At 43.5% G+C, this 72,089-nt stretch overlaps 1 protein-coding gene across 1 annotated transcript; it reads left to right on the top strand.

Moving 5' to 3' along the window:
• The first annotated feature begins 21,419 nt into the window (after positions 1-21,419).
• Positions 21,420-45,511, top strand: LOC128706507 (CDGSH iron-sulfur domain-containing protein 3, mitochondrial). The gene is made up of 3 exons (XM_053801397.2): positions 21,420-21,578; positions 41,222-41,401; positions 44,585-45,511. The coding sequence occupies exons 1-3, from the start codon at positions 21,519-21,521 to the stop codon at positions 44,759-44,761; spliced, it is 417 nt and encodes a 138-aa protein (XP_053657372.1). The 5' UTR covers positions 21,420-21,518; the 3' UTR covers positions 44,762-45,511.
• Positions 45,512-72,089: the final 26,578 nt, after the last annotated feature.

Raw genomic sequence — 72,089 nt, 5'->3', positions numbered from 1 at the left:
CTTTTCCTATGCCAAATCAAAGTCGAGAACAACGTCCAGTATTGGGCCCCTACTTAAACAAGATGGGTCCTACACAGATGACAGCAAGGAAATGAGTGAGCTACTCAAGTCCCAATATGACTCAGTTTTTAGCAAGCCGCTAACCAGACTGAGAGTCGAAGATCAAAATGAATTTTTTATGAGAGAGCCACAAAATTTGGTTAACACAAGCCTATCTGATGTTATCCTGACGCCAAATGACTTCGAACAGGCGATAAATGACATGCCCATGCACTCTGCCCCAGGGCCAGACTCATGGAACTCCATGTTCATCAAGAACTGCAAGAAGCCCCTATCACGAGCCTTTTCCATCCTATGGAGAGGGAGCATGGACACGGGGGTCGTCCCACAGTTACTAAAAACAACAGACATAGCCCCACTCCATAAAGGGGGCAGTAAAGCAACAACAAAGAAGTACAGACCGATAGCACTAACATCCCATATCATAAAAATCTTTGAAAGGGTCCTAAGAAGCAAGATCACCACCCATCTAGAAACCCATCAGTTACACAACCCAGGGTAACATGGGTTTAGAACAGGTCGCTCCTGTCTGTCTCAACTATTGGATCACTACGACAAGGTCCTAGATGCACTAGAAGACAAAAAGAATGCAGATGTAATATATACAGACTTTGCAAAAGCCTTCGACGAGTGTGACCATGGCGTAATAGCGCACAAAATGCGTGCTAAATGAATAACAGGAAAAGTCTGTCGATGGATCTATAATGCATTTATCTGAATGTAACTAATTATGTACATAACAGTAAATGATAACGAAGATAATTATTATTTATCAATGTTACATAGACAAGTAGGAATTTGGGACACCTAGGTCGCAAAAAATGTCCCCCTTCGATACCTACCACTGTCATAACCACAAGTTGCTCTGGACCTATTAATTAAATGAAATATACATACACCAGGAATACTGGTAAATATATAAATTTGTGGACTATATTAAATTAACAAAGAATGATTATATATAAACACATTTACATAACAGAAGGAAAATATATCTTAATATCACTCACCAATTTGACTGGATATTAAGTTGTATCATACTCAGAAAAACCTCACTAACTAAATTTATGAAAACACTGGCCAGAATTATACACAAATCTAGAGAGCTTATCTGAGGTTCCTGGAGCTGTCTTGTCCAGTCGTCTGATATCTCAAGTTATGCAGGAATGCATGTCCAACAATTTCGCCTCCTATTTGAGAGGTGTCAGCCCAATTTCAACCTCTAGAGCACGAAAATTCCTTCCCATCACACCAACGTTGTACACAATTCAAAACCAAGATGGCTAGTCCCGTCTGCGCAGACGCAGGCTTTCCGTTTTCTATGACATAAATATTATTAAATACAGTATGGCCATCTATTTACATATAAATACTGAATTTCTGGAAAATATATACAGTATTTTCCACATATAATTTCCTCACAAACAGAACACAAAGAGTAGTAGTCAACAGAGTAAAGTCCGAGGCAGCTACGGTGAAAAGCTCTGCTCCACAAGGCACAGTACTCGTTCCCATCTTGTTTCTCATCCTCATATTGACATAGACAAGGATGTCAGCCACAGCACCGTGTCTTTCTTTGCAGATGACATCCGAATCTGCATGACAGTGTCTTCCATTGCAGACACTGCAAGGCTCCAGGCAGACATCAACCAAATCTTTCAGTGGGCTGCAGAAAACAATATGAAGTTCAACGATGAGAAATTTCAATTACTCAGATATGGTAAACACAAGGAAATTAAAACTTCATCAGAGGGCAAAACTAATTCCAGCCACAAAATAGAGCGAAACACCAACGTCAAAGACCTGGGAGTGATCATGTCGGAGGATCTTACCTTCAAGGACCATAACATTATATCAATCGCAGCTGCTAGAAAAATGACAGGATGGATAATGAGAACCTTCAAAACTAGAGAGGCCAAGCCCATGATGACACTCTTCAGGTCACTTGTTCTATCTAGGCTGGAATATTGCTGCACACTAACAGCACCTTTCAAGGCAGGTGAAATTGCTGACCTAGAAAATGTACAGAGAACCTTTATGGAAAATTTTCTAGGGTGCTTACCTGTATGTACCTCAACATTATATACATACCAGTAATCTCATTGGGAGACAATCATATTGTTTACCGTAGTCACCCCGTGTAGACATGTGAGAAAACTTAACCACCCCTGGTCGCACCAAGTGGTCCCCTCGACCTCACAATCTTATCCATATCTATCCGAGACCAGTATGGATTGGGTAGCACCCACAAGTACGGTGCTACTAATTAATTGTGGACTGTATAGATTATATTAGTTTAGCTGAATGAAGGGGAGGGGGGTAGGATACACCTGGATACATCCATCAAGGAAAACATTTATACATAATCCCACCACTTACCAGATGTTCTCTGGTGGTCACTTGATGTAGTTGGATCACTCATAACCTATCTAATTACAACATAACACCACTGGCCAGCATAGGTTTGTTATAACTAGAAGGGTTACTTAACTGTGGGTGATTGATACTCCTTATTTCTTCCATTCACCATCTCAGTTTCGATGTCCTGCTACACCGACACGGTTCTCATTCCGGCAGGATGAGGTATCCGTCGGTTTGTCCCGGTTAGAAGTCGTGATTCCATAAATCTCCATTATCCCCGGTACGAGAGTCATACGTTCACTCGGAGCAAGGCGCTCTATTTCACATCCCGCATTCTCTTAACTCAATGTTATTATCACTGATTACATTACCATTCACAAGACGATTTAACGTCTCATAACTATTATACAAATTAGAGGTCACTCCATTAAGATCTGAGGCCGATGAGCAAGGATTAACACACGGGTATGTCCCCTGGACACACCCTGGCCGTGCACCTGCCACCCGGTCCTACTCTTATCACACTTTTTACCACTCTATTACCGTGGTCCCGTAAATCACGTTCCCTCACTCTCCACCAGGAACAGTTACGACACTTCTTATTATGAAATGAGGCCTATATTAATCCTTAGGCCGCCGTGAATGTCAATTTCGTGGTTCCATGCTTTCTCAGCTTCTTCACCACATTCAAAACAATCCGCGCCTCTCCCCCCCGCACATCCGCGCATGCGCAAAGGGAACTCTTGGTTCTACTCTTATTTTCAAATACATTTTTGACCCATATAGACACATTAAACACCTATTAGGCACTATAGTTTCGGAAAATTAAAAAATTTTCCACAACCTTCACGGCGCGCATAACGGAGATAAAACACCTCAATTACTGGGAGCGCTTGAAGTTCCTGAATCTGTATTCCCTGGAACGCAGGCGGGAGAGATACATGATTATATACACCTGGAAAATCGTAGAGGGACTAGTACCGAACTTGCACACGAAAATCACTCACTACGAAAGCAAAAGACTTGGCAGACGATGCAACATCCCCCCAATGAAAAGCAGGGGTGTCACTAGCACGTTAAGAGACCATACAATAAGTGTCAGGGGCCCAAGACTGTTCAACTGCCTCCCAGCACACATAAGAGGGATTACCAACAGACCCCTGGCAGTCTTCAAGCTGGCACTGGACAAGCACCTAAAGTCGGTACCTGACCAGCCGGGCTGTGGCTCGTACGTTGGTTTGCGTGCAGCCAGCAGTAACAGCCTGGTTGATCAGGCTCTGATCCACCAGGAGGCCTGGTCACAGACCGGCAGCGTGGGCGTTGACCCCCGGAAATCTCTCCAGGTAAACTCTAGGTACATAATGGGCCCAACCTAAAAAAAAGTGACTCATTTCCATTGGGGTCCTTGTATTACCTTATTATTATACAATAAAGGAGATAATATTATATTATAAAGAAGATATATTAAGAATAAAGTAAACTGAGTTATTTATATTTACATGTAAGCTAAATATTTATCGTATTAATTAGATATAGGATAAGCTAATAAAGAACGTCCTTGTCGGTTTAGCGCTTTATTTTATAATAATAATAACGTGTCTTATTAAAAAGTAAAGCCAGGAACAAATTTACGTGACTAGTTAAGTCCAATTCGGACCGAAACGTCACAAGTTCAGTGTCCAATGTGCGGGTTAAATTGTTCCAGTCCCGGGCTGTATAGCCCTTGTGGTTTAGCGCGTCTTTTTGATTATAATAATAATTGTTCCAGTCCCAGTCCCTCAAGGAAGGTTCCTTGATGCTGGTGAGGGGCTATTGATCTAGGGAATTGGATCTGTGCTCCAGTTCCCCGAATTAAGCCTGAATACCTTCCACATCCCCCCACAGGCGCTGTATAATCCTACGGGTTTAGTGCTTCCCCCTTGATAATAATAATAATAATCCAGTCCCAGCATCACTCCCACGGGATTAGTGATCATTTCACCACTGTCCGAAATGCCCCGGCATGATAGTGGCTTTCTTTCTAAGTTATTGAGCAAACCAAAATTGTAATTACACATTGTAACATTCACAAAGAAATAAATCTCTACTTTACTTATTGCATCAGTGAAATTACTAGGGAACGGATGGGCCTGCATAGGGCAATAAAAATGAGCTGGACATGAACGGTGTACAACACCGACAAGATGAAAATTAGATGCATATGGAATATCTTTATTATAGATGTTTCGCCAAGTTATTAAGTTTAACATCTTTATTATTCACCCCAGACCCATCCTGTGGGCAGTAGTCCAAAGAGTACAGAGGTGCATAATGGGTCCAGGGACTGGACCCCGAGTTACAAAGGTAAAGAATTCCAGGTAGATCTGGTCACATTCATAATTTTACGAAGATATTTACAGATTACAGAGGTACATAATGGGTCCAGGGACTGGACCCCAAGTTTTGATAGCAGAACAAAGTACAACCTGTGGCTTTATTAATACAAATTCAAGGAGATAATTAGACGGTAGAACTATATATGTACTATATAACTATATAGACGGTAGAACTATATAATCATTCCCTCAGCCTTGGAGTTGGTGATGACCTGGAGTTTACCTGGAGAGAGTTCAGGGGGTCAACGCCCCCGCGGCCCGGTCTGTGACCAGGCCTCCTGGTGGATCAGAGCCTGATCAACCAGACTGTTACTGCTGGCTGCACGCAAACCAACGTACGAGCCACAGCCTGGCTGATCAGGAACCGACTTTAGGTGCTTGTCCAGTGCCAGCTTGAAGACTGCCAGGGGTCTGTTGGTAATCCCCCTTATGTATGCTGGGAGGCAGTTGAACAGTCTCGGGCCCCTGACACTTATTGTATGGTCTCTTAACGTGCTAGTGACACCCCTGCTTTTCATTGGGGGGATGTTGCATCGTGTGCCAAGTCTTTTGCTTTCGTAGTGAGTGATTTTCGTGTGCAAGTTCGGTACTAGTCCCTCTAGGATTTTCCACGTGTATATAATCATGTATCTCTCCCGCCTGCGTTCCAGGGAATACAGGTTCAGGAACCTCAAGCGCTCTCAGTAATTGAGGTGTTTTATCTCCGTTATGTGCGCCGTGAAGGTTCTCTGTACATTTTCTAGGTCAGCAATTTCACCTGCCTTGAAAGGTGCTGTTAGTGTGCAGCAATATTCCAGCCTAGATAGAACAAGTGACCTGAAGAGTGTCATCATGGGCTTGGCCTCCCTAGTTTTGAAGGTTCTCATTATCCATCCTGTCATTTTTCTAGCAGATGCGATTGATACAATGTTATGGTCCTTGAAGGTGAGATCCTCCGACATGATCACTCCCAGGTCTTTGACGTTGGTGTTTCACTCTATTTTGTGGCCAGAATTTGTTTTGTACTCTGAAGACGATTTAATTTCCTCGTGTTTACCATATCTGAGTAATTGAAATTTCTCATCGTTGAACTTCATATTGTTTTCTGCAGCCCACTGAAAGATTTGGTTGATGTCTGCCTGGAGCCTTGCAGTGTCTGCAATGGAAGACACTGTCATGCAGATTTGGGTGTCATCTGCAAAGGAAGACACGGTGCTGTGGCTGACATCCTTGTCTATGTCAGATATGAGGATGAGGAACAAGATGGGAGCAAGTACTCTGCCTTGTGGAACAGAGCTTTTCACCGTAGCTGCCTCGGACTTTACTCTGTTGACTACTACTCTCTGTGTTCTGTTAGTGAAGAAATTATAGATCCATCGACCGACTTGAGGTTCCTAAACCTGTATTCCCTGGAACGCAGGAGGGAGAGATACATGATTATATACACCTGGAAAATCCTAGAGGGACTAGTACCGAACTTGCACACGAAAATCACTCACTACGAAAGCAAAAGACTTGGCAGACGATGCACCATCCCCCCAATGAAAAGCAGGGGTGTCACTAGCACGTTAAGAGACCATACAATAAGTGTCAGGGGCCCGAGACTGTTCAACTGCCTCCCAGCACACATAAGGGGGATTACCAACAGACCCCTGGCAGTCTTCAAGCTGGCACTGGACAAGCACCTAAAGTCAGTTCCTGATCAGCCGGGCTGTGGCTCGTACGTTGGTTTGCGTGCAGCCAGCAGCAACAGCCTGGTTGATCAGGCTCTGATCCACCAGGAGGCCTGGTCACAGACCGGGCCGCGTGGGCGTTGACCCCCGGAACTCTCTCCAGGTAAGCACGCATTTTGTGCGCTATTACGCCATGGTCACACTCGTCGAAGGCTTTTGCAAAGTCTGTATATATTACATCTGCATTCTTTTTGTCTTCTATTGCATCTAGGACCTTGTCGTAGTGATCCAATAGTTGAGACAGACAGGAGCGACCTGTTCTAAACCCATGTTGCCCTGGGTTGTGTAATTGATGGGTTTCTAGATGGGTGGTGATCTTGCTTCTTAGGACCCTTTCAAAGATTTTTATGATATGGGATGTTAGTGCTATCGGTCTGTAGTTCTTTGCTGTTGCTTTACTGCCCCCTTTTTGGAGTGGGGCTATGTCTGTTGTTTTTAGTAACTGTGGGACGACCCCCGTGTCCATGCTCCCTCTCTATAGGATGGTAAAAGCTCGTGATAGGGGTTTCTTGCAGTTCTTGATGAACACGGAGTTCCATGAGTCTGGCCCTGGGGGCAGAGTGCATGGGCATGTCATTTATCGCCTGTTCGAAGTCATTTGGCGTCAGGATAACATCAGATAGGCTTGTGTTAACCAAATTTTGTGGCTCTCTCATAAAAAATTCATTTTGATCTTCGACTCTCAGTTTTCTTAAAGGAATAAGCCTTGTGCATACATCGAGCGCCACCTAGGTCTTTGACTGGTTAGCGGCTTGCTAAAAACTGAGTCATATTGGGACTTGAGTAGCTCACTCATTTCCTTGTTGTCATCTGTGTAGGACCCATCTTGTTTAAGTAGGGGCCCAATACTGGACGTTGTTCTCGACTTTGATTTGGCATAGGAAAATAAATACTTTGGGTTTCTTTCGATTTCATTTATGGCTTTTAGTTCTTCCCGCGATTCCTGACTCCTATGAGATTCCTTTAGCTTAAGTTTGATGTTTGCTATTTCTCTGACCAGTGTCTCTCTACGCCTTTCAGATATATTGACCTCTTTTAGCCGCTCTGTTATTCTTTTCCGTCGCCTGTAAAGGGAGCGCCTGTCCCTTTCTATTTTACATCTACTCCTCCTTTTTCTTAAAGGAATAAGCCTTGTGCATACATCGAGCGCCACCGAGTTAATCTGTTCTAGGCATAAGTTGGGGTCTGTGTTGCTTAGTATATCTTCTCAGCTTATATCAGTTAGGATTTGGTTTACTTGGTCCCACTTTATGTTTTTGTTATTGAAGTTGAATTTGGTGAATGCTCCCTCGTCTGTGACCAGGCCTCCTGGTGGATCAGAGCCTGATCAACCAGGCTGTTACTGCTGGCTGCACGCAAACCAACGTACGAGCCACAGCCCGGCTGGTCAGGAACCGACTTTAGGTGCTTGTCCAGTGCCAGCTTGAAGACTGCCAGGGGTCTGTTGGTAATCCCCCTTATGTATGCTGGGAGGCAGTTGAACAGTCTCGGGCCCCTGACACTTATTGTATGGTCTCTTAACGTGCTAGTGACACCCCTGCTTTTCATTGGGGGGATGTTGCATCGTGTGCCAAGTCTTTTGCTTTCGTAGTGAGTGATTTTCGTGTGCAAGTTCGGTACTAGTCCCTCTAGGATTTTCCACGTGTATATAATCATGTATCTCTCCCGCCTGTGTTTCAGGGAATACAGGTTCAGGAACCTCAAGCGCTCCCAGTAATTTAGGTGTTTTATCTCCGTTATGCGCGCCATGAAGGTTCTCTGTACATTTTCTAGGTCAGCAATTTCACCTGCCTTGAAAGGTGCTGTTAGTGTGCAGCAATATTCCAGCCTAGATAAAACAAGTGACCTGAAGAGTGTCATCATGGGCTTGGCATCCCTAGTATTGAAGGTTCTCATTATCCATCCTGTCATTTTTCTAGCAGATACGATTGATACAATGTTATGGTCCTTGAAGGTGAGATCCTCCGACATGATTTCTCCAGGGTCTTTGACGTTGGTGTTTCGCTCTATTTTGTGGCTGGAATTAGTTTTGTACTCTGATGAAGATTTAATTTCCTCATGTTTACCATATCTGAGTAATTGAAATTTCTCATCGTTGAACTTCATATTGTTTTCTGCAGCCCACTGAAAGATTCGGGTGATGTCCGCCTGGAGCCTTGCAGTGTCTGCAATGGAAGACACTGTCATGCAGATTCGGGTGTCATCTGCAAAGGAAGACACGGTGCTGTGGCTGACATCCTTGTCTATGTCGAATATGAGGATGCGGAACAAGATGGGAGCGAGTACTGTGCCTTGTGGAACAGAGCTATTCACCGTAGCTGCCTCGGACTTGACTCTGTTGATTACTACTCTGTGTTCTGTTGGTGAGGAAATTATAAATCCATCGACCGACTTTTCCTGTTATTCCTTTAGCACGGATGTATGAAGAGTGGGGGGGGGGATGTGTTGCTAGGGATGGGATTTAGTGATTATTCTTACTGCGGCTTTTTGTTGTAATGGAAATAACTAAAAGACCCCAATGGAAATAAGTCACTCTGTCTGACTGTTTTGGGTTATCCTAGGTTCTCTACACATATGCTGCTATGTATGATAATTCTATGTAACTGTATTTGTGTATACCTGAATAAACTTACTGACCGCCTCTCACACACGGCCCCTGGGCTGCCTCTCACACACCGCCCCTGGGCCGCCTCTCACACACGGCCCCTGGGCCGCCTCTCACACACGGCCCCTTGGCCACCTCTCACACACGGCCCCTGGGCCGCCTCTCACACACGGCCCCTGGGCCGCCTCTCACACACAGCCCCTGGGCCGCCTCTCACGCACGGCCCCTGGGCCGCCTCTCACACACGGCCCCTGGACCGCCTCTCACACACGGCCCCTGGGCCGCCTCTCACACACGGCCCCTGGACCGCCTCTCATACACGGCCCCTTGGCCGCCTCTCACACACGGCCCCTGGGCCGCCTCTCAAACACGGCCCCTGGGCCGCCTCTCACACACGGCCCCTGGGCCGCGTCTCACACACGGCCCCTGGGCCGCCTCTCACACACGGCCCCTGGACCGCCTCTCACACACAGCCCCTGGGCCGCCTCTCACACACAGCCTCTGGCCGTTTCTCACACACAGCCCCTGGGCCGCCTCTCACACACGGCCCCTGGACCACCTCTCACACACGGCCCCTGGGCTGCCTCTCACACACGGCCCCTGGACTGCCTCTCACACACGGCCCCTGGGCCGCCTCTCACACACGGCCCCTGGGCCGCCTCTCACACACGGCCCCTGGACCGCCTCTCACACACGGCCCCTGGACCGCCTCTCACACACGGCCCCTGGGCCGCCTCTCACACACGGCCCTTGGGCCGCCTCTCACACACGGCCCCTGGGCCACCTCTCACACACAGCCCCTGGGCCGCCTCTCACACAGCCTCTGGGCCGCCTCTCACACACAGCCCCTAGGCCGCCTCTCACACACGGCCCCTGGACCACCTCTCACACACGGCCCCTGGGCCGCCTCTCACACACAGCCCCTGGGCCGCCTCTCACACACGGCCCCTGGGCTGCCTCTCACACACGGCCCCTGGGCTGCCTCTCACACACGGCCCCTGGACCGCCTCTCACACACAGCCCCTGGGCCGCCTCTCACACACGGCCCCTGGGCTGCCTCTCACACACGGCCCCTGGGCCGCCTCTCACACACGGCCCCTGGGCCGCCTCTCACACACGGCCCCTGGACCGCCTCTCACACACGGCCCCTGGGCCGCCTCTCACACACGGCCCCTGGACCGCCTCTCACACACGGCCCCTGGGCCGCCTCTCACACACGGCCCCTGGGCCGCCTCTCACACACGGCCCCTGGGCCGCCTCTCACACACGGCCCCTGGGCCGCCTCTCACACACGGCCCCTGGGCCGCCTCTCACACACGGCCCCTGGGCCGCCTCTCACACACAGCCCCTGGGCCGCCTCTCACTACGGCCCCTGGACCGCTTCTCACACACGGCCCCTGGGCCGCCTCTCACACATGGCCCCTGGACCGCCTCTCACACACGGCCCCTGGGCCGCCTCTCACACACGGCCCCTGGGCCGCCTCTCACACACGGCCCCTGGGCCGCCTCTCACACACGGCCCCTGGACCGCCTCTCACACACGGCCCCTGGACTGCCTCTCACACACGGCCCCTGGGCCACCTCTCACACACGGCCCCTGGGCCGCCTCTCACACACGGCCCCTGGACTGCCTTGTAGTGATACTGGTCCTGTGGGGAGCAGCAGCAGGATAATACTGCACCACCTCTAGGGGCCCTTAACAACAACAACAGTTTGGTGTGTGTCATGGGCACCAACACATAGTGTGTGATTCTCTCCTACTTTATCCATTTATCAGCGATGCAGATTACATGGTGAGTTTAAATATGTGGCCTGTAGTTATAACTTTTCTCTTGACATATGCAAGACATCACCATCCCTGTAGAAGCTATTATTAGATGTACTAGTCATTATATTTTGTTGTTGCAGAAGTACTATGAAGATTCTATGTTCAATAAAGCCTAGAGATAAGGCCTGTGTTTCTATCACAACAATTTATTGAACATAGAATCCTGGGCTACCTGGTGGTGATCCTGCGCTAGACTACATCACAACATGGAGCGTTTACTGAAACCTGAGAGGCTAGACTGTGACCCCAGCTTATCAACGGCTGCTCAGGAATGGAAGCACTGGTTTAAGACTTTCGAAAACTTCTTGGGAGCCCTTTGTTGTGATAGAAACACAGGCCTTATCTCTAGGCTTTATTGAACATAGAATCTTCATAGTACTTCTGCAACAACAAAATATAATGACTAGTACATCTAATAATGGCTTCTACAGGGATGGTGATGTCTTGCATATGTCAAGAGAAAAGTTATAACTACAGGCCACATATTTAAACTCACCATGTAATCTGCATCGCTGATAAATGGATAAAGTAGGAGAGAATCACACACCATGTGTTGGTGCTCATGACACACACCAAACTGTTGTTGTTGTTAAGGGCCCCTAGAGGTGGTGCAGTATTATCCTGCTGCTGCTCCCCACAGGACCAGTATCACTACAATCTCCCCCTTCTAAAATATCAGAGACAGTAATCTCCCAAACTGTTAGGTGGGCGACGTACACGTCCCGACCTTCGTAGCCCTTGAGCCTCTTCACCAGGTTCGATATTTTCCAGCGGGGTTTGATTAACTGCTGGAGCAGAATCCTCTATTTCCATAGGGGTAGTCTCAAGGGGCTTTCCAGGAGAAAACGAAGCATCTTTCACATCTATTGGTGTATCTTGAGATTCCACACTAATAGGGATTTCAACCGGGGCTAAATGTCTTGTAGATACTGTAGTCTCTTCACCATTTTGGTAGCGAATGTGGGCGTAATGTGGATTAGCTTGCAGGAGCTCTACCTCTTCCACTAAAGGATCCGTCTTGTTCATCCTACAGTGACTCTTCAGGAGAACGGGTCCAGGATGACATAACCAAGTGGGCACGGAGGCTCCCGTAGAGGAACGACGTGAATAGTTGAGGAGTCTTTCATGAGGGGTTGCATTAGTAGCTGTGCACAGCAGTGATCTAATAGAGTGAAGAGCATCAGGTAGGACAGTTTGCCAGTGTTGAACAGGTAGATTGCGCGACTTTAATGTCATTGTAACTGCCTTCCATATAGTACCATTGAACCGCTCCACTTGACCATTGCCTTGAGGGTTGTAGCTTGTTGTTCTGCTGCAGGCAATACCTTTGCTAGCCAAAAACTCCTGAAGTTCGTTACTCATGAACGAGGATCCCCTGTCTGAATGGATATAAGCTGGCATACCAAAAATAGAGAACAACTGTGAAAGACAACTAATAACAGTTGAAGCAGTCATATTTGCACAGGGGAATACAAAGGGAAACCTTGAATATTCATCTACTATGTTAAGGAAATACCTATTCTGATTTGTGCTTGGTAGAGGTCCTTTGAAATCTATATTCAATCTTTCGAAAGGCTGGGTGGATTTTATGAGATGAGTCTTCTCTGGCTGATGAAAGTTTGGCTTGCACTCTGCACATACTCTGCATGCTCTGATCACTTGTCGCACATCTTCCACTGAGTAGGGCATGTTCTTTGATTTGACAAAATGGTACAGGCGTGTAACTCCTGGGTGACACAAAGCCTTGTGGAGAGCTGAGAGTGATTGCAAATCATGACATGCTGCTCCACAGTGGGACCTAGAGAATGCATCAGGTGAGATGTTCTCTTGACCCGGTCGGTACAGAATATCAAAGTCATAACACGATAGTTCCATCCTCCAGCGTAATATCTTGTCATTCTTTATCCTACTTTTGTGCCTCTTGTCGAACATATACATCACGGACCGTTGGTCAGTCCTTATGGTGAAATGTCTACCAGTTAAATAATGCCTCCAGTGGCGAACTGCTTCTATGATGGCCTGGGCTTCCTTTTCTACAGCAGCATAACATTTCTCTGATCCTTGAAAAGTTCTCGAAAAGAAGGCTACTGGTCGTCCTGCCTGAGATAAGACTGCAGCAATGGCAATGTCAGATGCATCCGTTTCCACTTCGAATGGTAGGGACTCATCAATGGCTTGAACTACTGAGTTTTCAATGTCCTGTTTGAGAGTATGGAAAGCGGCTTCTGCTTCCTTTGTCACAGGAAATGTGGTAGCACTCAATGGGCGGACTTTACTTGAATAGTTGTAGATCCATTGTGAGTAATAAGCAAAGAGACCAAGAGTTCTTCGGAGTGACTTTTTGTCTTGAGGCATTGGAAGTTCCCGTAGAGGTCGTAGTCGTTCAGGGTCTGGGAATATTGAACCTCCTTCCACTACATAACCAAGGATGCTAAGCCTTTTAGTTGAAAAAGTGCACTTTTCCTCATTGTAACTGATATTTTTCTTCTTGGCGGCTTCCAAAAACTTATCAAGGTTTGCATCATGTTCCTCCTGGGTCTTGCCACAAATGGTAACATTATCTAAATACGCATAGGTTCCCATGAGTTGCTCTTCCTGAATGAGTGAATCCATAATTCGTTGGAAGCAGGCTACCCCATTGGTGACTCCAAAAGGGACTCTGGTAAACTGATACCTGGAGTTTACCTGGAGAGAGTTCCGGGGGTCAACGCCCCCGCGGCCCGGTCTGAGACCAGGCCTCCTGGTGGATCAGAGCCTGATCAACCAGGCTGTTGCTGCTGGCTGCACGCAAACCAACATACGAGCCACAGCCCGGCTGATCCGGAACTGACTTTAGGTGCTTGTCCAGTGCCAGCTTGAAGACTGCCAGGGGTCTGTTGGTAATCCCCCTTATGTGTGCTGGGAGGCAGTTGAACAGTCTCGGGCCCCTGACACTTATTGTATGGTCTCTTAACGTGCTAGTGACACCCCTGCTTTTCATTGGGGGGATGGTGCATCGTCAGCCAAGTCTTTTGCTTTCGTAGTGGGTGATTTTCGTGTGCAAGTTCGGTACTAGTCCCTCTAGGATTTTCCAGGTGTATATAATCATGTATCTCTCCCTCCTGCGTTCCAGGGAATACAGGTTTAGGAACCTCAAGCGCTCCCAATAATTGAGGTGTTTTATCTCCGTTATGCGCGCCGTGAAAGTTCTCTGTACATTTTCTAGGTCGGCAATTTCACCTGCCTTGAAAGGTGCTGTTAGTGTGCAGCAATATTCCAGCCTAGATAGAACAAGTGACCTGAAGAGTGTCATCATGGGCTTGGCCTCCCTAGTTTTGAAGGTTCTCATTATCCATCCTGTCATTTTTCTAGCAGATGCGATTGATACAATGTTATGGTCCTTGAAGGTGAGATCCTCCGACATGATCACTCCCAGGTCTTTGACGTTGGTGTTTCGCTCTATTTTGTGGCCAGAATTTGTTTTGTACTCTGATGAAGATTTAATTTCCTCATGTTTACCATATCTGAGTAATTGAAATTTCTCATCGTTGAACTTCATATTGTTTTCTGCAGCCCACTGAAAGATTTGGTTGATGTCTGCCTGGAGCTTTGCAGTGTCTGCAATGGAAGACACTGTCATGCAGATTCGGGTGTCATCTGCAAAGGAAGACACGGTGCTGTGGCTGACATCCTTGTCTATGTCGGATATAAGGATGAAACGCTGAAACGCTGTGTATGGTTTATCTTCATTCCTTATAGGGACTTGATGATAGGCACTCTGCAGATCAATTGTGCTAAACACGTAGTACTGAGCAATTTTGTTCACTGTATCGTCAATTCGAGGTAGAGGGTACCCATCAAGAAGTGTAAATTTGTTGATTGTCTCAGAGTAATCGATAGCCAGTCTCCGTTTCCTATAACCATCTTTAACAACAACAACCTGTGCACGCCAAGGGGAATCACTCGGTTCTATAATACCCTCCTTCAGCAGCCTCTGAGTTTCTTTCTCAATGAACATCCGATCCTCATAAGAATAGCGGCGTGACTTAGCTGATATAGGATGGCAATCCGCGGTAAGATTTGCAAACAGCTTTGGTGGGTCTACCCTTAAAGTGCTAAGTCCACAGACAACAAGAGGAGGCAGTTCACCTCCATATGTTAAGGTGACACTACCATGCAGCTTCTGAAAGTCCTGACCAAGGATAACATCAGAGCACAGTTGTGGCAGAATAGCTAAATGTACATCTTGATAATCCTTTCCATTAACTCTGAGATTTACCTTACAAAACCCTAAGGTCTGAATAGAGAGAGATGTTGATGCCATGGAAACGGTACCTGATGAGTGATGTAGAGTCAAGGAGAGCCGTTTAACTAAGTCAAGGTTGATGAAACTCTCTGAGCTGCCACTATCAATAAGACCATCTACTTCTGTTCCTTTGATGAATACTTTCACAACTGCCTTTGACAGTGAATTTGGAGTAGCCGCAGAAGTCACTGTTGCTAGAGTCGCATGATCACTGGAATGTGTGGAGGCACTAGCTCTTGTTGATGCATTAGCACGACATACTTTAGCAAAGTGACCTTTCTTGTGGCATTTATGGCACATTGCTTCACGAGCAGAACACTTTGGACGTGGATGTCTTGAAAAACCACAAAAGAAACACACCGTACCTGCTGCTGCTGTCACTGAGGCAGGTTCCCCAGTAACTTCATTGCAAGAGTCTTGGTCAGGAATTGCAGCACTTACCACTCGAGAAGGCTGAGTGGTACTGTATACTTCAGAATTCTTCTGGGCTGAATCTAGAGCTCTTGCCTGGTCAAAGGCAGCGGCTAAGTCGAGAGTTTTATTCTCCAATAAACGATGCCTTATTATTGGTGATTGCAGGCCACTGATAAAAGCATCCCTGATGGACTCTTCACAATACTGAGCAGCTGTCACTGCTTGGAAGTGACAGTCCTTACCTAAAATTTTCAGTGCTTGAAAGTATTCCTCTAAGGATTCATCAATCTGCTGGCGGCGAGTTGCAAGGCGATAGCGTGCAAAGATTTCATTTGTAGGTTTAATATACTGAGACTTGAGGGTTTTGATAGCATCTTCGTAGGTATTACACTCAGAAATAGCCTCATATATCTTAGGTGACACAAAATTGATGAGCAGACTTAGTTTATCTAGATCTTCTTTAGGAAGGGCTCCCAAGAAGTTTTCGAAAGTCTTAAACCAGTGCTTCCATTCCTGAGCAGCCGTTGATAAGCTGGGGTCACAGTCTAGCCTCTCAGGTTTCAGTAAACGCTCCATGTTGTGATGTAGTCTAGCGCAGGATCACCACCAGGTAGCCCAAGATTCTATGTTCAATAAATTGTTGTGATAGAAACACAGGCCTTATCTCTAGGCTTTATTGAACATAGAATCTTCATAGTACTTCTGCAACAACAAAATATAATGACTAGTACATCTAATAATGGCTTCTACAGGGATGGTGATGTCTTGCATATGTCAAGAGAAAAGTTATAACTACAGGCCACATATTTAAGCTCACCATGTAATCTGCATCGCTGATAAATGGATAAAGTAGGAGAGAATCACACACCATGTGTTGGTGCCCATGACACACACCAAACTGTTGTTGTTGTTAAGGGCCCCTAGAGGTGGTGCAGTATTATCCTGCTGCTGCTCCCCACAGGACCAGTATCACTACAGGGTGTAAGTTGGATATTGGCCTATAGTTATTCAACTCTGTTTGGTCTCCTCCTTTGTGGAGTGTAATACCTACGAAGATGCTATCAAAACCCTCAAGTCTCAGTATATTAAACCTACAAATGAAATCTTTGCACGCTATCGCCTTGCAACTCGCCGCCAGCAGATTGATGAGTCCTTAGAGGAATACTTTCAAGCACTGAAAATTTTAGGTAAGGACTGTCACTTCCAAGCAGTGACAGCTGCTCAGTATTGTGAAGAGTCCATCAGGGATGCTTTTATCAGTGGCCTGCAATCACCAATAATAAGGCAGCGTTTATTGGAGAATAAAACTCTCGACTTAGCCGCTGCCTTTGACCAGGCAAGAGCTCTAGATTCAGCCCAGAAGAATTCTGAAGTATACAGTACCACTCAGCCTTCTCGAGTGGTAAGTGCTGCAATTCCTGACCAAGACTCTTGCAATGAAGTTACTGGGGAACCTGCCTCAGTGACAGCAGCAGCAGGTACGGTGTGTTTCTTTTGTGGTTTTTCAAGACATCCACGTCCAAAGTGTCCTGCTCGTGAAGCAATGTGCCATAAATGCCACAAGAAAGGTCACTTTGCTAAAGTATGTCGTGCTAATGCATCAACAAGAGCTAGTGCCTCCACACATTCCAGTGATCATGCGACTCTAGCAACAGTGACTTCTGCGGCTACTCCAAATTCACTGTCAAAGGCAGTTGTGAAAGTATTCATCAAAGGAACAGAAGTAGATGGTCTTATTGATAGTGGCAGCTCAGAGAGTTTCATCAACCTTGACTTAGTTAAACGGCTCTCCTTGACTCTACATCACTCATCAGGTACCGTTTCCATGGCATCAACATCTCTCTCTATTCAGACCTTAGGGTTTTGTAAGGTAAATCTCAGAGTTAATGGAAAGGATTATCAAGATGTACATTTAGCTATTCTGCCACAACTGTGCTCTGATGTTATCCTTGGTCAGGACTTTCAGAAGCTGCATGGTAGTGTCACCTTAACATATGGAGGTGAACTGCCTCCTCTTGTTGTCTGTGGACTTAGCACTTTAAGGGTAGACCCACCAAAGCTGTTTGCAAATCTTACCGCGGATTGCCATCCTATATCAGCTAAGTCACGCCGCTATTCTTATGAGGATCGGATGTTCATTGAGAAAGAAACTCAGAGGCTGCTGAAGGAGGGTATTATAGAACCGAGTGATTCCCCTTGGCGTGCACAGGTTGTTGTTGTTAAAGATGGTTATAGGAAACGGAGACTGGCTATCGATTACTCTGAGACAATCAACAAATTTACACTTCTTGATGGGTACCCTCTACCTCGAATTGACGATACAGTGAACAAAATTGCTCAGTACTACGTGTTTAGCACAATTGATCTGCAGAGTGCCTATCATCAAGTCCCTATAAGGAATGAAGATAAACCATACACAGCGTTTCAGGCTAGTGATGGCCTGTATCAGTTTACCAGAGTCCCTTTTGGAGTCACCAATGGGGTAGCCTGCTTCCAACGAATTATGGATTCACTCATTCAGGAAGAGCAACTCATGGGAACCTACGCGTATTTAGATAATGTTACCATTTGTGGCAAGACCCAGGAGGAACATGATGCAAACCTTGATAAGTTTTTGGAAGCCGCCAAGAAGAAAAATATCAGTTACAATGAGGAAAAGTGCACTTTTTCAACTAAAAGGCTTAGCATCCTTGGTTATGTAGTGGAAGGAGGTTCAATATTCCCAGACCCTGAACGACTACGACCTCTACGGGAACTTCCAATGCCTCAAGACAAAAAGTCACTCCGAAGAACTCTTGGTCTCTTTGCTTATTACTCACAATGGATCTACAACTATTCAAGTAAAGTCCGCCCATTGAGTGCTACCACATTTCCTGTGACAAAGGAAGCAGAAGCCGCTTTCCATACTCTCAAACAGGACATTGAAAACTCAGTAGTTCAAGCCATTGATGAGTCCCTACCATTCGAAGTGGAAACGGATGCATCTGACATTGCCATTGCTGCAGTCTTATCTCAGGCAGGACGACCAGTAGCCTTCTTTTCGAGAACTTTTCAAGGATCAGAGAAATGTTATGCTGCTGTAGAAAAGGAAGCCCAGGCCATCATAGAAGCAGTTCGCCACTGGAGGCATTATTTAACTGGTAGACATTTCACCATAAGGACTGACCAACGGTCCGTGATGTATATGTTCGACAAGAGGCACAAAAGTAGGATAAAGAATGACAAGATATTACGCTGGAGGATGGAACTATCGTGTTATGACTTTGATATTCTGTACCGACCGGGTCAAGAGAACATCTCACCTGATGCATTCTCTAGGTCCCACTGTGGAGCAGCATGTCATGATTTGCAATCACTCTCAGCTCTCCACAAGGCTTTGTGTCACCCAGGAGTTACACGCCTGTACCATTTTGTCAAATCAAAGAACATGCCCTACTCAGTGGAAGATGTGCGACAAGTGATCAGAGCATGCAGAGTATGTGCAGAGTGCAAGCCAAACTTTCATCAGCCAGAGAAGACTCATCTCATAAAATCCACCCAGCCTTTCGAAAGATTGAATATAGATTTCAAAGGACCTCTACCAAGCACAAATCAGAATAGGTATTTCCTTAACATAGTAGATGAATATTCAAGGTTTCCCTTTGTATTCCCCTGTGCAAATATGGCTGCTTCAACTGTTATTAGTTGTCTTTCACAGTTGTTCTCTATTTTTGGTATGCCAGCTTATATCCATTCAGACAGGGGATCCTCGTTCATGAGTAACGAACTTCAGGAGTTTTTGGCTAGCAAAGGTATTGCCTGCAGCAGAACAACAAGCTACAACCCTCAAGGCAATGGTCAAGTGGAGCGGTTCAATGGTACTATATGGAAGGCAGTTACAATGACATTAAAGTCGCGCAATCTACCTGTTCAACACTGGCAAACTGTCCTACCTGATGCTCTTCACTCTATTAGATCACTGCTGTGCACAGCTACTAATGCAACCCCTCATGAAAGACTCCTCAACTATTCACGTCGTTCCTCTACGGGAGCCTCCGTGCCCACTTGGTTATGTCATCCTGGACCCGTTCTCCTGAAGAGTCACCGTAGGATGAACAAGACGGATCCTTTAGTGGAAGAGGTAGAGCTCCTGCAAGCTAATCCACATTACGCCCACATTCGCTACCAAAATGGTGAAGAGACTACAGTATCTACAAGACATTTAGCCCCAGTTGAAATCCCTATTAGTGTGGAATCTCAAGATACACCAATAGATGTGAAAGATGCTTCGTTTTCTCCTGGAAAGCCCCTTGAGACTACCCCTATGGAAATAGAGGATTCTGCTCCAGCAGTTAATCAAACCCCGCTGGAAAATATCGAACCTGGTGAAGAGGCTCAAGGGCTACGAAGGTCGGGACGTGTACGTCGCCCACCTAACAGTTTGGGAGATTACTGTCTCTGATATTTTAGAAGGGGGAGATTGTAGTGATACTGGTCCTGTGGGGAGCAGCAGCAGGATAATACTGCACCACCTCTAGGGGCCCTTAACAACAACAACAGTTTGGTGTGTGTCATGGGCACCAACACATGGTGTGTGATTCTCTCCTACTTTATCCATTTATCAGCGATGCAGATTACATGGTGAGTTTAAATATGTGGCCTGTAGTTATAACTTTTCTCTTGACATATGCAAGACATCACCATCCCTGTAGAAGCTATTATTAGATGTACTAGTCATTATATTTTGTTGTTGCAGAAGTACTATGAAGATTCTATGTTCAATAAAGCCTAGAGATAAGGCCTGTGTTTCTATCACAACATGCCTCTCACACACGGCCCCTTGGCCGCCTCTCACACACGGCCCCTGGGCCGCCTCTCAAACACGGCCCCTGGGCCGCCTCTCACACACGGCCCCTGGGCCGCCTCTCACACACAGCCCCTGGGCCGCCTCTCACACACGGCCCCTGGGCTGCCTCTCACACACGGCCCCTGGGCTGCCTCTCACACACGGCCCCTGGACCGCCTCTCACACACAGCCCCTGGGCCGCCTCTCACACACGGCCCCTGGGCTGCCTCTCACACACGGCCCCTGGGTCGCCTCTCACACACGGCCCCTGGGCCGCCTCTCACACACGGCCCCTGGCCTCTCACACACCGCCTCTCACACACGGCCCCTGGACCGCCTCTCACACACGGCCCCTGGTCCGCCTCTCACACACGGCCCCTGGGCCGCCTCTCACACATGGCCCCTGGACCGCCTCTCACACACGGCCCACATGGCCCCTGGGCCGCCTCTCACACGGGCCGCCTCTCACACACGGCCCCTTGGCCGCCTCTCACACACGGCCCCTGGGACCGCCTCTCACACACGGACCCCTCTGGGCCGCCTCTCACACACGCCTCTCACACACGGCCCCTGGGCCGCCTCTCACACACGGCCCCTGGGCCGCCTCTCACACACGGCCCCTGGGCCGCCTCTCACACATGGCCCCTGGGCCGCCTCTCACACGGCCCCTGGGCCGCCTCTCACACACGGCCCCTTGGCCGCCTCTCACACACGGCCCCTGGACCGCCTCTCACACACGGCTCCTGGACCGCCTCACACACGGCCCCTGGACCGCCTCTCACACACGGCTCCTGGACCGCCTCTCACACACGGCCCCTGGACCGCCTCTCACACACGGCCCCTGGACCGCCTCTCACACACGGCTCCTGGACCGCCTCTCACACACGGCCCCTGGACCGCCTCTCACACACGGCCCCTGGGCCGCCTCTCACACGGCCCCTGGGCCGCCTCTCACACACGGCCCCTGGACCGCCTCTCACACACGGCCCCTGGACCGCCTCTCACACACGGCCCCTGGACCGTGGTAACCCATCAATACCAACAGTAACAACAATGGCAGCAACACTCAGGGTGCTACAGCCGGGTTTCCTTCACTACCGACAACTATCATGTGTGAGCACTTCTTATTGATGAAAACTTAACTTTAAACTTTCCATACATATATTCCACCGTTTGGGGGGGGGGGGTAGAGCTGTATGACCCTAATGGGTTTAGCGCTTCTTTTTTTTAATTATAAGTGGTGTGGGGGTCGTGAATGTAACGTAAATTCTCACAGTTTGACTAAATATCCCCATGGAAATAAGTCGCTTGGATTTTTTTTTCGGTTGTTATCCTAGGTAATTTCCACTATGTATGATAATTGTAATAATGTGCACCTGTAAATAAACAAACTTACCCTCATGTAAATTTTTTTTTTAAGCTTTTGATTCTTTTTATAATGGTCTTGACATGTTAAGATTTTCTTCGGATTTTTAACCCTAGAGGGGTAGCCACCCAGGATAACCCAAGAAAGGCAGTGTATCATTGAGGGACCGTCTGCCTTTATTCCATTGGGGTCCTCAATCTTTTCACCCAGGATGCAACCCGCACCAGTCAACTAACATCCAGGTACCTACTTCCCTGCTAGGTGAATGGAGACAGTAGCTGTAAGGAAACACACCCTTGCTGGGGATCAAACCACGGACACTCGGTGTGTTAAGCGAGAGCATTGCCTACCAGTCCACGGGTCACCGTGAGCTAATAAAAATACATTATGCATATTTAACCCAGGATAACCCAATAGTCACTTGTTCTTAATATTATTAGATTATTATTATAATCAAAGAGGAACTCAAATCCCATAGGATTATGCAGTACCTGTGGGGGGAATGTGGAAGGTACTGAGGCTTAATTCAAGGAACTGGAGTATAGATTGAATTCCCTAGATCAAGAGCCCCTCACCAATATCAAGGAACCTTCCTTGAGGGGTGTTATTATTATATAAAATATCAGTTACTGTGCAAAGAGTATATGTTCATTATAAACATACAGCTAAGTGATATGTTTTAATGAGTTAATAGAGGATACCCTTATACTGTATATATGATGAGTATATACGTATCTGTATCAGGTTCTCTGTCATCTGTATCATTCAGACATGCATGCAGTCGAGACCACAGATTTGTTGGGGGAATAATCTTAGAAGTCTTGTGACTGGAATATGTTAATAATTCTCATTAACACTGGCATTTATAAACAAGTAAATCCTGTAAGAAAAATCCAGTGATTTAGGTATGGGAAAGTTAGTAAGCATAACCTTAATGAGGTACAGAAGTTAATTTTCCATGTGTGGGTTGCAATCCAAGTCATAAATATAGGCATCATAAATAATTTAATCACTTTTGAGATGGCCTTCAATAAAAATGTAGAGTATAATAAAATCTCATGAATTTTGAAACTTGCAAATTTGGAAATTCTGCTGCATTACATTATTCTTATCTTTACATGGTACATATAAGTACAGTTTCTTTTCTCCTTTCAAACCTGCTGCAAATAATCCTAAATGTACTCTCTCTGTGGGGAAGATTATGGTCTTTGGACCCTACTGGCTGGGGCATCTCATGTCAGCTGAGTACAACCAGGAAGGAGTTTAATGATGACAAACTTCCTTGCAATCAGTTTCCCGAATATCTTGCTGCAAATTTGGTCAAGGTTAGCAACCAAAGCCAGTTTGGTACCAGGGGTAATGAACACCGTTTCGTTGTATTTACATTAGGTGACCAGACCTCACACACCTTATACTTGGCAATAAAAAGCACAAAATGGGTTGCCTGTCAAGGCCAATCTTAGTATGAACTAGTTTAGGAAGAGCTAAAGATTATCTAATGAATGTAACTACAGAAAAGGAGAGAAGTGATTTCTTGTATAGTTAATATACAATACAATACAATTTTATTTCTTTGCAAGTTTACATTGAGATTCTGTAGTTACAATAATGAGTTGCAATGCAAAGAGAGCCACTATCATGCCATGGCATTATGTGCAGACTAAATTAATGGCTTACAGACTACTTAATACTAGAGAAATTGATCATAGTAAGTTAGAGTCAAGTTACAATCAAGTTATAATCTGGGGATATTACATTGGGATAATTTGAAAGTATTTTGTAGGTTGTGTATATCAATAGTAAATATTTAAGTTATAATATTGGAATATAATATTGAGCATTGGTGAAAGTAGTTACAGTATGAGAATGCTACAATATGGTGTACAGCAATATAGTTTTGTGCAGGTATTTATTCTTCAGTGTAGTATTAAGTTATGTATGAACTTTGTTCTTTATGGTGAGTAGTTTTGGACCTTTGAATATTGGTGGAGTATGGTGTCTGGAGTGGGAATTTGTTATCATTCTGACTGCAGCCTTTTGCTGGGTTATTAGTGGTCTTAGGTGATTTAATGTTGTTGATCCCCATGCACAAATTCCATAGGTGAGATGAGGTTATATGAGCGAGTAATACAGTGTAAGGAGAGCTGATTGTGGAACATAGTACTGTATCTATGATAGTATGTCTTAGAGATTTTCTTGGAAATTTGTTGTATATGGGTCTGGAATTTAAGGCTACTGTCAAGGTGGATTCCTAAGAATTTTCCATCTGTGCGTCTTGTGATGGGTGATCTGTTTAGCGCTTTGTTAAGTGGAACATTTGTGGCTCTGTTACCAAACTGAATGAAATAGGTTTTGTCAGTATTGAGTGTAAGCCTGTTAATCATCATCCAGGTAGATATTTTCTGCAATTCAGCATTAACAGTGTTGGTCAGTATGACTGGGTTTGGTTGAGAGAAGACGTATGTTGTGTCATCTGTAAATAATATGGGTTTGAGTAGCTGAGATGCATTTGGTATGTCATTGATGTAAATGAGAAAGAGGAGAGGGCCAAGGACACTTCCTTGTGGGACCCCAGCTGTAATTGGTTGTGTGGAAGAGTTAGCTCCATTTGTGTACACATATTGGCTTCCGTTACAAAGGTATGACTTTAGGTAGTTAAGGGAGTGCCCTCTTATACCATAGTGTGTTAATTTAATGTGCAGCAAATCATGGTCAGCTGTATCAAAGGCTTTATGTAAAACAATAAAGATTCCCAGCGGGACTTCTTTCTTCTTGAGAGCAGTGTATATTAGTTCTAGCATGTGTATAATAGCATCATTTGTGCTTTTATTAGTCCTGAATTCAAACTGAAAGGGGTTGAGTATGTCTTGAGAGATGAGTTAGGAATAGATCTGCCTATGAATTAGTTTTTCAAAAATTTTAGAGAGCAGAGATAAGTTAGATGTTGGTCTAAAGTTATTCAGGTCTGTTTGATCTCCTCTTTTGTGAATCAGGGTGACCCTTGCTATTTTGAGAACTGATGGGAAGGTGGAGGATTCAATAGATTTGTTAAAGAATGTTGCAATTGGTGACAGTACTTGAGAAGCTTTCTTGTACATAAAAGGTGGTAAATTATTTACAGTAGGGCCCCACTTATATGGCAGGTTAGGTTCCAGGCTACTGCCGTAAAGTGGAAATCGCCGTAAAGTGGAACACCCTTTTTTTTTTTCCTTATAAATGCATACAAATACTAGATAACAAGTTTACACTAAAATATATTAAGTTAGCAATAGAACTAGGCATCAATAAACAATAAAAAAGTACAATACACACATACTGCACTCATTACTTACCTTAAAATATTTATAGTCTTAATCTAGGGTGAGACAAGTAGTATTTATTGTAAGAAATCAAGTGCGGTATGTATGGTAGTCAGCTGGGCTACCATACCAGGCCACCCCACCCACACATACTATTCTATGATATTTAAGCATCTCAGAGCGATAAAATGCATATACAGTTCACTCATTACTTACCTTAAAATATTTTTAGTCTTAATGTAGGGTCAGGAGTGAGTAAACGAGATAAAATGAATAATTGAAAGAGAGAGAAAGAGAGAGAGAGAGAGAGAGAGAGAGAGAGAGAGAGAGAGAGAGAGAGAGAGAGAGAGAGAGAGAGAGAGAGAGAGAGAGAGAGAGAGAGAGAGAGAATGAGTACATGAGGGAGGACAGGTGCAGAGTTATGTAAACAAACCAGGTGAACACAAGTTTAGTAAACAAAGTGTACACGTCTGGCTTGTATACAGTTTATATTGTGTACAGGTTGTCTCTACATTGATACGGTAGAATAAATAAAGAAGAACACTCTTATTCTCATCTAACACCATTTTTAGAAGAAATGACGCTCTAAGTGAAGGCAATGGAAATAAGTCACTCTGACTTTTTTTTTGGGTTATCCTAGGTTCTCTACACATATGCTGTTATGTATGATAATCTATGTAACTGTATATGTGTATACCTGAATAAACTTACTTACATACAAAAGGAATAATTTTCTTCAGTTATTATTTTATTTTATTATCACACTGGCCGATTCCCACCAAGGCAGGGTGGCCCGAAAAAGAAAAACTTTCACCATCATTCACTCCATCACTGTCTTGCCAGAAGGGTGCTTTACACTGCAGTTTTTAAACTGCAACATTAACACCCCTCCTTCAGAGTGCAGGCACTGTACTTCCCATCTCCAGGACTCAAGTCCGGCCTGCCAGTTTCCCTGAATCCCTTCATAAATGTTACTTTGCTCACACTCCAACAGCACGTCAAGTATTAAAAACCATTTGTCTCCATTCACTCCTATCAAACACGCTCACGCATGCCTGCTGGAAGTCCAAGCCCCTCGCACACAAAACCTCCTTTACCCCCTCCCTCCAACCCTTCCTAGGCCGACCCCTACCCCGCCTTCCTTCCACTACAGACTGATACACTCTTGAAGTCATTCTGTTTCGCTCCATTCTCTCTACATGTCCGAACCACCTCAACAACCCTTCCTCAGCCCTCTGGACAACAGTTTTGGTAATCCCGCACCTCCTCCTAACTTCCAAACTACGAATTCTCTGCATTATATTCACACCACACATTGCCCTCAGACATGACATCTCCACTGCCTCCAGCCTTCTCCTCGCTGCAACATTCATCACCCACGCTTCACACCCATATAAGAGCGTTGGTAAAACTATACTCTCATACATTCCCCTCTTTGCCTCCAAGGACAAAGTTCTTTGTCTCCACAGACTCCTAAGTGCACCACTCACTCTTTTTCCCTCATCAATTCTATGATTCACCTCATCTTTCATAGACCCATCCGCTGACACGTCCACTCCCAAATATCTGAATACGTTCACCTCCTCCATACTCTCTCCCTCCAATCTGATATTCAATCTTTCATCACCTAATCTTTTTGTTATCCTCATAACCTTACTCTTTCCTGTATTCACCTTTAATTTTCTTCTTTTGCACACCCTACCAAATTCATCCACCAATCTCTGCAGCTTCTCTTCAGAATCTCCCAAGAGCACAGTGTCATCAGCAAAGAGCAGCTGTGACAACTCCCACTTTGTGTGTGATTCTTTATCTTTTAACTCCACGCCTTGCCAAGACCCTCGCATTTACTTCTCTTACAACCCCATCTATAAATATATTAAACAACCACGGTGACATCACACATCCTTGTCTAAGGCCTACTTTTACTGGGAAAAAATTTCCCTCTTTCCTACATACTCTAACTTGAGCCTCACTATCCTCGTAAAAACTCTTCACTGCTTTCAGTAACCTACCTCCTACACCATACACTTGCAACATCTGCCACATTGCCCCCCTATCCACCCTGTCATACGCCTTTTCCAAATCCATAAATGCCACAAAGACCTCTTTAGCCTTATCTAAATACTGTTCACTTATATGTTTCACTGTAAACACCTGGTCCACACACCCCCTACCTTTCCTAAAGCCTCCTTGTTCATCTGCTATCCTATTCTCCGTCTTACTCTTAATTCTTTCAATTATAACTCTACCATACACTTTACCAGGTACACTCAACAGACTTATCCCCCTATAATTTTTGCACTCTCTTTTATCCCCTTTGCCTTTATACAAAGGAACTATGCATGCTCTCTGCCAATCCCTAGGTACCTTACCCTCTTCCATACATTTATTAAATAATTGCACCAACCACTCCAAAACTATATCCCCACCTGCTTTTAACATTTCTATCTTTATCCCATCAATCCCGGCTGCCTTACCCCCTTTCATTTTACCTACTGCCTCACGAACTTCCCCCACACTCACAACTGGCTCTTCCTCACTCCTACAAGATGTTATTCCTCCTTGCCCTATACACGAAATCACAGCTTCCCTATCTTCATCAACATTTAACAATTCCTCAAAATATTCCCTCCATCTTCCCAATACCTCTAACTCTCCATTTAATAACTCTCCTCTCCTATTTTTAACTGACAAATCCATTTGTTCTCTAGGCTTTCTTAACTTGTTACTCTCACTCCAAAACTTTTTCTTATTTTCAACAAAATTTGTTGATAACATCTCACCCACTCTCTCATTTGCTCTCTTTTTACATTGCTTCACCACTCTCTTAACCTCTCTCTTTTTCTCCATATACTCTTCCCTCCTTGCATCACTTCTACTTTGTAAAAACTTCTCATATGCTAACTTTTTCTCCCTTACTACTCTCTTTACATCATCATTCCACCAATCGCTCCTCTTCCCTCCTGCACCCACTTTCCTGTAACCACAAACTTCTGCTGAACACTCTAACACTACATTTTTAAACCTACCCCATACCTCTTCGACCCCATTGCCTATGCTCTCATTAGCCCATCTATCCTCCAATAGCTGTTTATATCTTACCCTAACTGCCTCCTCTTTTAGTTTATAAACCTTCACCTCTCTCTTCCCTGATGCTTCTATTCTCCTTGTATCCCATCTACCTTTTACTCTCAGTGTAGCTACAACTAGAAAGTGATCTGATATATCTGTGGCCCCTCTATAAACATGTACATCCTGAAGTCTACTCAACAGTCTTTTATCTACCAATACATAATCCAACAAACTACTGTCATTTCGCCCTACATCATATCGTGTATACTTATTTATCCTCTTTTTCTTAAAATATGTATTACCTATAACTAAACCCCTTTCTATACAAAGTTCAATCAAAGGGCTCCCATTATCATTTACACCTGACACCCCAAACTTACCTACCACACCCTCTCTAAAAGTTTCTCCTACTTTAGCATTCAGGTCCCCTACCACAATTACTCTCTCACTTGGTTCAAGGGCTCCTATACATTCACTTAACATCTCCCAAAATCTCTCTCTCTCCTCTGCATTCCTCTCTTCTCCAGGTGCATACACGCTTATTATGACCCACTTCTCGCATCCAACCTTTACTTTAATCCACATAATTCTTGAATTTACACATTCATATTCTCTTTTCTCCTTCCATAACTGATCATTTAACATTACTGCTACCCCTTCCTTTGCTCTAACTCTCTCAGATACTCCAGATTTAATCCCATTTATTTCCCCCCACTGAAACTCTCCTACCCCCTTCAGCTTTGTTTCGCTTAGAGCCAGGACATCCAACTTCTTTTCATTCATAACATCAGCAATCATCTGTTTCTTGTCATCCGCACTACATCCACGCACATTTAAGCATCCCAGTTTTATAAAGTTTTTCTTCTTCTCTTTTTTAGTAAATGTATACAGGAGAAGGGGTTACTAGCCCATTGCTCCCGGCATTTTAGTCGCCTCATACGACACGCATGGCTTACGGAGGAAAGATTCTTTTCCACTTCCCCATGGACAATAGAAGAAATAAAAAAGAACAAGAGCTATTTAGAAAAAGGAGAAAAACCTAGATGTATGTATATATATATATGCATGTGCGTGTCTGTGAAGTGTGACCAAAGTGTAAGTAGGAGAAGCAAGATATCCCTGTTATCTAGCATGTTTATGAGACAGAAAAAGAAACCAGCAATCCTACCATCATGCAAAACAGTTACAGGTTTTTGTTTCACAGTCATTTGGCAGGACGGTAGTACTTCCCTGGGTGGTTGCTGTCTACCAACCTACTACCTACAGTTACCTCCAGTAAAACATTTTCTCTTATGTTAGACTAGAGAAAGTGTTATTCTTGCCGTCACTTGTACAAGTTATCTGGCTACCACTTCTCATATTTATGTTTATTTATTCTATTGTGGGGTGTATTTATCATCTTTATATGTTATGTATTGTGTTTATTATATAATTTTGAAAAAAATATCATGGATGGATTAATGAAAATGTGTATATTAACGTAATATACGACATTTAATGAGACTCGGTGATTATTATTATTATTATTATATTATTATTATTATTATTATTCTTCTTTCAACGTACCAGCCGTATCCCACTGAGGTGGGGTGGCCCAAAAGAAAAAACTGAAGTTTCTCCTTTTAAATTTAGTAATATATACAGGAGAAGGGGTTACTAGCCCCTTGCTCCCGGCATTTTAGTCGCCTCTTACAACACGCATGGCTTACAGAGGAAGAATTCTGTTCCACTTCCCCATGGAGATAAGAGGAAATAAACAAGAACAAGAATTAGAAAGAAAATAGAAGAAAACCCAGAGGGGTGTGTATATATATGCTTGTACATGTATGTTTAGTGTGACCTAAGTGTAAGTAGAAGTAGCAAGACTTACCTGTAATCTTGCATATTTATGAGACAGACAAAAGACACCAGCAATCCTACCATCATGTAAAACAATTACAGGCTTTCGTTTTACACTCACTTGGCAGGACGGTAGTACCTCCCTGGGCGGTTGCTGTCTACCAACCTACTACCTAGGATTATTATTATTATTATTATTATTATTATTATTATCATCATCATCATCATCATCATTATTTCTAATATGGCGTCACTTGTACAAGTTGTCTGGCTACCACATCTTATATTTATGTTTATTTATTCTACTGTGGGATGTATTTATCATATTTATTTGTTATGCATAGTATTTATTATGTAATTTTGAAAAAAATATCATCGATGGATTAATGAAAATGTGTATATTAACGTAATATACGACATTTAAATGAGACTCGGTGATTATTATTATCATTACTAATATGACATCTCGAGACATAAGACACTGATTTTAATATGTACCTGCATGCCAGCACAGTATGTAAGTTTATTTAGGTACAGGTATACATAAGTATAATTATAGAGTATGTACATATAAAATATGAAATAACTTTTAAAAACACTTGAAATTTTGGAGTTTCCAGACACAATGGAGAGACTTAGTGCTTACGGATCTCACGGAGAATGCAAACAAGCCGGGTAGGGCGCGGTGACCGTATTAGAAAGTCAGGTGGGGGGAGCCGTATAGCGAGTTTTGGTCATAATTTGAAATAACCGTATTAGCAGAATGCCGTAAAGCGAAACACCGTAAATCTGCTTCCATGTTTTTGAGGGTACTGATGATTAACAAGACTTCTGTTGGGGTGGTTAGAGCTAGGAATAATGTATTTGGGTAGGTACCCGTGAGGTAGTCTGATGGACAGGTGTTTGAGCTTGCTGTTTCAGTTGGTGGGAGTAGGGGTTCATCTGATTTTGTTAATTTGAGTGTTTTGTTTTTGGATATCTTTTTAGTTCCTAGAATTTCAGATAGGGTTTTCCAGGTCTTTTTCATATCACCTTTTATGTAATGTAATCTGTTCTCATAATACAATTTTTTTGACCTTCTTATCAGGCTGGTAAGGACTGACGAGTAACGTTTAGAATAGTCTCTGGTTATTTGGCCCATTCTATACTGTTTTTCGTATAGGTACTGTGTGTTTATGGATTTAAGGATGCTGGATGTAACTGTTTTATTCAACTTTTTTTTTATGCTCATGTAATTCATTTTCATATATTTAATTTACTCAGTTTATTTTGGTTTCATTGTTAATAATTTTTACTAATTTGCACTGTATCTAATAGTTAGGCTAATAGTAAGGTATTACAATGATCCCAGTAGAAATGTCACTTCGATTTTTTGGAGTTTTCCTAGATAATTGACATTAATGTTACCATGTAAGACAATTGTAATTCATCCAAAAATTGAGAAATTGTTCCAAAATGAACTTACTTAATTGTGCACATATCATCAGCTAGCCAAAAGATCACTTTTCACAAATTTTGTGACCAAGTTTGTATTGTGCATATACACACTGCCTCCTTCCCAAATTACAGGTAGGGGCCGACACTCTCATCACTTTCAGTTGCCATGTCTAACTGAATCTGTCTTTGCACACAGGTGGTACAATTAATCAAATCTCATATATTACTGCTGACAGCATCTCCACCTAGGTTATTTACTTTATGTAGTATGATAATTGTACTTATGTGTACATGTGCCTAAATAAACATATTTACCACATGCTGCTTCACCAACTATATTTTTTCCTGTTGTTAAGAGACTTATTACGTATATTAAAGGATTAGGTGTTAGTTAAAACTAAAAGAAAATTCTTCTCTCCAGATATAAAAAAATGTATAAATTATACAAATGCACTACCAGTCAGTCACTGCATACTTGATTTTAACATTGGGAATTATGTACAGGTTGGCCATCACTAATCCGGCAACCAGTAATCCATTTCCATCAATAATCCAGCACTAATTTCAGCTAGCATAATTTCAAATTTCTGGGGTTGCCACACCAACCTGCTGCTACTTGCTGCATAAGTTATTCCAATTTCTTCTTCTCCATTTATTGTTATAATCTGCTCACTTTTAGCCCTAGCCATGGTGCCAACAAATAAAAGAAATGCTTCTCGTTGTGTAAAGCACATACGCCGTACATGGTCCATAAAAGATAAATTGGCTTTTAAGCCACTGTCAGTCGCCATGAGCTCAGCTCACTCAGATAAGCTATGACCAGTAAATTTGAGCCTAAATATGAGAAAATAAGTCTGTGTGGTAAGTGTGCACTATATATATAAAAAAATCCTGCAACATGCAGTGCATAGTGAGAGAAAAACTGTGACTATGTTTTTGGTGTAAAACAGCGAATTTGCTGTGTATTTTCGTATGGCTTTTATGGTTGTATTCCCATTTTTGTAGTCTCATTTGATAAAATGGAAGATATATTACAGAAATTTATATGATTTCATGACGGAAAGCACCTTGAAATTGAGCTCAAAGTAGTGCAGTCATGAATGGGTTGACATTAATTATACAATTACAGCTCTTCATTTAACGACGGAGTTCTGTTCCTAATACTGCATCGGTAAATGAATTCGTTGCTAAACAAGGACCCCATTATAATGGTAGTGGGTTTGTGTCAACCATCTTTGATATTGCTTTAATGTCACCCTTGCACCATTATAACATTTTTAATACATTTTTAACCCTTTGACTGTCGCGGCCGTATATATACGTCTTATGAGGTACCGTGTTTGACGTATATATACTCATAAATTGTAGCGGCTTCAAATCAAGCAGGAGAAAGCTGGTAGGCCTACATGTGAGAGAATGGGTCTGTGTGGTCAGTGTGCACCATATAAAAAAAATCCTGGAGCACGCAGTGCATAATGAGAAAAAAAAAACTCCGACCGTTTTTTTTAATTAAAATGCCGACTTTGTGGTCTATTTTCGTATAGTATTTATGGTTGTATTCTCGTTTTCTTGGTCTCATTTGATAGAATGGAAAACATATTATAGAAATAGAGGTGATTTTGATTGATTTTACTATAAAAAGAACCTAGAAATGGAGCTCAAAGTAGGGGAAATGTTTGATTTTTGCCAATGTTCAAAAGTAAGCAAATGATGCCATTTTCCAGTAAATGTCCAATTAGCCATTCTAATATGCAGTCATGAATGGGTTGATGTTATTTATACAATTATTACAGTATTGCAGTAGTCTGCATAATAGTAAGTCTTCAATTTTTTGTTTGAATAAAAATTCAAAATAGAAAGCAAGAGTAATATCAGAGGGGCCTGGAAACACGACTGATGAGCAAAGAAAATGTTATTTTAGAACCAGGAATGTCTGCATTGTTCATTCTGGACCTTATTTTGAAATTGTCATATTTTTTAGTTTTCGTGAAATTGGCCAAATTGCAAATTTCTGACCACATTATTAGGTAGTTGAAATCGGTAAATGGGCAGTTTCTTGTACTCAATCGATAGAAAAAATGGAGTTCTAAAGAAATAGCTATGAGTTTGGGCGACTGGAACAATGGAATTAGCCAAAAATAGGGCTCAAAGTGGGCGAAATTGCCGATTTGTAAACAGTGCCGAGGTCGCTAAATTCGCGAGAGCATAATTCCGTCAGTTTTCCATCAAATTTCGTTTTTTTGGTGTCATTACAATCGGGAAAAGATTCTCTATCATTTCATAAGAAAAAATAATTTTTTTTTTTTGAAATTTTGCGACACCAGGAGACACCTCAGGATTGGGGGTTGCGACAGTCAAAGGGTTAAATGTTTATACAGTAGTGTACTGTATATTGTAATAAACAGAATAGAGGAAATCAGCTCTAATATACATTATTTAACCCTTTCAGGGTCAGCAGGCCCCCCCTAAAACTTGTTCGCAGGGTCGGAAATTTTTCGGAAAATAAAAAAATAAGTTTTTCTTATGAAATGATAGAGAATCTTTTCCTGATCATAATGACACCAAAAGTGTGAAATCTGATGGAAAACTTACAGAATTATGCTCTCGTGAAGCTAGCAGTCTCGATGTTTACGCATCAGCGATTTCACCCACTTTGAGCCCTATTTTCGGCCAATTCCAATGTACCAGTCAACAAAAATCATACCTATTTCGCTAGAACTCCATTTTTTCTATCGAATGAGTACAAGAAACAATCCATTTACCGATTTCAACTATTGGCAATTTTTCCAATTTCACACAAATTTCAAAAGATGCCAATTTCCAAATAGGGTCCAGAATAAACAAGACAGACATTCCTGGCACTAAAATAACATTTCCTCTGTTCATTACTCACGTCCCCAGGCCTCTGTTACATTTCTTTTGCTTTCCACTTTGAATTTTTATTCTCACAAAAAATAGAAGATTTATGTTATGCAGACTATTGCATTAGTGTAGGAATGGTACAAATAATATCAGCACACTTGTGTAAGAATATTAGACTCACCAGTTGGCGTGTATTGGATGCATGGCATGATTTGTTTACCTTTGAATTTTGGCAAAAATCGAACATTTCTGCTACTTTGAGCTCAATTTCAAGGTACTTTTCATTGTGAAACCAATCAAAATCATCTCAATTTCTGTAATATGTCTTCCATTCTATAAAATGAGACCAGGAAAACTAGAATACAACCATAAATAGCATATGAAAATACACTGCAAAGTCGCTGTTTTAAACCAAAAACACGGTCGGAATTTTTTTTTTTCTCATTATGCACTTTGTGCTGCAGGATTTTTTTTTGATACTGTGCACACTGACCACATAGACCCATTCTTTCATATGTAGGCCTACCAGCTTTCTCTCGCTAGATTTGAAAATGCTAGAAGTTATGCGTACTAATACGGCACCAACCCTGGCGTGCAAGCCGTACTAGTACGGCACCAACCCTGAAAGGGTTAAGTATGCATACTGGTCAGAGAGCCTGTCGTAAGCTGGAGTCATCCGTAAATGAGTACGTCGCTTAGTGAGGAGAGGCTGCATTACAATAATGCAGTAGTTTCCATAACAGTAATTCTATGTTGTGTGAATAAATATTCAAAATGGAAAGTAAGCATAATATAAGAATGGCCTGGAGATGTGACTAATGAACAGAGAAAATGTTATTTTAGTGCCAGGAATGTCTGCACTATTTATTCTGGACCCTTTCTTGAAATTTGTGTGAAATTGGCCAAATTACTGATTTCAGACCACTTTATTAGGTAGTTGAAATAGATAAATGGGAAGTTTCTTGTACTCAATTGACAGAATAGAAGGAACACTAGTGAAATAGCTATGAATTTGGTAGACTGGAACAATGGAGTGGGCCAAAGATAGGGCATAAAGTTGGTGAAATCACCGAGGCATAAATACCACTGTTGGGTTAAGTGTATTCTAACTTCACTACTCTGTATTCTGGCAAAATCACTAATCTGGCACCCTACAGGTCCCGATGAAGCTGAATTGGTGATGGTCATCCTGTACTAACTCTTTAAGATAAAAATCTCATTGGGTATACAGTAGAGCCCCACTTTACAGCATTTTGCTTTGTGGTGTTCTGCTAATACAGACATTTCAAATTATGACCAAAACTCACAATACAGCTACCCCCACCTGACTTTCTAATACAGTACACAATCACGAACGAGAATGATCTATCACGATTTCTCAGGGATACTAATCTTACAGAGAATAACTAAACAATGTCCAACTTAAAAGTCTACGTAGTGTAGTGTATGTTTTGCTCCATTATTGTTCAAATTTCATTGTACAATCTCTTAGTATTTAAATAATCAACTACCTCATTTTGTGATTTTACTAGTAAGCATAAATCACCTTATGTGATTTTCTTATTTACTATTGTTCGCTTGAACATTAGCTGAATTGATACTTTCTCTGTCCATATTACTACCTCATATTTTTTTTAAATACTACAATTGATATTACTTACTAAAATTAATAAATATCATTTTTACTAAAATTTCAATTTACTCTTAACATTTTTGACATTTAATAACCATTACTTGACTAATTACCTTTACCTGTTTTAATACCACATTTACTATCCTAGATTACTCTTAATTACCTTGTACTGCCATATAACCTCAAGTATAACTACCAGTGCAATATTGAATGAAATAAACATTACTATTTCACTTTTTTGTAATCATTATTACTTACTAAAATTTTATTAAACACCATATTTACTACCAGTCAATTTTACTTTTGTACATTAAACATTATTTTATACTTCCCATAACATTTTGTTGCCAAATTTTCAAGTTTTTATATTCAACCCCAACCTTGTATTATCCTTTGTACCTGTGTACCTGGGTACCTGTCTACCATCTTACTATCATATTATAACCAAGACATTACCATTGTGATTTTTTACTATTATTCTTTTGTACTTTAATTGTGAATTTTATTTTGTCAATTTAAATCTATAGTTATAACCTTGATCTTGTCAACAACCCATACCAGACTCTAGTGCAATTGCAAGTACCATTTCAAATTGTATTTTTATATTATAAGTTTATATTATAATTCCTACCATCTGTCCATTTAACTTTGCTTACCATTACTTAATTTTAGTCCCTTTTATATTTTCTCCTTTATTTTAGCTTTATATAACTATCCTAGTTTATATATCCACAACTGTTAAAATAATCAAGGTGCTATTCTCAGGTGCTAAAGTAGAATAAGCTCACAATCTTGCCATTATATTCCAAAGCTCTTTTATTCACAACCTATATTAGTCCCTTTTTATTATAATTTTAAACTATAATTATAACTTTAAAAAATTACCTTTATAGTACTACCTACTATCATATTCCCAAGCACTATTATATGATCATCACTTTATTTGTATTAGTCCCTTAGCTCATTATTTTACATTTGTTAAATAATTCAGGTGCTATTTTTTAGCTTAAGACTATTTACTTTGTTTTATACTTAATTCTAACTATAGATTCACTACAAATCTTATGATTACAAGCATTGATCCTGATACCAACCTCTTATTTAATGACTTAAATGAATCAAACAGTTACTGTAATTACTACACTGCAGAACAATCAAAGGCACTTCTCAGTGCCAACAACAACATAACTATCTTTAACTACAATATCAGATCATTAAGCAAGCATTACGATGACCTCATAGCATTACTAAATTCCTTACATGCCAATATGTCCATCATTACACTAACTGAAACCTGGCTAAAGCCTGATAGTACAGATGTCTATGCCATTCCTGGTTACGCAGCCATACACAACTGTAGGCCAGACCAACAAGGGGGTGGCACAGCCATATACTACTCAGACCAACTAGAATGTATCACTAATACTTGCACAAGGGATGAACATGGGGAATATATAATAGCTAAATTCAAATCCAAATACCTACAAAAACCTCTCACATTGATAAACATCTACAGAGTTCCACAGTCAAACATTAGCCAATTTAGTCAAAATCTAGGAAGTATGATAACTGATGCACGCATGAACAAAGATCACTTACTACTCTCAGGTGACTTCAATATAAATCTCCTGCAAGACCAGGACCCACACGTTACTGAATTCACAAACACAATGAGTAACTGTATGTTACTACCAACAGTAACAAAACCTACAAGAGTTACAGAGACTAGTGTTTCCCTACTTGACCACATCTGGACCAACACCATATCCCCTTTAAAATCAGGCATAATTACAGATAATACCACAGACCACTACCCTACTTTCCTCATAACAACTCTTGGTAAACTACCCCAAGACACTACTAAAGTCACCTTCAGACTTCACAATGAGGCAGCCATTAATAACTTCGCAACAGCATTAGCAAACATTGATTGGCACACTGAGCTAGAAATCTATACAGATATTGACGAATGTATTAATAATTTTCTAAAAAAGACCCAATACCTCTATAACAAGCACTGCCCTAAAAAAACTAAACAGATGACAGCAAAGAGACTGAACAGTCCCTGGCTAACACCCAGCATTCTCAAATCCATAAATACAAAACACCAATATGAAAAACAGTACAGAATGGGTCACATAACCAGAGACCAAACAAAACGTTACTCGTCAATCCTAACCAGCCTGATAAGAAGGGCAAAAAAATTGTATTATGAGAACAGATTATCCAACTTACGAGGTGATATAAAAAAGACCTGGAAAACACTATCTGAAATTCTGGGAACAAAAAAGATATCACGAAATAGCGAAATAAAATTAGCAAAATCAGATGAACCCCAACTCCCAGAAACAGAAACAGCAAACAGACTCAATGATTTCTTCTCCACTATAGGACAAAACCTTGCCCATAAAATCCCAAGCTCAGATACCCCACCAAATAACTACCTCACCGGCAACTACCCGAACACACTGTTCCTAGCTCCGACTAACCCATACGAAGTCTCCCTTATTATCAATGCACTAAAAAACAAGGCAGGAGATTTAAGTACCTTACCACCCTTTATATATAAAAAAGTGTCACAAGTGCTATCTCCAATCATTGCAACACTCTTTAACAAATCCATTGAATCCTCCACCTTCCCTACAGTACTCAAAATAGCAAGGGTCACCCCGATCCACAAAGGAGGAGACCAAACAGAGTTGAATAATTATAGGCCAATATCCAACTTACACCCTCTCTCAAAAATCTTTGAAAAACTAATTCATAAATGAATCTACTCCTACCTTATCTCCCAGAACATACTCAACCCCTGCCAATTTGGATTCAGGCCTAATAAAAATACTAATGATGCTATTATACACATGCTAGAACATATATACACTGCAATAGAGAAAAAAGAAGTCCCACTGGGGATCTTCATTGACTTACGTAAAGCTTTTGATACAGTTGACCATGACTTGCTCCACGTAAAATTGTCACACTATGGTATAAGAGGGCACTCCCTCAATTACCTCAAGTCATACCTCAGCAACAGAAGCCAATATGTGTACGCAAATGGGGCAAACTCTTCTGCGCAACCAATTACAGTTGGTGTCCCACAGGGAAGTGTCCTTGGCCCTCTTCTCTTTCTCCTATACATAAATGACCTTCCAAATGCTTCGCAATTACTCAAACCCACACTATTTGCAGATGACACTACATACGTCTTCTCTCACCCGAGCCCAGTCACACTAGCCAATACTGTAAATACCGAATTACAGAAAATATCTACCTGGATGAGGACTAACAAACTTACACTAAACATTGACAAAACCTACTTCATTCAGTTTGGTAACAGAGCTACAGATGTCCCTCTTAACATAATGATAAACGGATCACCTATCACAAAGCTAACAGAGGGAAAATTCTTAGGAATCCACCTTGATAATAGACTCAAATTTCATACACATATACAACAAATTTCTAAGAAAATTTCCAAGACTGTAGGCATACTATCGAAGATACGGTACTATGTTCCACAGTCAGCCCTCCTGGCCCTATATCACTCTCTTATTTACCCCTATCTCACCTATGGAATTTGTGCATGGGGCTCAACAACAGTTAACCATCTCAGACCACTAATTACCCAACAAAAGGCTGCAGTTAGAATAATAACAAATTCTCACTACAGGCAGCACACTCCACCAATATTCAATACACTAAACCTACTCACCATACAAAACATCCATACTTATTACTGCACCTATTACATACATAGAACACTTAACTCTGATATTAACCCTCCCCTCAAACATCTCCTTGCCAACCTCAACAGAACACATGACCATAACACAAGGCACAGATCACTCTTTGATGTTCCTCGTGTTCATCTCACACTATGCAAAAACTCAATGCACATAAAAGGCCCTAAAATCTGGAATTCATTACCTGTAAATATAAAAGAAACACTACCTGTTTATAAATTCAAGTCTCTACTCAAAGATCACTTACTCACCCAAAACCAAATAAATACTGAATAACTGAACCTTATAAATTGTATATCTTAAATGTTTCTCACAATTATATCACATAAATGTTAAACCTAAAACCCAATCTAACTTTATTATTTTTTAAATACACTACCTAACAGAATCCTTCATATGACCTGTCTTTGTAATACTCACTTGTGCTTTATAGTAATCTGTTTACATTAATGTTTTATCACTGACTTCATCATTGCTTAATTAATCTTAAGTTAATTTTAAGCCAGCCCGTAATGCTATGCATAGTATAAGTGGCTTTGGCATACTGCTCTTATCTGTATTTTTTTGTACCTCTGTATGTGTGCACAAATTTATAATAAATAAATAAATAAATAAATAACAGTCACCGCGCCCCCAACCAGTTTGTTTACATTCTCTGTGAGCTCTGTGAGTACCGCTTCTCTTCATTATGTCTGGAAACTTTCCAAAATTTCAAGTGTTTTTAAAAGTTATTTCATATTTTATACATAATTATACTTATGTATACCTGTATCTAAATATACAGTGGACCCCCGCATAACGATTACCTCCGAATGTGACCAATTATGTAAGTGTATTTATGTAAGTGCGTTTGTACGTGTATGTTTGGGGGTCTGAAATGGACTAATCTACTTCACAATATTTCTTATGGGAACAAATTCAGTCAGTACTGGCACCTGAACATACTTCTGGAGTGAAAAAATATCGTTAACCGGGGGTCCACTGTACTTACACACTGTGGTGGCATGCAGGTACACATTAAAATCAGTAAGAGTGTCTTATGTCTCGAGACGCTATATTAGTAATGATGATGATACTCAATATTAATCACCGAGTCTCATTGAATGTCATATATTACGTTAATGTACACATTTTCATTAATCCATCTATGGTAGCCTGGATGGCTACCATACATACTGCACTTGATTTCTTACAAGAAATACTACTCATCTCACCCTACATTAAGACTACAAATATTTTAAGGTAAGTAATGAGCGTACTATATGTGTATTTTACTTTTTTATTGTTTTTAATGCCTAGTTCTATTGCTAACTCAATATATGTTAGTGTAAACTTGTTAGCTAGCATTTATATGAATTTATAAGTGGAAAAAAGGGCGTTCCACTTTACGGCGGTTTCCTCTTTACGGCAGTAGCCTGGAACCTAATCTGCCATATAAGTGGGGCCCTACTGTATGTATCTTTTTAAATTTTACTAGTTTTTTTTTTTTTTTGCCTTTTTTTCAGAGTGCTGTTGCATATAGAAAAATCATTAAAGGCCCTGACATAGAATTGAAAGAAAGACTGTGGCAGCTGGAGTTTCATCAAAAGGAAAAGGGAATTGTTTATGACAAAAAACCCTTTAGAATTACAATAAAAGCAGGCAAAAAGTACTTGTGGTGTGCTTGTGGACAAAGCAAATCACAGGTTAGTAAAATTAACAAAATTTCAACAAGTGAATAGCATAATTATTCTTTTTATGAGGTTCTTGAAATTCCAGGGTAATTTGGAGCAACAGTAGAGCCTGTCGCACCCCAAAGACTAAAGTTAGGGATCTGGTAATGATTATTTAAATGCTTAACCCTTTCAGGGTCCAGAGGCCAAATTTCAAAGGGTGCACCAGTGCCCAAGAATTTTCAAAAACAAAATTTTGTTATTTTTTCTTTTGAAATGGTAGAGAATCTTTTTCTGAAGGTAATAAAACAAAAAGTACAAAATTTGATGGAAAATTGACGAAATTATGCTCTCACGAATTTTGATGTGTCAGTGATATTTACGAATCGGCGATTTTGCTGCCTTTGATTCCAATTTTAGGCCAATTACATTATTCCAGTCAACCAAATTCTTAGCTATTTCACTAGTATTACTTTTATTTTATCGATTGAGCACAAGAAATCGCCCAGTCAACTGTTTCAACTACAAAATAAAGTGATCGGAAATTGGTAATTTGGCCAATTTAACACAAAGTTCAAAATATTCCAATTTCAAAATAGGGTCCAGAATAAACAATGCAGGCATTCCTGGCACTAAACTAACATTTCCTCTGCTCATTAGTTATGTTTTCAGGCTTTACAAATGAATTCCATTTTGATTTTTTATTCACATAATGAATTTTTATTCAAACCAATTGTAATAATTGTATAAATATCATCATCACATTTGTGAATGTATATTAGACCCACCAGCTGGCGTGTATTAGACGTGTGAGGTCGTTTGTTTACTCTTGAACATCGACAAAAAATTAACATTTCCGCTACTTTGAGCTCAATTTCAAGCCATTTCCAGTACTAAAACCAATAAAAATCATCTCTACTTCTGTAATATATCTTCCATTCTATCAAGCGAGACCAAGAAATCTCAAATACAACTATAAAAAACATACGAAAAAACACTGCAAGGTCGCTGTTTTAATTGAAAATCACGGTCTCAGTTTTTTTCTCTCATTATACACTGTGTGCTGCAGGATTTGTTTTATGTGGTGCACACATACCACATAGATGTATTCTCTCATATCTAGGCCCAAATTTACCACTCACAGCTTATCAGAGTGAGTTGAGCTCATGGCGTAGATCTACAGTTTGGACCCTGAACATAAAGCCATAGATCTACGGGACGGACCCTGAAAGGGTTTGTAGTTCAATGGAAAAGTGACTGCCTCACACCTGTGAGGGATATAGTTGTCTTTCTCAGTTCCCTCAAGAATTATTATATTCTGAAAGTGTAAAATTTGTGTTTGCATTAATGAAATGTATACTCTTGAGTATACATAATTCCTTGTACCTGAGTTAGCATTGGCATTACTGTACTGTAAAACAAAGTTTTGCATCAACAGTTGGGCCAGTTCACAGTCTTATTAAAAAAGGTTTTTGTAATGTAAATACAATGGATCATCAAAGATTTTTAAACAGGACTAGGTTATATAATGTTAGAAGCACCCTTTTATCAGTGTATACTCGAAAATAGTCTCTGTACCTTGTGACTGAGCATACTACTCAATCCTCAAACTTATACAACACTTGAATTTCCATTAGTTTGTAGAACACTGAACCTGTTTTGGTGTTGTTTCTCCAATGCCTCAACATGTTTACTTTGTATCCTCCTTCCTCTTTTTTCTCTGATGGTCCAACATTTGCATGCATGCATGCATGCAGACAGACAGACAGACAGACAGACAGACAGACAGACACACACACACACACACACACACACACACACACACAGACACACAGACACACAGACACACAGACACACAGACACACAGACACACAGACACACAGACACACACACACACACACACACACACACACACACACACACACACACACACACACACACACACACACACACACACACACACACACACACAGACACACACACGACATGACGGAAGGGTTAGACTCAGAAGTGTCCCTGTTTGCAGATGATGTGAAGTTAATGAGGAGAATTAAATCTGATGAGGACCAGGCAGGACTTCAAAGAGACCTGGACAGACTGGACACCTGGTCCAGCAAATGGCTTCTCGAATTTAATCCTGCCAAATGCAAAGTCATGAAGATAGGGGAAGGGCACAGAAGACCACAGACAGAGTATAGGCTAGGTGGCCAAAGACTGCAAACCTCACTCAAGGAGAAAGATCTTGGGGTGAGTATAACACCGAGCATGTCTCCGGAAGCACACATCAATCAGATAACTGATGCAGCATATGGGCGCCTGGCAAACCTGAGAACAGCATTCCGATACCTTAGTAAGGAATCATTCAAGACACTGTACACCGTGTATGTCAGGCCCATACTGGAGTATGCAGCACCTGTTTGGAACCCGCACTTGATAAAGCACGTCAAGAAACTAGAGAAAGTACAAAGGTTTGCGACAAGGTTAGTTCCAGAGCTAAGGGGAATGTCCTATGAAGAAAGATTAAGGGAAATCGGCCTGACCACACTGGAGGACAGGAGGGTCAGGGGAGACATGATAACGACATATAAAATACTGTGTGGAATAGACAAGGTGGACAAAGACAGGATGTTCCAGGGAGGGGACACAGAAACAAGAGGCCACAATTGGAAGTTGAAGACACAAATGAGTCAGAGAGATAGTAGGAAGTATTTCTTCAGTCATAGAGTTGTAAGGCAGTGGAATAGCCTAGAAAATGACGTAGTGGAGGCAGGAACCATACACAGTTTTAAGACGAGGTTTGATAAAGCTCATGGAGCGGGGAGAGAGAGGGCCTAGTAGCAACCGGTGAAGAGGCGGGGCCAGGAGCTAGGACTCGACCCCTGCAACCACATATAGGTGAGTACAAATAGGTGAGTACACACACACACACACACACACACACACACACACACACACACACACACACACACACACACACACACACACACACACATATACATACATACATACATACATACATATATATATATATTTCCAAACTGTCAGTGGACTGCCTTCTTTCAGTTAATGCTCTTCCCTCAAAACCACCTCCATCATTTACTGCTTTCCCTGCATCTCTTCTTTTTCTGCTGTGCAGAGCTGTATGGCCCTTGCAGGTTTTACTCTTTCCATGAATACAATAACAATAATCCTAATGTTTATTTTTTACACTTGCAGCCCATGTGTGATGGTACACACTTGAATACACAACTGAAAATCAAACTTAAGTGTCTGGTGTTTAAAGCCCCAGAAACTAAAGAGGTGTGGCTCTGCAACTGTAAGCAGTCCAGAAATCCTCCATTTTGTGATGGCACACACCGTAGTGAAGAAGTTCAACAAGCCATCAAGGATTAATAGTGTGATGAGAGTGGAAAATCTCGAATCATTCCAGTCTCATGTATTCAGAACATTGAATCAACCATACGGGGTTAGCAATTATTTGTGTCTGTAATAATAATAACCCAGAAAACCAGAGGTGGGAAATGCAGTGCATGCAAACTGAAGAAGGAATGGGATGTTGCAGTTCAGAAGGTCATTTGAAATGTGATGTCAATATGTTTCTGGTAAGACAGTGACTGAATAAATGAGGGTGAAAGAGTTTCCTGCTTTTCGGGTCTCCCTACCTTGGTGGGAGACTGCCAGTGTGTTAAAATAATAAATGCAGAGTTATTCTAATTTACAACTATATAAAAAAATATCTGCATACTGTACTCCTTTAATGTCATAAGCAGTGGTTCAAAATTTAGGAATAGTTTGTTGATATTTAAAGTTCTGACACTCATACTTCTAACAGAAACAGACATAAGTTCCTCTGCAATTTGGTGGATTTGTTCTACCTTGCCTAAGAACGGTTAGCTAACTTCCCTTTAGGTTGCAGTTCATGTGCTTTTAACAGATGCATATGGTAAATATTTCATTTGGATCTTGATTCTCCTTTTATAGTCAAGAAATAGTCTGAATGAATGTGAAATCTCTCCTTTAATGCAATATTGATATGAGTAATAATTCACATATTTTGAATTCTGTTTTGATGGATTTATATAGTTGTAAATATTAAACTTTATGCAGTATTTTTGTTTATGTAAATAAAGCTTTGTAACTAAAGAGTTTTATGTTACCTGTAAAATATATAACAATTCTTATACAGGTTCTCACTGCAGTTTGACACTAACACAATACATTATAAGCATTGGCAACAAAGTGAGAAACTGAGAGCCGCAAATATTAAGATAATATATGTACTGTCCACTGTCAAAGATAAAGCAATTACAGAAGGGCCCTGCTTATACAGCAGGTTAGGTCCTGGGATTCTGCTGTAAAATGAAAATCGCTGTAAAGTGAATCATAGAGTATTTTCACTTTCAAATGCATATAATAGCCTGATAAAATGTTTACAGTATCTTATATTAAGTGAACAATATAGGTAGGCCTAAAAAGGCATATAATTCAAATTCAAATGTTTGTTTCTCTGTGTAGATTACAGTGTGTGATTTACATATTATAAAATAAAATACTTATTACAAAGAAGGCCACTAGTATGCCTAGGTTATGTCTAGGCATTTCGGGCAGACTAATACTATTTCTTACTCTATATTGATGCAGGTTATGAATCATACTGGCATAAAGAGAGGTAGCTGTAGTGATTAACTAGATTTACAAAAGTGCAGTAGTTCAAAACACTTAAAAAATTAACAATTAGTTTATCAATTAATGGGAATGGTCTCATCTTGGCATGATACAGTTTCTATTATAGCTCCTATAATGGAGTGTCTTAGACAATCTTATGATTAGCTTAAGAATTATGTAGCAAAAACTATATTCAGAATTTTATGTTGACAGTCATTAGTGTAAATTAGGGGAAGTCACAGATATCAAATAAGTGTATTTGTATTTTGTTTTGGATATGTGTAAGCTAAGGTAGTTTTCATGTGGTTAGCCACTGGTGGGATGTGTTAGGGAGATAAGGTGTTTTTTAATGGTGCTTTTGAAAATGGTGGTTGAGTCGGCAGTTCTAGAGTTTTCAGGCAGGGAGTTCCAGATATTAGGCCCTTTTATGTACGTTGAATTTTTGTGTATGTAGATTTACCTGGACACGAGGAATGTCATAGAGATGTTTGTGTCTGGTATTATGCCTATGGGTCCTGTCACAACTATCAAGAAAGCATTTTAGTTCAGGGTTAATATTGGAATTTATGGTTCTGTAAATGTAGATTGCAGAGTAATAAGTGTGAATGTACTGAATAGTGAGTGAGTTTAGGTCTTTGAAGAGTGGGGGTGTGTGTTGCCTAGCATTGGATTGTGTGATAATTCTTACTGCAGCTTCTTTTTGGGTTATTATTGGCTTTAGGTGGGTAATTGCTGTTGATCCCCAAGCACAAATGGCATATGTGAGGTAGGGATAGATGAGTGAATAGTATAATGTGAGTAGGGCTGATTGTGGTACGTAGTAACGTATCTTAGAGAGGATCCCAACAGTTTTTGATACTTTTTTTATTATGTGTTGGATATTGGTGCTGAAATTCAGAGTGCTGTCAAGGTGTAGACCTAGGAATTTGCCCTCATTATGCTTAGCAATAGGAGCACTGTCGATCTTAATGCTGAGTTGTGCAACTCCTGCTTTGTTACCAAACAGAATATAGAAAGTTTTGTCAGTGTTAAGTGTAGGCAGTCATCCAGGCTGATATTTTTAGGAGTTCTTCATTAACAATGGTGTTGAGTGAGGCAAGATTTGGGTGGGAAATGACATGTCGTGTCATCAGCAAAGAGAATTGGTTTCAGGTGTTGTGATACTTTGGGAGATCATTGATGTATAAGAGGAAGAGCAGGGGACCAAGGACACTTCCCTGAGGCACTCCAGTATCAAGTGGTCATGATGATGAGGTAGTGTCCTTAATGGAGACATATTGATACCTGTTAGTAAGGTAGGATTTGAAGTATGTAAGTGTATGGCCTCTAATACCATAATGGTCAAGTTTGTGGAGCAGGATGCCATGGTCTACTGTATCAAAAGCTTTCCTTAGGTCAATAAAGAGTCCTAGTGGATAAAGTACACACATTACTACTTACATTAAAATATTTTTGTCCTTAGCTTACAGTGAGTGGTGAATATATTTATTATAGTAAGTCTGAATAAATGAATGGGTATATATGAAAACCACTGTATTGGTGAAATGCTGTAAAGCATTTCACCAAGACAGTGGTTCACCAGTACAGTGGTTCACCAGTACAGTGGTTCACTAATACAGCAGTATTAGTATCAAGTGATCCTTTCTAATTTTTAAATCTATAGCATTCTAATCACTCTTTCACTATTATATTTCCAATACATTTTTGCCCCATTAGAGTAGCCTCCATGTTCTTCATAGTTTCCTTTGGGCCACACTGGCTGGGTCTCCTACACCAAGGTGTCTGTGGCCTTTGAAGATTTAACCAGACACTCCCCATTGCATTGGACATGTACAAGGACCTATTTACTAATTATCGTTTGCTTGTAAATCGAACCTGTACTTGGAGCTATTGTTGTTGGCCTTGCATAAATCAGTCCACTGGTCATGATTCGCTCTGCTGTTTATATGTGTATTAGTTGCCCAGATTTGAGAGTTTAGTGGATTAAACTTTGTGGATAGTGGGGCCCTCAATTGAGCTTGGTAAGTGGAGTAGCGCCTGGCCAAGCAAGCATTGAGAGATGTGCACCTATTTGGTCTGGGGTGGCTTTTTGGCTCCACTGTGGTTACTTATGAATAGTGTTCCATGAAATTAGGTCTGGGACTATTGTATGTAATCTTTCCTTGTTGATTATTATTATTATTATAAGTAAAACCAAGCGCTGAACCCATTAGGGTCATATAGCATTGCTCCTTGTCGAACTCGGAAAACTACTGCTCCCAGTCAATCCAATTTGTCTATCAGTTCTTGCTTCTCCCACACATCTGAAGTTCACTTGAAGAAATCTGGTTGCTTTCCACTGGGAAACATGAAGGCAATCTTTTTTTTTTATGCTCCAGTATACTGTGACATTGTACACTCTTGTCATTTGGTCTTGGGATTACTTTTTACTCAGTGCAAGTCTAAGTTTGCATCGTACAATTACAGAATGTCATGTAACCTGAGACTCTCCTAACTCAAAGCAGTGTCTGGAATAGCTGTCACTGTTAGCCACCATGCCCAACTAAATTTACACCAGAATCCTTTAGAGAAGAGTGCAGGAGGCATCCATTAATCATGAAATTTAAGTCCTTTGTCCAGTCACTTTATGGTCACCACAGATACTTAAGCAAAATAAACCTTGACTGCCATTCCTTCCTATCTATGTTCTTTGTCAGGTCGGCAGTTAGTAACTGCTGAGCTGTTTCCCATTCTCGCTGTAAGACCCTTGTAGGTTCAGCACTTCTTTTTGATTATAATAATAATGTTACCCATTCTGAGACTACCAAAACTGTTGACAGCTTGACCAGCCAACAAAGTGCTGTACTATCATTCACCCTGGATGATAAGACATGAAATAGTGTAAGCCTTTATTATAACTATGTTTGTATTAAGGAGAGCTAATTTATCATAACCTGACAGAGATCCCTTCAAGTGAAAATGATCCTTGCTGACTACAACCTACAATGAGCCCTCTTGTCATTCAAAGGAGGCTTCTTGATGCTGCCAAGAGGCTTTTGATCCAGGGAAGTGGGATTATCCTTCCCTTTCTTGGATTCAACATGACTGTCTCCTATTCCCTGTGCTTTGTATGACTCCTGTGGATTTAGTACTTCCTTTAGATTATAATAATCTAGAATTTTAATTTGCTGTATTGTATCTCCTAAGATAGGGTCTACCATTTGTTCTCTTTTTCTCCAGGAAGGCTCCTTTATGCCAGTGAAATACTCTTAATCCAGGGAATTGGGCCACCCTCTTTGATCAGATCCAACTTTCTTCCATTCACAAAGTGTCAGATGACTTAAAAATTTAATAATAATAATAATAATAATGAAAAATAATTGTTCCTATTTGTGACAAACCGTTTTCAGTCAAATCGCAACTGTATCATTGACCATCTTCCTGTCATGACTGCTCATGATAGGAAACAGTGGCCTCCTAAGTTCATATTACAAGACTCACTGATGGTCATTTCATGAAGAGATGCTCAGCACCTCAGAGGATTGTCAGGTTGTGCTGACAGTTAAATATCTTTGCAATGAAAGCAGAGGCATGGCCAGGTTTTAATACCAGGGGCAGCACCTATATAAGAAGCTCACCCTGCATACCAAATAAGATATTAATTCATTATACACAGACCTCTTCAAGGGGGGCTCCTTGGCGAAGTGAAGAGGCTCTTGGTCTGAGGAATTAGACCTTTTGGTCTCCTTCCTCAGACCGAACCTGCTGTATAGCCCTTGCGGCTTAGCACTTCTGTTTGATTATAATAATAATAATCAGACCGAACCTAATTATCCCCCAATCCCTCCTTCCCTCTCCCATCCTCCCCATTCCCCCTTTCCCTTTCCTCCTCTCTCCATCTCTCCCCCTATCCCCTTCTGTTTTTAGCCTTTGGGATTCTTCCCACAGGAATGGTACAGTGGTCCATCCTATTCCATTGAGGTTCGTGGTGGTGGTGTAGTTTGCCGTGGATGAAACTTGAAATGTCTGCCCATCCCATTCACCCGACACTGTATGATTCTTATCGGTTTTGTGCATCTCCATGTATACAATAATGAGTTATCTGCTCTTTGAAAGTCCTACCTTTAATACAGAATGACTAGCTGAAACCAACACATTAGGACCCCAGTGGAAATAAGTCACTCTGACTTTTTTTAAGTTCTCTACACATGCTGCTCTGTATGCTAATCTATGTACACTGTATTTGTGTATACCTGAATAAACTTACACTAATTATAATTTTCTCCGTTCACACTTATTCAGACTTCGACACCTGTTCCATAACAGAAGTACCCCTGTCCCCTCTTAATTATCCCTTTAGGGTTTAGTGCTTCCCAGCATTAGGATACTGCTGTTCTGATATGTGATGTTAGTATGCTTCTGACTAGACGGTGATTGAATGATTGAATGGTTTCCTTTTTTTTGGGGAAGGGGGCATCCTACCTTGGTGGGAGACAGCCAGTGTGTTAAGAAATATATTTGACTTTCTTTGCCATCAACTTCCCCTTTTACCTTTTTTTGGGGATTATCCTAGGTAATTTATACATATGTTACTATGTAAGAAAAGTAATCACCTGAAGCTTTTGTAAATTTTACGTCAATAAACTTACTTAGCTAGCAGGTGGACAGTTGTCAGTTCAGCTTCACAATGAGTCAGTGTTAAACACTGCTATCCAGCTACACAATGAGTCAGTGTTAAACACTGCTATCCAGCTACACAATGAGTTAATGTTAAACACTGCTATCCAGCTACACAATGAGTCAATGTTAAACACTGCTATCCAGCTACACAATGAGTTAATGTTAAACACTGCTATCCAGCTACACAATGAGTCAATGTTAAACACTGCTATCCAGCTATACAATGAGTTAATGTTAAACACACAGACACACACAAAACACACACACAACAACCGCACACAGCACACACACACAACACACACACAACACACACACACACAACACGCACAACACACACAACACACACAACACGCACAACACACACAACACACACACACACACACACACACACACACACACTCGATCGAAGACCAGGCAGAACTACAAAGGGATCTGGACAGGCTGCAGACCTGGTCCAGCAATTGGCTCCTGGAGTTCAATCCCACCAAGTGCAAAGTCATGAAGATTGGGGAAGGGCAAAGAAGGCCGCAGACGGAGTACAGTCTAGGGGGTCAGAGACTACAAACCTCACTCAAGGAAAAAGATCTTGGGGTGAGTATAACACCAGGCACATCTCCTGAAGCGCACATCAACCAAATAACTGCTGCAGCATATGGGCGCCTAGCAAACCTCAGAACAGCATTCCGACATCTTAATAAGGAATCATTCAGGACCCTGTACACCGTGTATGTTAGGCCCATATTGGAGTATGCGGCACCAGTTTGGAACCCACACCTAGCCAAGCACGTGAAGAAACTAGAGAAAGTGCAAAGGTTTGCAACAAGACTAGTCCCAGAGCTAAGAGGTATATCCTACGAGGAGAGGTTAAGGGAAATCAACCTGACGACACTGGAGGACAGGAGAGATAGGGGGGACATGATAACGACATACAAAATACTGAGAGGAATTGACAAGGTGGACAAAGACAGGATGTTCCAGAGATTGGACACAGTAACAAGGGGACACAGTTGGAAGCTGAAGACACAGATGAATCACAGGGATGTTAGGAAGTATTTCTTCAGCCACAGAGTAGTCAGTAAGTGGAATAGTTTGGGAAGCGATGTAGTGGAGGCAGGATCCATACATAGCTTTAAGCAGAGGTATGATAAAGCTCACGGCTCAGGGAGAGTGACCTAGTAGCGATCAGTGAAGAGGCGGGGCCAGGAGCTCGGACTCGAACCCCGCAACCTCAACTAGGTGAGTACAACTAGGTGAGTACACACACACACATACACATACACACTAGAGAAAGTACAAAGGTTTGCGACAAGGTTAGTTCCAGAGCATGTCTCCGGCAGCACGCATCAATCAGATAACTGCTGCAGCATATGGGCGCCTGACAAACCTGAGAACAGCGTTCCGATACTATAGTAAGCGTCAGGCCCATACTGGAGTATGCAGCACCTGTTTGGAACTCGCACTTGATCAAGCACGTCAAGAAATTAGAGAAAGTGCAAAGGTTTGCAACAAGACTAGTCCCAGAGCTAAGAGGTATGTCCTACGAGGAGAGGTTAAGGGAAATCAACCTGACGACACTGGAGGACAGGAGAGATAGGGGGGACATGATAACGACATACAAAATACTGAGAGGAATTGACAAGGTGGACAAAGACAGGATGTTCCAGAGATTGGACACAGTAACAAGGGGACACAGTTGGAAGCTGAAGACACAGATGAATCACAGGGATGTTAGGAAGTATTTCTTCAGCCACAGAGTAGTCAGTAAGTGGAATAGTTTGGGAAGCGATGTAGTGGAGGCAGGATCCATACATAGCTTTAAGCAGAGGTATGATAAAGCTCACGGCTCAGGGAGAGTGACCTAGTAGCGATCAGTGAAGAGGCGGGGCCAGGAGCTCGGACTCGACCCCCGCAACCTCAACTAGGTGAGTACAACTAGGTGAGTACACACACACACACACACACACACACACACACACATACACATACACACTAGAGAAAGTACAAAGGTTTGCGACAAGGTTAGTTCCAGAGCATGTCTCCGGCAGCACGCATCAATCAGATAACTGCTGCAGCATATGGGCGCCTGACAAACCTGAGAACAGCGTTCCGATACCATAGTAAGCGTCAGGCCCATACTGGAGTATGCAGCACCTGTTTGGAACTCGCACTTGATCAAGCACGTCAAGAAATTAGAGAAAGTGCAAAGGTTTGCGACAAGGTTAGTTCCAGAGATAAGGGGAATATCCTATGAAGAAAGGTTAAGGGAAATCGGCCTGACGACACTGGAGGACAGGAGGGTCAGGGGAGACATGATAACGACATATAAAATACTGTGCGGAATAGATGAGGTGGACAAAGACGGGATGTTCCAGAGATGGGACACAGACACAAGAGGTCACAATTGGAAGTTGAAGACTCAGATGAATCAAAGGGATGTTAGGAAGTATTTCTTCAGTCATAGAGTAGTCAGGCCATGGAATAGCCTAGAAAGTGATGTAGTGGAGGCAGGAACCATACATAGTTTTAAGGCAAGGTATGATAGAGCTCATGGGGCAGGGAGAGAGAGGACCTAGTAGCAATCAGCGAAGAGGCGGGGCCAGGAGCTGTGAATCGACCCCTGCAACCACAAATAGGTGAGTACAAATAGGTGAGTACACACACACACACACACACACACACACACAGGAACAAGCACTTGTAAGCTGTAGTACACACGCAAACACACAAGATTTCACACCGTCCTGTGAACTGACCATCTGAACCTCGCTCCTTCTCTCTCCCTCTCTTCCTATCCTAGCTAGAGACCTATCTCTACCTTTCTCACTCTTTACCCATATCTCTCTCTCTACCTATCACTCTCTACCTATCTCTCTCTCTCTCTTCCCTCTCCCATCTCTCCCCTCTAACATCTCTTACCTCTAACACCTCCCCTCCTCTAACATCTCTCCCCCTCTAACATCTCTCCCCTCCCATTATCTCTCCCCTCTCCCTTTCCCCATCTCTCCCCTCCTCCCCTCCCTCTCCCCCTAGCCTCTCCCCTCTCGCTCTTCCATCCCCCCCTCTTTCCCCCTTCTCCCCCTTCTCCCCCTCTCTCCCCCCTCTCTCTCCCCCTCTCTTTGCCTTCTCTCTCTCTCTCACTCCCTCCCTCTCTCCCTCCCTCTCTCTCTCTCTCCCTCCCTCTCTCCCTCTCTCCCTCTCTCTCTCTCTCCCTCTTTTCTCTCTCTCTCTCTCTCTCTCTCTCTCTCTCTCTCTCTCTCTCTCTCTCTCTCTCTCTCTCTCTCTCTCTCTCTCTCTCTCTCTCTCTCTCTCTCTCTCTCTCACTCTTGCTCTCTCTCTTCCCCATTTTCCCTTCTAACTCTCCCCCTCTCCTACCCTTCCCTTCACTCTCTCTCCCCCTCTCTCACTCGCTCCCCCTCTCTCCCTCTCTCTCCCTCTCTCCCTCTCTCCCTCTCTCTCTTCCCCATTTTCCCTTCTAACTCTCCCCCTCTCCTACCCTTCCCTTCACTCTCCCCCTCTCTCTCTCACTCTCACTCTCTCTTCCCCTTTTTCCTACTCACTATCCCCCTCTCTCTACTTTCCCATCTCTCTCTCTCTCTCTCTCTCTCTCTCTCTCTCTCTCTCTCTCTCTCTCTCTCCATCTCTTCTCCATTTTTCCCTTCTCACTCTCCCCCTCTCCTACCCTTCCCTCCTCTCTTTCCCCCTCTCACACTCTCTCTCCCCCTTTCCCTTCTCACTCTTCCCCCCTCTCTCTCCTTCTACCTTTCCCTTCTCTCTTCTCTCTCTCTCAAAAAAAAAAAAAAAAAATGGGGACTCGCAGGAAACAAGGATCAGATGAGAATGGTTCTGGTAGGGAGGAGTGGATGGAGAAGCAGTGGAAAAGGATGGAACAAGAGTGGGAGAGAAAATTAGGAGAGCTTTCTGAAAAAATGGAGAAAGAGCTATCTGTGAAATTGGAAAAGAGGTTGGAGAAGGAGACAAAGAATTGGGAGGTACAAGTCGAAACTGCAGTAGCCAAGATAAGGGTCCTAGAAGTTGAGATAAATAGGCTGAAGCGAGTTACAGGGGCAGTGACCAGAGAAGACACAGCATATGAAGCTGAGAGGCCGAACAGGAAGGAAGGAATTATGAATTATGCTAAGGTCATATCAGCCTGCCAAGGAGGACCAAGGAGTGAAAGGGAAGAACAGCTGGTTGCAGATGGAGAGGGCAATAGGTCGAATGCTGAGGCACAACCATGCTATCAAGAGCCACTGGAAAAAACAAGGGAGAAACTGACCACATACAGGCAGGATCCAGAGTCACAGAGGGTGAGGCAATGGGAGGAGGAAAGGGCAAAATCAGTGTTTATCCATGGGCTTCAGGAGAGAGAGGAAAGGACACACACTGAAAGGCAGCAGGAAGAAAGAAAGGAGATTGAGAAAATCATCACGGAAATAGGTGAAGAGATGGACGAGATTGTAAATTTTCAGAGAATAGGGGGGTACTCGAAGGGGAGAAACCGACCAATCAAGCTGATTCTCAGGACGGAAACAGTGCGGAACAGGATCCTCCAAGAGAAACCACGATTGAAATACTCGGAAGAGTACAAGAGGGTGTTCCTAGACAGAGACAGAACAAAATCAGAACGATAACAGCTGAGGGAGAGGACAAAAAAGCGAAAGGAGCTAGGAAACGAGACAAGGATGGAACCAGCAGTGGTCAGTCAGAGCAGAACAGAACAGCACACACACAACTATTCTCAGAACCATACAACCTATCACACCATCCCAACACACACTACAATCCATACCCACAGCCTCCACCCAACACCGAGCTATAGAATCCCACAGTATGCCACCAGGTCTCCCACCCTCACAGGCCCCCCAAACCACAGTGTTGGAAAGGAAACTGAAGGTATGGTACACAAATGCTGATGGAATAACAAATAAGTGGGAGGAGTGGCATGAAAGAGTCAAAGAAGCATCACCGGACATCATAGCTCTCACAGAAACCAAGCTTACAGGTATGATAACAGATGCCATCTTTCCAACGGGATACCAAATCCTGAGGAAATACAGAGGGAACAGGGGGGGGGTGGAGGAGTGGCATTGCTGATCAAAAATCGCTGGAATTTTGATGAGCTGGAGAGAGGAGACAGCGGAGAAGAAAGTGATTACATAGCGGGAACGCTTCACTCTGGAGGTCCCAAGGTGGTAATAGCAGTGATGTATAACCCACCACAGAACAGCAGGAGGCGAAGGCAAGAGTACGACGAGAGCAATAGAGCGATGGTTGACACACTGGCTAGAGTGGCCAGAAGAGCTCATGCATGCAGGGCAAAGCTCCTGATCATGGGTGACTTTAACCACAAGGAGATCGATTGGGAGAACTTGGACCCACATGGGGGCCAAGATACATGGAGGGCTAAGATGATGGAGGTGGTACTGAAAAACTTCATGTGCCAACACGTAAGGGACACTACAAGAGAGAGAGGAGAGGATGAACCAGCAAGGCTGGACTTAGTATTCACCTTGAGTAGTGCAGATATCGAGGACATCACATATGAAAGACCCCTTGGGGCCAGTGACCATGTGGTTTTAAGCTTCGAATACACAGTAGAGCTACAAGTGGAGGGAGAAGCAGGAAGGCCAGGACGAATGAAGCCAAACTACAAGAAAGGGGACTACACAGGAATGAGGAACTTCCTGAATAGGGTTCAGTGGGACAGAGAACTGGCAGGGAAGCCAGTTAATGAGATGATGGAATATGTAGCAACAAAATGCAAGGAGGCTGAGGGGAGGTTTGTACCCAAGGGTAACAGGAATAATGAAAAAGCCAGGATGAGCCCATGGTTTACCCAAAGGTGCAGGGAGGCAAAAACCAAGTGTGCTAGGGAATGGAAGAAATATAGAAGGCAAAGGACCCAGGAAAATAAGGAGAGCAGTCGTAGAGCCAGAAACGAATATGCACAGATAAGAAGGGAGGCCCAAAGACAATATGAAAACGACATAGCAGCAAAAGCCAAATCTGACCCGAAACTGTTGTACAGCCACATCAGGAGGAAAACAACAGTCAAGGACCAGGTAATCAGGCTAAGGAAGGAAGGAGGAGAGACAACAAGAAATGACCGTGAAGTATGTGAGGAACTCAACAAGAGATTCAAAGAAGTGTTCACAGAGGAGACAGAAGGGGCTCCAGAAAGACGGAGAGGTGGGGCACACCACCATGTGCTGGACACAGTGCACACAACCGAGGAAGAAGTGAAGAGGCTTCTGAGTGAGCTAGATACCTCAAAGGCAATGGGGCCAGATAACATCTCCCCATGGGTATTGAGAGAGGGAGCAGAGGCACTATGTGTACCCCTAACAACAATATTCAATACATCTATCGAAACAGGGAGATTGCCTGAGGCATGGAAGACAGCAAATGTAGTCCCAATCTTTAAAAAAGGAGACAGACATGAAGCATTAAACTACAGACCAGTGTCACTGACATGTATAGTATGCAAAATCATGGAGAAGATTATCAGGAGAAGAGTGGTGGAACACCTAGAAAGGAACGATCTCATCAACAGCAGCCAACATGGTTTCAGGGACGGGAAATCCTGTGTCACAAACCTACTGGAGTTCTATGACATGGTGACAGCAGTAAGACAAGAGAGAGAGGGGTGGGTGGATTGCATTTTCTTGGACTGCAAGAAGGCGTTTGACACAGTTCCACACAAGAGATTGGTGCAAAAACTGGAGGACCAAGCAGGGATAACAGGGAAGGCACTACAATGGATCAGGGAATACTTGTCAGGAAGACAGCAGCGAGTCATGGTACGTGGTGAGGTGTCAGAGTGGGCACCTGTGACCAGCGGGGTCCCACAGGGGTCAGTCCTAGGACCAGTGCTGTTTCTGGTATTTGTGAACGACATGACGGAAGGAATAGACTCTGAGGTGTCCCTGTTTGCAGATGACGTGAAGTTGATGAGAAGAATTCACTCGATCGAAGACCAGGCAGAACTACAAAGGGATCTGGACAGGCTGCAGACCTGGTCCAGCAATTGGCTCCTGGAGTTCCATCCCACCAAGTGCAAAGTCATGAAGATTGGGGAAGGGCAAAGAAGACCGCTGATGGAGTACAGTATAGGGGGTCAGAGACTACAAACCTCACTCAAGGAAAAAGATCTTGGGGTGAGTATAACACCAGGCACATCTCCTGAAGCGCACATCAACCAAATAACTGCTGCAGCATATGGGCGCCTAGCAAACCTCAGAACAGCATTCCGACATCTTAATAAGGAATCATTCAGGACCCTGTACACCGTGTACGTTAGGCCCATATTGGAGTATGCGGCACCAGTTTGGAACCCACACCTAGCCAAGCACGTAAAGAAACTAGAGAAAGTGCAAAGGTTTGCAACAAGACTAGTCCCAGAGCTAAGAGGTATGTCCTACGAGGAGAGGTTAAGGGAAATCAACCTGACGACACTGGAGGACAGGAGAGATAGGGGGGACATGATAACGACATACAAAATACTGAGAGGAATTGACAAGGTGGACAAAGACAGGATGTTCCAGAGATTGGACACAGTAACAAGGGGACACAGTTGGAAGTTGAAGACACAGATGAATCACAGGGATGTTAGGAAGTATTTCTTCAGCCACAGAGTAGTCAGTAAGTGGAATAGTTTGGGAAGCGATGTAGTGGAGGCAGGATCCATACATAGCTTTAAGCAGAGGTATGATAAAGCTCACGGCTCAGGGAGAGTGACCTAGTAGTGATCAGTGAAGAGGCGGGGCCAGGAGCTCGGACTCGACCCCCGCAACCTCAACTAGGTGAGTACAACTAGGTGAGTACACACACACACACACAACACACACACAACACACACACAACACATACACAACACACACACACACACACACACACACACACACACACACACACACACACACACACACACACACACACACACACACACACACACACACACACACACAACATACACACACAACACACACACACACACACACATTGCCAGACTCGCACATACACTCCCCCCTCCCCCACCGACATCTCACTCCTTCACCTGATCCCTCCCCTCCCTCTTTCACCCTCCCCCTCCCCACCTCTCCCTCCTTCCCCCTCTCCCTCTCCCACTCACCCACTTGCTTCTCCCTCCTTCCCACCCCCCTCCCCACTACTCTCCCACATAGTCACAGTTCCTCCTCTACCTCCCCCCCCACACTCTGACATAAACAATACTAACCTAAATACAGAATTACATAGGTTTCCCATTCTGAGGCAATCAGGATAAAACAAAAATGGGTTGCCAGAGAGCAACAAGAAAAACCAAGGGACAGGAGGAGGAAACTGCAAAGGAAGATTGGGCAGCAGAGCTCACAAAAAGGGAACATGAATGGGAAAAGAAACTAGAAGAACTCAGCATGAGAATGTTATAGAGGATAGACATGGAAAGCAGGAAGTGGGAGGTGCAAGTCAAAGCAGCAGAGGCCAGGATACAGAGTTTAGAAGAGGAACTGAAAAATCTGAAACAGCCTAAAGAACTAAAGAACATTTTGGGATTGACAACAGAGACTGCTACCTCAGTCACAAATAAGGGGACTGTAGGGAAAGAAGGAGCAAAACTGCATGTAGGAGCTCAATCAGTGGAGACTGTAGTAAATGAAAGTGCTAAGCTATATGTGGAGGCCCTAACAGACCACAGCAGAGCCCAGGGAAAGCCGAGAAGGGAAAATGACAGGCCACTGAGCCCAAGTACATTAGCTAGTGAAACTGAAGAAAGGAAAGCTGAAATGGAGGAAATCAAATTGAATGAGGGGATACAGAGGGATATGCAGTGGGAGAATGAAAGGGTGAGGTCAGTCTTTGTGTATGGGCTCCATGAAGTCGAAGGGGAAACATATGAAGCAAGAAAACAAGGGGAAAAAAAGCAATTGAAAGCATCATGAAAGCAATAGGAGAAGACGACATGGCCCAGCTGGAAAATTTTCGGACAATAGGGGGGTTTGTAAAAAAAAGAACCCGTCCAGTGAAAGTGACCTTCAAGGCAGAATCGACTCAGAACAGGATCCTGCAGGAGAAAGCACGATTAAGGGACATGCCGGCATGCAGGAAAGTGTATCTCGACGGCGACAGAACACAAGCAGAAAGGCAGAAACTGAGAGAGATGGTACAAAGGCGAAAGGAGGAAAGAGAGGGGATGGAGAAGACAAACAGGAGATCCCAGACACAGGAAGATCAAATACAGTCTCCCTCACAACTTCCTATAGAAGCCTCCCAACCAGGTCAACCCCAGTGCAACCAAACACTCTAACCCAAAACACCCATGCCACATCCAATGTGCCCACCCACTGCATTACAAACTTCACCCCCACAGCAACCACCTATAGTTCCTTATCAGTTCTCCCACTTCCCCAACCCCAATACACCTCCCAGACCACAATCTTAGAAAAGAAGTTGAAGGTGTGGTATACAAATACAGATGGAATAACAAATAAGTATGAGGAGTGGCACGAAAGAATCAAGGAGACATCCCCAGACATAATAGCACTCACAGAAACAAAACTCACCAGAATAATAACAGATTCAATCTTTCCATCTGGATATCAAATCCTCAGGAAAGACAGAGGGAGGAGAGGGGGAGGAGGAGTTGCACTGCTCATTAAAAACCAGTGGGGGTTTGAGAAAATGGAAGGAATGGACGGCACGGGCGAAAGGGACTACTTAGTAGGAACAATCCAGTCTGAGGGACATAAGGTGATAATTGCAGTAATGTACAACCCACCACAGAACTGCAGGAGGCCAAGAGAAGAATATGATGAGAGCAACAGATCAATGGTCGACACACTAGCCGAGGTAGCCAGGAGAGCACACATGGGGGGAGCAAAGTTACTAGTTATGGACAATTTCAATCACAAGGAGATTGACTGGGAAAACCTGGAGCCCCATGGGGGTCCCGAAACATGGAGAGCCAAGATGATGGATGTGGTACTGGAAAACCTCATGCATCAACATGTTAGAGACACTACCAGAGAGAGAGGAGAGGATGAACCAGCAAGACTGGACCTTGTATTCACCTAGAGTAGTTCTGACATCGAGGATATCATGTATGAAAGGCCCCTGGGAGCTAGTGATCATGTGGTTCTCTGCTTCGACTACATAGTTGAGCTCCAAGTGGAGAGAGCAGCAGGAATAGGGTGGGAAAAACCAAACTACAAAAGGGGGAACTACTCAGGCTTGAGGAACTTCTTTCAAGACATTCAGTGGGAGAGGGAACTGACAGGAAAACCAGTACAAGAAATGATGGACTACGGAGCAACAAAATGCAAGGAGGCAGAGGAGAGGTCTGTTCCCAAGGGAAACAGAAATAATGGGAAGAACAGAACGAGTCCTTGGTTCACCCAAAGGTGTAGGGAGGCAAAAACTAGGTGTACTAGAGAATGGAAAAGGTACAGAAGAGCCAGAAACGAATATGCACAGATAAGAAGGGAGGCTCAGCGGCAATACGAAAATAACATAGCATCGAAAGTCAAGACTGACCCGAAGCTGTTGTACAGCCACATCAGGAGGAAAACAACAGTCAAGGACCAGGTAATCAGACTGAGGAAGGGTGATGGGGAATTCACAAGAAACGACTGGGAGGTATGTCAGGAGCTCAACACGAGATTTAAAGAAGTATTTACAGTGGAAACCAGTAGGACTCCAGGAAATCAGAACAGGGGGGTGCACCAGCAAGTGCTGGATGAGGTACATATAGCCAAGGAGGAGGTGAAGAAGCTGCTATGCAAACTTGACACCTCAAAGGCGGTGGGACCAGACAACATCTCTCCGTGGGTCCTTAAAGAGGGAGCAGAGATATTGTGTGTACCATTAACAAAGATCTTCAACACATCATTTGAAACTGGGCAACTCCACGAGGTATGGAAGATGGCAAATGTAGTCCCAATTTTTAGAAAGGGAGACAGACATGAGGCACTAAACTACAGACCTGTATCACTAACGTGTATAGTATGCAAGGTCATGGAGAAGATCATCAGTAGGCGAGTGGTGGAGCACCTGGAAAGAAACAAGTGTATATTTGACAACCAGCATGGTTTCAGGGAAGGAAAATCCTGTGTCACAAACCTACTAGAGTTTTATGACAAGGTGACAGAAGTAAGACAAGAGAGAGAGGGGTGGATCGACTGCATTTTTTTGGACTGCAAAAAGGCCTTCGACACAGTTCCTCACAAGAGGTTACTGAAAAAGCTAGAAGATCAGGCACACATAACAGGAAAGGCACTGCAATGGATCAGAGAATACCTGACAGGGAGGCAACAACGAGTCATGGTACGTGACGAGGTGTCAGAGTGGGTGCTTGTGACAAGCGGGGTTCCACAGGGGTCAGTCCTAGGACCTGTGCTGTTCTTGGTATATGTGAACGACATAACGGAAGGGATAGACTCAGAAGTGTCCTTGTTTGCAGATGATGTGAAGTTAATGAGAAGAATCAAATCGGATGAGGATCAGGCAGGACTACAAAGAGACCTGGACAGGCTGCAAGCCTGGTCCAGCAACTGGCTCCTTGAGTTTAACCCTGCCAAATGCAAAGTCATGAAGATTGGGGAAGGGCAAAGAAGACCGCAGACACAATATAGTTTAGATGGCCAAAGACTGCAAACCTCACTCAAGGAAAAAGATCTGGGGGTGAGTATAACACCGAGCATATCTCCTGAGGCGCACATAAATCAGATAACTGCTGCAGCATACGGGCGCCTGGCAAACCTACGGATAGCGTTCCGATACCTCAGTAAGGAGTCGTTCAAGACCCTGTATACCATTTACGTCAGGCCCATACTGGAGTATGCAGCACCAGTTTGGAATCCACACCTAGTCAAGCACATCAAGAAATTAGAGAAAGTGCAAAGGTTTGCAACAAGACTAGTCCCAGAGCTACGGGGATTGTCCTACGAAGAAAGGTTGAGGGAAATCGGCCTCACGACACTGGAGGACAGGAGGGTCAGGGAAGACATGATAACGACATATAAAATACTGTGCAGTATAGACAAGGTGGATAAAGATGGGATGTTCCAGAGAAGGGACACAGACACAAGAGGTCACAATTGGAAGTTGAAGACTCAGATGAATCAAAGGGATGTTAGGAAGTATTTCTTCAATCATAGAGTAGTCAGGCCATGGAATAGCCTAGAAAGTGACGTAGTGGAGGCGGGAACCATACATAGTTTTAAGGTGAGGTATGATAAAGCTCATGGAGCAGGGAGAGAGAGGACCAAGTAGCAATCAGAGAAGAGGCAGGGCCAGGATCTATGACTCGACCCCTGCAACCACAAACAGGTGAGTACACACACACACACACACACACACTAGGTGAGTACACACGCACATACACACACATATACCGTCACGGTCATTTTACCCTTTGCCCTCTTTTCCCCTCCCTCCCCTGCTAATCCCATACACACACCTCCCCTGCTTCTAAGGGTCACTCATCCTTCTCCCCCTCCCCCTCCCCCCCCCCTTTATCTCACCCCTCTCTCTCCCACACATGCACACACACATACACAAGAACACATACACAAGCGCATATACACTTGTCACAAACACACACGCCCCTTCCCTAACCACCTCTCCCCCTTCCCTAACCACCTAACCTTAGCCACCTACCCCTCCTCCAAACCATCTAACCCCTCCCCCAAAGCATCTAAACCCCGCCCCCAACTAACCTCTCCCCCTCCAATAACCATCCTCCTCCTCCCCATAACCATCCATCCCCTCTCCCCCAACCATCAATTCCCCTCCCCCTAACCACCCGTCCCCCTTCCTTCTGTGGAGCAACGGGGGAACCTAGAACTAGGATGAGAACAAGGGGCTCGAAGGATGGATCTGGGAGGGAGGACTGGGAGGCAGAGCTCAAGAAAAGGGAGGAAGACTGGGGAAGGAGACTAGAAGAGCTGGCAAGGAAGATGGAAGAGAGGTTAGCAGCAGAATGCAGAAGATGGAAGCAACATGCCACATCAGCAGAAAACAAGATAAAGAAGAGGAGCTGAGACATCTGAAACAGCATAGAGACAAAGATATTACAGAAGTAGCATCGGCAATGGCTACATCAGACACAGACAATGGGTCTGAAGGGAGCATGAAAATTAAACTGTATGCAGAGGTCCTGTCAAACCCACATGGGGCCAAAACAAAGAAAAGGAGCACACTAGGACAGAATGAGAGGTTGGAAGACATCAAAGGAATTAGGACATGTGCAGGGACCTTACCAGACACCTGTGGGGGCCAGGAACAGGTGAGTAGGAAGGAGAAACCAAGGAGCATAGGGGCCATAGCTAGGGAAGGAACTGAATGAAGGAACACTCCACGGGAAGGAACTAAAACACATCAGAGGATGCAATGGGAGTCACAGTGGGAGGTGGAAAGGGAGAGATCAGTGTTTGTCTATGGGCTAGACGAAGCTAAAGGGGAAACTTATGATGAAAGAAAGCAGGAGGAGAAAAAAGCGATTGAAGGTATCATGAAGGTGATAGGCGAGGGGGACATGACCCAGGTGGCAAATTTTCGGAGAATCGGGTGGTTCACAAAGAAAAGGAATCAGCCTCTCAAAGTAATTTTCAAGGCAGAATCAACCCGAACCATGATCCTGCAGGAGAAAGCATGGCTGAGAGGTAGGCAGGAGTTCATGAGTGTATACCTCGATCGAGACAGAACACAGGAGGAAAGGAAGACGATGAAAGAGAGAGTTCGAAAACGAAAGAAGAAATAGGAGGAAATGAAAAAGGAGAGCAGAATAACCCGAACAAGTGGAAGGACAAGCACACCCCCCAGAAACACCTGCAGAAGGACCCCAGCCACGACACCCCCAAGGCAACTGAACAATCCAAACCAACCATCACACACCGATCCCTCTGTTCCCACCCCCCGCACCACAGTTACAGTATTAGAACAGAAGTTGAAGGTTTGGTACACAAATGCAGATGGATTAACGAATAAACATGAGGAATGGCAAGAAAGAATCAATGAGAAGTCCCCAGACATCATAGCAGTTACAGAAACAAAACTCACAGAGACAATAACAGATGCAATCATCCCACCAGGATACCAGATCATGAGGAAAGATAAAAGGGGCAGAGGGGGAGGTGGGGTTGCTCTGCTCGTAAAAAACAGATTGAAATTCGAGAAAATGGAAGGCATAGATGAGACGGGAGAAAGAGACTACATAGTAGGTACACTTCAGTCTGGGGAACACAAGGTGGTCTTTGCAGTGATGTATAATCCACCACAGAACTGCAGGAGGCCAAGAGAGGAATATGAAGAGAGCAACAGAGCAATGGTGGACACACTTGCTGAGGTGGCAAGAAGAGCTCACTCCAGCAGAGCAAAGTTGCTGGTTATGGGGGATTTCAACCACAGGGAGATTGACTGGGAAAACCTGGAGCCACATGGGGGTCCCGAAACATGGAGAGCCAAGATGTTGGACATGGTGCTGGAAAACCTCATGCACCAACATGTTAAGGACACTACCAGAGTGAGAGGGGAGGATGAACCAGCAAGATTGGACCTTGTGTTCACCCTGGGCAGTTCAGACATTGAGGACATCATGTATGAGAGTCCCCTAGGAGCTAGCGACCACGTGGTTCTGTGCTTTGAATATATAGTAGAGCTGCAAGTGGAGAGAGTAACAGGAGTTGAATGGGAAAAGCCTGACTATAAAAGAGGGGACTACATAGGGTTGAGGAACTTCCTGTGGGAGGTCCCGTGGGACAGAGAACTGTCAGGAAAGCCAGTAAACGAAATGATGGAATATGTAACAACAAAATACAAGGAGGCAGTGGAAAGGTTTATTCCCAAGGGCAATAGAAACAACGGGAAGACCAGAACGAGCCCCTGGTTTACCCGACGGTGTAAGGAGGCAAAAGCAAAGTGCAGTAGAGAATGGAAAAAGTACAGAAGGCAGAGAACACATGAAAATAGGGAGATCAGTCGCAGAGCCAGGAACAAGTACGCACAGGAAAGGAGGGAGGCCCAGCGACAGTATGAAAATGACATAGCATCGGAAATCAAGACTGACCCGAAACTGTTGTATAGCCACATCAGGAGGAAGACAACAGTCAAAGACCAGGTGATCAGATTAAGGACAGAAGGTGGAGAACTCACAAGAAATGATCAGAAGGTATGTGAGGAGCTAAATAGGAGATTTAAGGAAGTTTTTACAGTAGAGACAGGAAGGGCTGTGGGAAGACAGCACAGAAGGGAACATCAAGAGGGCATATACCATCAAGTGTTGGATGACATACGAACAACCGAGGAGGAGGTAAAGAAGCTCCTAAGTGACCTTGATACCTCAAAGGCGATGGGACTGGACAACATCTCCCCATGGGTCCTTAGAGAAGGAGCAGAGATGCTGTGCATGCCTCTAACCACAATCTTCAACACATCCCTTGAAACTGGGCAACTACCTGAGAAATGGAAGACAGCAAATGTAGTCCCCATATTTAAGAAAGGAAACAGAAACGAGGCACTAAACTACAGACCTGTGTCTCTGACATGTATTGTGTGCAAAGTCATGGAGAAGATTATCAGGAGGAGAGTGGTCGAACACCTGGAATGGAACAAGATTATAAATGAAAACCAGCATGGGTTCATGGAAGGCAAATCTTGTATCACAAACCTCCTGGAGTTTTATGACAAGGTAACAGAAGTAAGACACGAGAGAGAGGGGTGGGTTGATTGCGTTTTCCTAGACTGCAGGAAGGCCTTTGACACAGTTCCCCACAAGAGATTAGTGCAGAAGCTGGAGGATCAGGCACATGTAACAGGGAGAGTACTGCATTGGATCAGGGAATACCCGACAGGGAGGCAGCAACAAGTCATGGTACGTTAAGAGGTATCACAGTGGGTGCCTGTTACGAGCGGGGTCCCACAGGGGTCAGTTCTAGGACCAGTGCTATTTTTGATATATGCGAACGACATGATGGAAGGAATAGACTCTGAAGTGTCCCTATTCACAGATGATGTGAAGCTGATGAGAAGAATTAAATCGGATGAGGATGAGGCAGGACTGCAAAGAGACCTGGACAGGCTGGACATGTGGTCCAGAAACTGGCTTCTCGAATTCAATCCTGCCAAATGCAAAGTCATGAAGATTGGGGAGGGGCAAAGAAGACCGCAGACAGAGTATAGGCTAGGTGGACAAAGACTACAGACCTCACTCAGGGAGAAAGACCTCGGGGTGACCATAACACCGAGCATGTCACCGGAGGCACACATCAACCAAATAACTGCTGCAGCATACGGGCGCCTGGCAAACCTGAGAATAACGTTCCGATACCTTAATAAGTAATCGTTCAAGACATTGTACACTGTGTATGTTAGACCCATACTGGAGTATGCAGCACCAGTCTGGAACCCACACCTGGTCAAGTACGTCAAGAAGTTAGAGAAAGTACAAAGGTTTGCAACAAGGCTAGTCCCAGAGCTCAGGGGAATGTCGTATGAGGAAAGGTTGAGGGAAATCGGACTGACGACACTGGAGGACAGAAGGGTCAGGGGAGACATGATAACGACATACAAGAAACTGCGGGGAATAGACAAAGTGGACAGAAATAGGATGTTCCAGAGAGGGAACACAGAAACAAGGGGTCACAACTGGAAGCTGAAGACTCAGACGAGTCACAGGGACGTTAGGAAGTATTTCTTCAGTCATAGAGTCGTCAGGAAGTGGAATAGCCTAGCAAGTGAAGTAGTGGAGGCAGGAACCATACATAGTTTTAAGAAGAGGTATGACAAAGCTCAGGAAGCAGAAAGGGAGAGGATCTAGTAGCAATCAGTGAAGAGGCGGGGCCAGGAGCTGAGTCTCGACCCCTGCAACCACAAATAGGTGAGTGCAAATAGGTGAGTACAGGTGCACACAGGCGCACACACGCACACACACGCGCAAACACACGCATATACAACAGGCCTAGTGTCTAATCGACATGTGCCTAGGACACAATGGTAACTAACTGATATCCAGCTACACAATGAGTCAATGTTAAACACTGCTATCCAGCTATACAATGAGTCAGTGTTAAACACTGCTATGCAGCTACACAATGAGTCAGTGTTAAACACTGCTATCCAGCTACTCAATGAGTCAATGTTAAACACTGCTATCCAGCTACACAATGAGTCAATGTTAAACACTGCTATCCAGCTACACAATGAGTCAATGTTAAATGCTGCTATCCAGCTACACTATGAGTCAGTGTTAAACACTGCTATCCAGCTACACAATGAGTCAATGTTAAACACTGCTATCCAGCTACACAATGAGTCAATGTTAAACACTGCTATCCAGCTACACAATGAGTCAATGTTAAATGCTGCTATCCAGCTACACTATGAGTCAGTGTTAAACACTGCTATCCAGCTACACAATGAGTCAATGTTAAACACTGCTATCCAGCTACACAATGAGTCAATGTTAAACACTGCTATCCAGCTACACAATGAGTCAATGTTAAATGCTGCTATCCAGCTACACTATGAGTCAGTGTTAAACACCGCTATTCAGCTAAATAATGAGCTTCAGCCGCTAAATATCTTTTAAGATGTTCTATGGCTTACATTGACCGCTCGTCATTTTTCATATATTGCACTGCTCAACTACAAGTCACCTCTTGTACTCCTGTCAGTGTGCTGTCAATATTGTTGCCTCTCAGGGAGAGCAAGTTATGTGATGGGTTCTACCTCATGTCCCCCTTCGAGGACTAGATGCCAGTGAGGGGCTCTTGATCCAAGAAATTAACTGTGTTTTTGGATCGAACCTAATTGCCGTCCATTCTTCAGGTGTTGAAGAATGGAAGGCAATGTCAAATTTTACTAACGCAGATGCGGGGCCAGGAGCTATGAATTGACCCCTGCAACCACAACTAAGTGAGTATCTCTGTTAGACATTCGTCCTCCAACCATCGTTGTCAAAGATTCTTCAGCAGTAATGCTGGATTCGACCGCCAAGCCCTTAATTAAACCCACAAAACCAAAGCGCTGTCTATTGATGGATATCAGGTTAGAATGTATGTGGATTGTTATTATAATCAAGGGGGGAAGCGCTAAACCCGTAGAATTATACAGCGCCTGTGGGTGGGGGGAATGTGGAAGGTATTCAGGCTTAATTCAGGGAACTGGAGCACAGATCCAATTCCCTAGATCAAGAGCCTTTCACCACCGTCAAGGAATCTTCCTTGAGGGGAAATGTATGTGGAAAAAAAAAGAAAAAAACATTTTTAGAATCTGCTTGTACACCTATATCATGGCGCTTTCAAGATATCTTGGTTGGTTTTTCATACAGCTCCTGATGATTCACTATATTTTAATAGACTGCCCTATCAGAGAGCACGCAGAAACTCCTTTTGATGTTTTCAGTGCTCTAACACGCTCATTCTAGCTAACTTCACTGAAAGATCGACCTTTAGTGCAGACTTTCACATTTTAAGCAGAATCGCACCTATTGCAATAACATTAACTTTGTGCCTGCACTAATCCCCAACTCCACTAATCCCTGCCCTTCCATATCACCACACTGCAGCGCTGCGTGACCCAGATAACATGTTGTTGGAGAGTGAGAGAGTAAAGGGAATCTTGACAACCGGTCAACTGAACTTAATATTCCCGGTGTTTACTTTAACCTCCATAGAAACTTTATCCCCGAAATACATTGTATACTTGTGGCTTTCCTTTGTACCTACCAATGTTTTATTACATGTGCACTGCAGTATTTGTACCACATAAAGAAATAAAAATTGTACAGACGGACGAATAATCTGGAACAAACTACCAGATGAGTAAAGAAGTTTAACATATTTGTTTTTCTTATAGCCCGAACGGGACTCACTTTTTTATTTTAAAATTCTAGAGCCTTTAATGCAGCATAAAATAAATTATGGTACCTCCAGCCAATTGGGGAAGTCTATGTTAATGAGATCAAACAAAATACTGAAAAAGTTGTGTGCGCTTAATTAGTCCAATCATATTACGTCGTATATCTCCCTAAAACTAATCATTAAGTCTAATTACCTCAACTCAAACTACAATTAATTTTTTTCTGGCATCAATTACACATTGTTCTTCAATTTCCGATTTTTAATGAATGATCTTATAATTTGTGTCTCACTGTCACTGCCTGACGGTACATTATGTTACACACATCTTAAACATTCCCCACATTTGTGTAAGCATTTAAGATAAGATATGATTAGATTTTCTTCGGATTTTTAACCCGGGAGGGTTAGCCACCCAGGATAACCCAAGAAAGTCAGTGCGTCATCGAGGACTGTCTAACTTATTTCCATTGGGGTCCTGAATCATGTCCCCCAGGATGCGACCCACACCAGTCGACTAACACCCAGGTACCTGTTTCCTGCTAGGTGAACAGGACAACAGGTGTAAGGAAACGCGTTGAAATGTTTCCACCCGGCGGGAATCGAACCCGGGTCCTCCGTGTGTGAAGCGGGAGCTTTAGCCACCAGCTAAGTAATTTTAGGCCTAATCTAAGTTTGTGCTGAATTTTGTGCCTTTCTGGAGGCACAAAGAAAGTGGAGGCGGCCAGAGTGTTGTGAGCTGATGTAAGTAACAACGATGTAATGGATGGGTGGAGGCGGTCATAATGTAGGGGTGGGTGGAGGCGGTCATAATGTAGGGGTGGGTGGAGGCGGTCATAATGTAGGGGTGGGTGGAGGAGGTCATAATGTAGGGGTGGGTGGAGACGGTCATAATGTAGGGGTGGGTGGAGACGGTCATAATGTAGGGGTGGGTGGAGGAGGTCATAATGTAGGGGTGGGTGGAGGAGGTCATAATGTAGGGGTGGGTGGAGGAGGTCATAATGTAGGGGTGGGTGGAGACGGTGATAATGTAGGGGTGGGTGGAGGAGGTCATAATGTAGGGGTGGGTGGAGGAGGTCATAATGTAGGGGTGGGTGGAGACGGTCATAATGTAGGGGTGGGTGGAGACGGTCATAATGTCGGGGTGGGTGGAGGGGGTCATAATGTAGGGGTGGGTGGAGGGGGTCATAATGTAGGGGTGGGTGGAGGAGGTCATAATGTAGGGGTGGGTGGAGACGGTCATAATGTAGGGGTGGGTGGAGGAGGTCATAATGTAGGGGTGGGTGGAGACGGTCATAATGTAGGGGTGGGTGGAGGCGGTCATAATGTAGGGGTGGGTGGAGGAGGTCATAATGTAGGGGTGGGTGGAGACGGTCATAATGTAAGGGTGGGTGGAGGCGGTCATAATGTAGGGGTGGGTGGAGGCGGTCATAATGTAAGGGTGGGTGGAGACGGTCATAATGTAGGGGTGGGTGGAGACGGTCATAATGTAGGGGTGGGTGGAGGCGGTCATAATGTAGGGGTGGGTGGAGACGGTCATAATGTAAGGGTGGGTGGAGGCGGTCATAATGTAGGGGGGGGTGGAGGCGGTCATAATGTAGGGGTGGGTGGAGACGGTCATAATGTAGGGGTGGGTGGAGGCGGTCATAATGTAGGGGTGGGTGGAGACGGTCATAATGTAGGGGTGGGTGGAGGCGGTCATAATGTAGGGGTGGGTGGAGGCGGTCAAAATGTAGGAGTGGGCGGAGGCGGTCATAATGTAGGGGTGGGTGGAGACGGTCATAATGTAGGGGTGGGTGGAGGCGGTCATAATGTAGAGGTGGGTGGAAGCGGTCATAATGTAGGGGTGGGTGGAGGCGGTCATAATGTAGGGATGGGTGGAGGCGGTCAAAATGTAGGAGTGGGTGGAGGCGGTCATAATGTAGGGGTGGGTGGAGGCAGTCTTAATGTAGGGGAGGGTGGAGGCGGTCATAATGTAGGGGAGGGTGGAGGCGGTCATAATGTAGGGGTGGGTGGAGGTGGTCATAATTTAGGGGAGGGTGGAGGCGGTCATAATTTAGGGGAGGGTGGAGGCGGTCATAATGTAGGGGTGGGTGGAGGCGGTCATAATTTAGGGGTGGGTGGAGGCGGTCATAATGTAGGGGTAGGTGGAGGTGGTCATAATGTAGGGGTGGGTGGAGGCGGTCATAATGTAAGGGTGGGTGGAGACGGTCATAATGTAGGGGTGGGTGGAGGCGGTCATAATGTAGGGGTGGGTGGAGGCGGTCATAATGTAAGGGTGGGTGGAGGCGGTCATAATGTAGGGGTGGGTGGAGGCGGTCATAATGTAGGGGTGGGTGGAGGCGGTCATAATGTAGGGGTGGGTGGAGGCGGTCATAATGTAGGGGTGGGTGGAGGCGGTCATAATGTAAGGGTGGGTGGAGGCGGTCATAATGTAGGGGTGGGTGGAGGCAGTCATAATGTAGGGGTGGGTGGAGGCAGTCATAATGTAGGGGTGGGTGGAGGCGGTCATAATGTAGGGGTGGGTGGAGACGGTCATAATGTAG

The sequence above is a fragment of the Cherax quadricarinatus genome, chromosome 3 (assembly GCF_038502225.1).
Source record: "Cherax quadricarinatus isolate ZL_2023a chromosome 3, ASM3850222v1, whole genome shotgun sequence".
NCBI classification, from domain to species: domain Eukaryota; kingdom Metazoa; phylum Arthropoda; class Malacostraca; order Decapoda; family Parastacidae; genus Cherax; species Cherax quadricarinatus.
The sequence above is the reverse complement of the archived record's forward strand: the minus strand, read 5'-3'. Positions and strand labels throughout refer to the sequence as shown.

Coding starts and splice junctions, on each gene's coding strand:
- LOC128706507 (XM_053801397.2), top strand. CDS start 21,519: ATGGCAGCAACACTCAGGGTGCTACAGCCGGGTTTCCTTCACTACCGA. Junction 21,579..41,221: donor ACTACCGACAACTATCATGT/GTGAGCACTTCT, acceptor CCTTTTTTTCAG/AGTGCTGTTGCATATAGAAA. Junction 41,402..44,584: donor GTGGACAAAGCAAATCACAG/GTTAGTAAAATT, acceptor TTACACTTGCAG/CCCATGTGTGATGGTACACA.